This window comes from Haliotis rubra, unplaced genomic scaffold, assembly GCF_003918875.1.
Source record: "Haliotis rubra isolate DU_JTF1 unplaced genomic scaffold, ASM391887v1 Scf1411, whole genome shotgun sequence".
NCBI lineage: Eukaryota > Metazoa > Mollusca > Gastropoda > Lepetellida > Haliotidae > Haliotis > Haliotis rubra.
The window spans coordinates 108794-180882 of NW_025765350.1; the positions used below are offsets into that span (position 1 = coordinate 108794).

Sequence of the window (72089 nt, forward strand, 5' to 3'; positions counted from 1 at the left end):
AGGTGCCTACCTCTTCTCTAAATGTTTAACCACAGACTTTACATCTATATGTTTATTTCAGTTTTGTTACGGTAATAAATTATTTTAGGTTTGTGGATTCTTCCAATGACAACATCATGCACTGACTTGGCCCACTCTGAATAGATTTCTACGGGTCCCTCTTCTCTCTCTATTGGCCCATTTGTGACATATGATTCGTCAGCAAACAGAATGATTTTAGGTTGTGATCCTGTACTGACATGTTGAAAATGTGACTTTTGTCAATTTGTTTGCAAGGGATCTTTATCATCATTCGACGGTTTGTTTAATGTTAAGACTGTGAGATACTTGACAGTTTTACGGTCCTTCTGTTGTCGGATGTGCTGTGATTCACTACCACATCAACATGGCAATCTTCTTAGCCTCCAGGGCCCGTTCCACAAAGCAATCTTAGCAATACAAGTCATGATCGTAGGCCAATGTTAAAGTATGCAAGTTACGATCACCTTAGCGCTGAACCTATCGTACGTCAATGTTCGACCTTTTTACGGCCAATAATATCGTACGTCAATGTTGAAGTATGGAGTTTTACGCTCTATCCTCAATGCGTTACCATCATACGAAACTATCGTACGTCAATGTTGAAGTATGGGATTTACGCTCACCTTAGCGATACGACTATCGTACGTCAATGTTAAACTATTGGAGTTACGATCACCTCAGCGATACGACTATCGTGCGTAAATGTTGAAGTATGGGATTTACGATCACCTTAGCGATACGACTATCGTACGTCAAATGTTGGGAGTTATGATCAAGTTAGCGATCACCTTAGCACTACGGCTATCGATAGACTATCGTCAGTGTTAAACTATGGGAGTTACGATCACCTCAGCGATACGACTATCGTAGGCCAATGTTAAAGTAGGGGATTTACGATCACCTTAGAGGTACTACTATCGCACGCCAATGTTAAAGTAAGGGATTTACGATCACCTTAGAGGTACTAGTATCGTAGTCCAATGTTAGAGTATGGGAGTTAGGGCTACGATTGCTTTTTGGAATCCGGCCCTGGCTCTCCTGCCACGTTATACCAGCACGCTGCGATGTAACTGGAATCATGCTGAACTCGGCGTTAATAACCTGAATGGGGATCAATTGGGGGTTTGCGGTAATGGGAGGATGAGTGGTCACATTTCAATTAACCAAACACCGGAATTATACGTGTAAATACTGGTTTCCAATGACAAAATAACCACTGACCGCACGGCCTACCACAGTACTGATTACATGGGTATTAATCACTTGAGATTGTCAGTTTAACCGTTTAAGCCGTCGATCGGCAAAGCCGCAGTGATTGTAATCATTTCTGCTCATTGGTCAATTTTGCTCATGATTTTGATAAGTGTCTGGTCATATTTTACGACATACCCACAGACAACCCAAGTGTCGTTGACTGCCACATTCAAGATCGGCATCATCCGGGCTTTCCATCTTCGCCAAGCTAGTACTCAAAACTTGGGCAGGCTTTCTCGAAATGTCCATGAAGCTTGTGGTGATTGTATGTGTGCTTCATCAAGTATGTCGCCACACGCGTTATTGATGCGGAAACTTTATACAGTTTTTCGTGAGCTTTTACAGTGAGTGAGTTTAGTTTTACGCCGCTTTTAGCAATATTCCAGCAATATCACCGCGGGGGACACCAGAAGTGGGCTTCACACATTGTACCCATGTGGGGAATCGAACCCATGTCTTCCGCGTGACGAGTGAACGCTTTTACCACTAGGCTACTATTATTATCCTTTACAGAGGCTACAGAGTTAAACTGTTTCTAAGATAGGCAATACGTTTGTAGGTAAGCGTGTAAAGCTTTGTCAAATTGCATATAGTCAGGGGCGGTGGGGTAGCCTAGTGGTTAAGGCTTCCGCTCGTCACGCTGAAGACCCGGGTTCGATTCCCCACATGGGTGCAATGTATGAAGCCCGTTTCTGCTGTTCTCTGGACATTGCTGGAATATTGCGAAAAGCGGCGTAAAACCATACTCGCTCACTCACACTATAGCGGTCTCTATGTATCAGCCGTAGGAAATATAAGAGTTGGTTTTGCTTAAAGCTATTCATTTTGACGAGGCTCAATAATAAAAATCCTCGATAACTCCAGGGTATACGTATGCCTGGAGTTATCGAGGTGAATAATAATAGATGTCTATAAGAATGATTGATTCTGTAGTTCCTCACGATTATCAACAAATTACCTTCACGAATGACATCAAGGGTAACAACGCGTTACCGATAAGGGTATTGTTGTTACTATACACGGTAGGGGGAGAACGCGTGAAGAGGAAAATAGGATTCAGTGTACATTTCCGTGTCTGATACTGACTGACTGAGTTTGGTTTTACGCCGCTTTTAGCAATATTCCAGCAATATCACGGCGGGGGACACCAGAAATGGGCTTCACTCATTGTACCCATGTGGGGATTCGAACCCGGGTCTTAGGCGTGACGAGCCAACGCTTTAACCACTAGACTACCCCACCGCCCCCCCGTGTCTGATATAAATTGTTTACTTTGTTCACCTCATACAGCGATGTGTAGTGTCTGTTACATAAACAAGAGACCTACTTTCCATCTGGTTTTCCTACCACGCAAAGCTGACATACCAGGTACAAATGAAATCAAACCTACTCACTCATTCGCGTTAAGGATTGACATTTTCTCGAAACGCGCACGCTCACCCGAGCTCCTACAGCTTATGATGATTGTACTTCATCGAACATATCACTTTATGCATTGTTTGATGCCGCATGACCTTATTATCGAGATTCAGAAAGTACTGTCTTGATGTCTCCATTACAAACAGAAAATACTGTTCGAACCAACTGTAAACCCATCTCTCTCACTCGCACAGTCTACGTGGCAGTGTCTTTGGGGTCAGCAGATAACGGGCACTACGACCTCCTAAAATGTCTGATCCAGACTTTTATTGCGATTGTCTAGTCTGTGAATGAAACGCTCCCTAAGGCAATTAATGTCATCAAATATCTTTTTATTGATTAATATCATTTCAATATCAAGAAAAGGTAACTGCTGGAGCTGTTGTTTACATCATGAGCATCGATCTACGCAGTTGGGATGCAAATGGCGCGTGGTCGTGGTCCTGTGCACAGAGCTTCAGTCCTGCCTCACAACGAAGTAAAGCACATGTGATACATGTGGTCTCACCTTAGGCAGGTGAGTTTGTTCAAATTGCCTCTGTCACCCAGCAGAAAATGGGTACCCGGTCGGATAAAGTCATGTGACTATAACCTTCTAGCGCCTAACAGGCAGCTTGGGTTATCCGGGGTACATAGAATCATTCTGATTAAGCGCCGCGAGCAATCACTTGGTGTTTGGAAGATAGAAGATGACTTATTATTATTTTTATATTTAAATAGATGTGTCTCGCCCATTACGACAAGCATGGGTTGCTGAAGACTAATTCTATCCCGGATCTTCACGGGTCTATGTATTGATACGTTCAGTTCACTTCAGCTTCCGTACTACGAGTGCTATACTGCATCAACATGGATGCCGGGATCCGAAATCAGCATCTGTCTGTATTAACCAGTGTAACTAGTACTGTTATTACATAAAATATATATCCAAAAATTCAAGTGTTCCTTTAATATTTTCTATACGTATACTTGGTACAAACATTTTGGCAATATATTTTGGACGGCTTGGGGGTTCCGGTTTAGAACTGGTCCCTTGAAACCTACGGTGATCGCAATGTACGATACGATATAAGGATCAGACTCGGTGACTTGGCTCTTTCTTCTGATTTTGATCTGGGTTACCTTCGCGGTGATGAGCGAACGCTTTTACCACTAGGCTATCCCACCCAATGGTCAGTCTTAAAGAGACGACTGACAAGGCTGTTGAATGTTTTTCGTGAACAAATATTGATGTATTCTGGGGCTGATGCAGTGTATATTGTCAGTTGTCTGGATCCGGGTTAGAAATGGTCTTCAGCAACCCATGTGTGTGGTAAAAGGCGGGATCGGGTGGTCAGGCGCGCTCACTTGGTTGACACATCCCAGCTATGTAGATACATACATTGTCTGGTCCAGACTCGATTATTTACATACCGTCGTCATAGAGATAGAACATTGGGTGTGTCGTTCAACCCTATGAGTCAGCGATAGGCAGATTGAACATTTTTCTCCGATCAAAATCCAGACATCCCCAAGGCTAATAATTACCATAATATGAAGCTACTGTCTCCGAACCCAACACTACACATACTGGTGTTTCTCAATACTTGTCACCTGGGTAACCGAATATATAGAGAATCACACCCTCGTGTCTTCTGATATCAAATACATCAACACGAGTTGATTTAAGTTACAATTTTTTTACTTTAATCAACGTGTGTTGATATATTTGATATCATAAGACACGAGGGTGAAATTTTATTTATCATCCGAAATCATTTTTCATCAGTTATCAGTAAACGAATGAATTTATCTGAAACATAATTGCCATTAGGTTGTATAATTTTTCACTATTATCATTATTAGGCTTCTTGAGCAGTGATCCCAGTGAGGTCATAGCATTGTGACGTCATCAATTTTGTGACGTCATAGCATTGTCAGCTGTGTTCTTAGTGATGTCAAAGAATTGATAGGCCATAACTGATGATGTAATAGCATTATTTATTCTACCATGAATCAAGAAAATACTAGATTCTGATTGGTTGTTCAGAAAAATCAGACGGCATCAATTGTGGATTGACGCTCATCTGATTGTAAGGCCGCTTCACCCCGCATTAACAAATCTTATTGTGAGAACTACTTCCGTTTGACCACAATGATGGCGGATCATAACAACAACTCCATGGATTTTGACGCTGACTTTCGAATTTTCCACATAGGCAATTGGAATTTTTTTGGATTAAAAATGCGTTTGATTTCATTGCGCTTCACTGCGCACGTATAGATTTTACTGCCGCACTACTTCAGCTTGACCACCAACATGACTAATATCAACACAACAGACGTGATGGAAATGCTGATAAAACATTTATTTAAACTCGAAAATACAATTATATGATTTCCCCACACAATTATGAGGGAACCTCACTATCATATTACCTTCTATTATAAAAATATTCAAACTCAATTACAATACACAGCCCCAAACATAAACAAAACAATATCTAACATATAAATTAGAAAGCCTTGTAAAAATACATCCCTATCAATACAAAATATGCAGCAAAACATTAGTAAACATTTACCTACCTGGTAAATGGTATATTTAATTCCGTTTAGAATGGGAAATTTGCAAGATAGATCTAACGGTCTGGCGAAACACCACATTTATGCCACTCAGTCATACTCCATCATATCCCGTTGCATCGTTCACAAAATAATTCTGCTCTCTGCCAGCTTCCCCGCAAGGTTGTCACTGTTATGTTCATATACTTTGAAAAACGCTTGGACACAGTCCAGTCCCAAACGATGAAAACAAAGTTCCAAGGATTCACAAGTTAGTCGCATGTACACTAAGCAGCAGCACTGTCACTCTTTTGTCTTTTGGAGGCAGTAGGTGAAATCATGATCGGCCGGTCATAAAAATCAACAGTCTTTGATGAGTTACAGGTCGTAGGTTGATCAGGAAAGGATATATTCTTCGATTCTGCAGGGTTCAGATTCAACAGTCAGTCAAGTATTGTCCACTGTCACTTCAATTTTCAACCTTTTGCAAAATGTAAACACTTGCTCGTCCGCCATTTCAAACTGTTGCGTAACTGTCTACTTCGAAGAAAATAAGTAGGTCAGACGATTCCATTATAGTGTGGCCAGGGGGGTATAGTTTCACGGCAAACAAAACAATAGCCTGGTTTTAGTCGTGTGGAGTTGGGATGAAAAAAAAAGAAAAGATCTCGGGTATTACATAATTGCATTGAATAAACAGTAGTTTGATTTCTTTGGACAGAATATTGTTATGTTGTAATGTTAAACAAATACGAACGGCACCTACCGCTCCCTTCACAGACGAGTTCAATTCGCCTCTCGTCCCATGCCGGATTACGCAGTGTCTGCCGCATAGCGAGGAAGTTCGATTTTAAATGGGTCATGGTAGAATGGAGATAACCCTAGTGTGCTTGAAAATCAGAGACATGCTTTACTGAATTGATGACGACTAAATTTCAATTGGAATTGGAACCGAACGCACTTGAAATTTAGTCGCCATCAATTCAGTAAAGCATGTCTCTGATTTTCAAACACACTAGGGTTATCTCCTAATTATTACCCAGGTGGTCAACGTATGGGTAGGTGCATACTAATCTCGTACGTCACACGAGTGTCGTATCGCGTTGACCTGTGTCGTAACGACTTGACCTGAGATTCTAACGATTTGATTGGTCAGTTTGATTGATTTGATCAGTTAGGTCATGTTGTGACGGAACTACTTGTTCATTCTTAACAAACACGTGAATTCATTAATTCTACAACTTATATCCATTGTGGGAATGTAAACATTGCGAACGTTGCCGTGTCGCTGATTAATTGTGAGTCGAACCGAGACATTATATCCGTCGAAAAACATAAACGCAATGTTTCCACCAGTGATATCAGCCGAAACGGGGTGCTACGGAGTAGTTTACTGTAGGAGGCTGTACGAGAGGCGATGGCAATTGACATGCATCGTGACGTCGGTTAACAAGGGGACAGACGAGAATGGCGTAGTGACGTCAATACAGTGTGACGTCATGCAAAAGTGTACTACAGAACAAAATTCTTCCGCAACCTCTTTATGAAACCGGTTTCGGTTTGAAACCATAGCAATAACAAAAATACGCTATTTTGTCAATCTAATGCATGTAAGACGTGGGTAATAAATAAAATACCACACTCGGTGTCATTACATACGAATTATACGAAACTCGTGACCTTCCTATGGTTTCTGGTCAGATACCATAGGAAGGACACTCGTTTCGTATAATTCGTATGTAATGAGACCTCGTGTAGTATTCTCTATTTACGAGGGCGAACATATCGGGGTTCATATTTTTCATACGATGCCCTAGGGCAAAATATCACTTTGTCATGGTGACGTGACGTCATGAACAATGCTGTGACGTTGCGTTCTACATGCGGCGACGGCGGGTAGCCAGCCTGTGTTTGAAAGTAGATTTGGGTTTATTTCCCTCAATTTGACGACTTCGGTAATAAACAGAATATTATATGAGTGCCCATGTCATGCTATGTTTACGACACGAGTGCCTATATGTTGGTATTTCCCGAATAAACAATTCAATGGTTGCGATATCTACAATGTAGATATCGCTTGATCTCACACAAGCGATAGCTACTGTAATGTGGGAGTAAGTTTTGGATGATAAATACAATTGTTGACTAAAATAAAGGTTTCTATATCCTCAAGTCCGTAGTTTACTAATAAGGACAGTCACGATTTTTTCAGTGTTACCGAATGGTTTAGGGTTTTTTCAATAAACTGTGCTTTGATTATTTACGTCAGGGGGTGCTTGATCAGATTCTTTGTGTATATGTATATAGTATTCCAAGAAATTATTGAGAAAGTTGTTTCGGCAAATATCTAATACATGTATATAAAATATAGAAGTTTTATTTAAATGAATATGTTGAAATATGAATCTCTCGCAGTCTCAATGTCTTTTCAGTATTTTGGGCATGAGACCTCCTTGCTCTGCAATACACTATTGAATGCGCCTTGGTACACTACCGATCAAAGTTTGTAGGAAATCGTGTGACCCAATATCCCAATATTCTACTACTTCTTTCTTCATATCCTCAATATTTCCAAGTCCTTTTTGGTTTATTCTGTCCTTCATTAGTCCCCACACATTCTCAATAGGGTTAAGATCTGGGCTGTACAACCCCTGTTTTATGTAGCCCGCTGTGTGTTTTGGGTCGTTATCATGCTGGAAAATCCAATTATCTTCATACAGCGTTTGTGCTGTTGGAAGGAGGTGATCATTTAAGATGTCAACATATCGTTCCTTTGTCAAGTTTCCATTGAAAATACACAACGACGTCACTCCACGTGATGATATCCCACCCCCACATGTGAAATTTCGGGCCATGTTTTGAGCGTTGGTAGATAGGTTTCACTGTATCTTTAGTCCAAATTTCCACACAGTTCGGAAAAAGCCAGACAGAACGTTCATCAGAAAAGAAAACATTCCATTACATACCTGAGGACTTTCTCTATTAATCATCTCATTTCTGACATTCTCAACGCTTTTCAATTTTCCCCTTCTCACAATCTGACCAAGTTGCCGGCGATCCGTAGTACTGAACTTCCTTGGCCTCCCTGTCCCTGTCTTGTGCTTAATCCCAACTCCTGACTGAATATTCTTCAAACTTCTGTATACTATCGACAGAGGAATGTCATGTCTAACTCTTTTGCATTAGTAACACCCCTTTCAAAATCACCTAGAACCAGCTTTCTATTCTCTTCTGCTGTCAAATCTGTCATGTCAACAAAAAGAAGCCGTCTGCTACACCAGAGTGAGCAACCATTTTGCCTATAGTTAGTTGCATTCTATATATTTGTAATATTTTAAGGTATCACTTCTGCCTTCTGAGGTCTGGTGTTTGTATTTTATATATGTACTAAACGTTTTATACCTTGTAACACATGGCACTAAAATAAACTATATTGTGTTTTTATGTTTTCTTCCAAATGTAATTAGTACTGTTTACAATGAGTGAGTGAGTGAGTGAGTGAGTTTAGTTTTACGCCGCACTCAGCAATATTCCAGCTATATGGCGGCGGTCTCTAAATAATCCAGTCTGAACCAGACAATCCAGTGATCAACAGCATGAGCATCGATCTGCCCAATTGGGAACCGATGACATGTGTCAATCAAGTCAGCGAGCCTGACCACCCGATCCCGTTAGTCGCCTCTTACGACAAGCATAGGTTCCTGAAGGTCAGTTCTGTTTACAAAGTAAAGCAACACATCCAGCTGTCGTCACGAAGTCTAATTTACTGCGGAGTTCATATCCATTAAAACAAATTAGATGCATCATTACCTCGATAAACATCTTCGTTCAGACTTTTTATTAAAATTTCATAAAAGTTTGAAAAATTATTTCAGAGCATCTTGCCTCTAGCGTTTCAACTCAGTATTAAGGCATCACCTAATGAGTCTGACGTGTTGTGCGAGCCTCTGCAACTGAAGAGATGGATGTTCGTGTTGCTCTGGTGATAACTCTCCTCACCCTGCCCGGACTACAAGGAGAATGCATCGGACTCCGTCATGTTGGTGTATTTGTATACAAGGTACACAAGGAGATTCCACGAGTGGTTGCCGCTGCCAGAGCCAATTGTCCGACTTGTAAGAAAGGTGAGGAGATAGCTGATGATCATCCTGGGTAAAGAAAGATTTATGGATGTCAACTTCTTTATTGTGAATAACACGACGTTTCGGAGTGCACGTGTATGCTTGGTGCAACATCAGGTGAATGGTGATGAAGGAGCAAGCATACACTCCGAAACGTCGTTATTCACAATAAAGAAGTTGACATCCATAAATCTTTCTTTTCTTATGCATTCCACTTCTAAATGTCCTTCAAAGATGTGAAAGATTAGGTTGTAACCTATTCCCTTTCCTGCAACAATGATGAAGTCATGCTTGATTGCATTTTAACTAGACACATTAAATTTGTAAAACATAATAATAAATAAATAACAATAATATCGCTACTTTTGTGGCGCCATACCTTGACATCCCCAAGGCGCAGAAGATGTAACAGCACATAACGCATATTAAAAGTCATGAATAGTCAGTTGTAGCATCCAAAGACATGTGTCTTTACTCTTTAGTCTTTAAAGATGATGGGGCGGTGGGGTAGCCTAGTGGTTAAGCGTTCGCTCGTCACGCCGAGGACCCGGGTTCGATTCCCCACATGGGTACAATGTGTGACGCCCATTTCTGGCGCCCCCCGCCGTGATATTGCTGGAATATTGCTAAAAGCGGCGTAAAGCTAAACTCACTCACTCACTCTCTTTAAAGATGACACTGTTACAGCTGAATTCAGACTTGAAGAGAGAATTTCATTTGAGACTTGGCGCAATTTCCTGGTGGTAATAGTTAGTTTCTTGATCTTCAGCTTTTCACCCAAGTTCAGAGAGTAAAAGAGAGAGTTTTCATTAGAGACCTGTCGGATTTCTCAACGGTAATAGTTAGTTTCTTGATCTTCAGCTTTTCACCCAAGTTCAGAGAGTAAAAGAGAGAGTTTTCATTAGAGACCTGTCGGATTTCTCAACGGTAATAGTTAGTTTCTTGATCTTCAGCTTTTCACCCAAGTTCAGAGAGTAAAAGAGAGAGTTTTCATTAGAGACCTGTCGGATTTCTCAACGGTAATAGTTAGTTTCTTGATCTTCAGCTTTTCACCCAAGTTCAGAGAGTAAAGAGAGAGTTTTCATTAGAGACCTGTCGGATTTCTCAACGGTAATAGTTAGTTTCTTGATCTTCAGCTTTTCACCCAAGTTCAGAGAGTAAAAGAGAGAGTTTTCATTAGAGACCTGTGGATTTCTCAACGGTAATAGTCAGTTTCTTGATCTTCAGCTATTCACCCAAGTTCAGAGAGTAAAGAGAGTTTTCATTAGAGACCTGTCGGATTTCTCAATGGTAATAGTCAGTTTCTTGATCTTCAGCTATTCACCCAAGTTCAGAGAGTAAAGAGAGTTTTCATTAGAGACCTGTCCAGATCTTTCTCAACGGTAATAGTCAGTTTCTTGATCTTCAGCTATTCACCCAAGTTCAGAGAGTAAAAGAGAGAGTTTTCATTAGAGACCTGTCGGATTTCTCAACGGTAATAGTCAGTTTCTTGATCTTCAGCTATTCACCCAAGTTCAGAGAGTAAAAGAGAGAGTTTTCATTAGAGACCTGTCGGATTTCTCAACGGTAATAGTCAGTTTCTTGATCTTCAGCTATTCACCCAAGTTCAGAGAGTAAAAGAGAGAGTTTTCATTAGAGACCTGTCGGATTTCTCAACGGTAATAGTCAGTTTCTTGATCTTCAGCTATTCACCCAAGTTCAGAGAGTAAAAGAGAGAGTTTTCATTAGAGACCTGTCGGATTTCTCAACGGTAATAGTCAGTTTCTTGATCTTCAGCTATTCACCCAAGTTCAAAGAGTAAAAGAGAGAGGTTTTTTTCTGCACATTTTTTTATTCACATCAGTAGGTACGTTCACTTTTTGCAAAAGTCATATATGTTGACAGGTGACATATCTTGTTACAATCATTTTATACGAATATCTTCCAAACAAAGTTGTATAATTGCGGATCGTCTAAGCTTGAGCAATTAGGTAAGTCGGTGCTATGAGTAATATTACTTGTTTGCTCCTGGGTTCATTTGGTTTGTTTACATAACAGCACCGTATCCTTCTGGGTAACCAAGAGGTAGAAACATTCATACATTATTATACAGATGTCATGCCTAATACAAGCTTATACATGTTGACAGTTCACAACACATCAGTCTTCAAACATGAGTAGATACATTCAAGTATTACTGCACAAAGATCATAAATTTTATACATTGAAGAGTCATAACATATCAGACCATGTTGTGTAATGGGCGCTCGTCTGGCTGGTTTTTCATTTTGGCAACATATCTTTCAAAGAAGCGATGGAGGATTTTAGGGTCAATATTAAATTTTTAATACAGCTTATGCATTAAATATGTATATCTTTTCCCATCCGTGGATTGACACATATTGTAATTCTCGATCTCAAAATTCTACTTTAAGCATGTTGAAGAATCATGACACATCGGTCCATGTTGTGAGTAGTGGTAGCCATTTACTCATTTACCCATTTCCTTTTTGGTGTATATAATGCGATGCAAAAATCTATATTGGAAATCTTGTAGCTTGAAATCTCTACAGCATTGTTTAGGAAGACTAAATATTTCCTTCCAGTTTAAGTCAGTTAAGAACATTTGTTGCCATTTACTACAAATAATAGGGAGATAATTATTTTGCACGAGTATATCATATATCTTCCGAGATCCCTTTGCTGGTTTAATCCATTCCATTAGAAAGTTATTCATCCTAAGATCATAGACAGATATAGGTTTAGAATTGTCTATCACCTTTATCCATTCTTTAGGGAGATTACTAACAACTCGATGATGGTCCAGATAAGTACCCTTGAGGTTGAATTTTTTCTACAAAGGATAAGAGCCCATTCTCAACACATAGGTCTCTTATATAATGCACTCCTTTACCGAACCAGTTTTCTATAATACAATTTGAGTCTGTACACTGGTGGTTAAACCATATCGGTTCAGCTAGAATAGCCTGAATATCTCTTGCATCTGTCAAATGAGACCTATAGTATTTACTCCAAATATATATCAAATCCTGCCAGTAGGGGTTATCAATTTTACAAGGTCTGTAAGACGATACATGGGCACCCAGTTGAAAAAGTAGTTTTAAAGGGAAGTAACTATTATAGAGGTTCTTAAACATGCTTTTTTTCAGGATACTGAGCTTTAGCGATGATATGAACACATTTATATCTACCATTCTCAATCCACCATTTTCATAGCTTCTTGTCAAATTCGCCCGTTTAATTTTATCAGGTTTAGAGTTCCAAATAACCTTTAAAAAAATTGAGCTTAGTTCATCAACAAATTCTTTGGGTGGTTGCGGCAGAGCAGAGAATATGTGAACAAGGGTACATAATGCTAAAGTTTTTATCACAGTTATTTTTCCAATTAATGTCAATTTACGTTTACGCCAATTTGCTAGTAATCTCTTAATGTTTTCTAGTCTTTTTCTGGTGTTGATAACCCATAGTTTTTCTAAATTTGCGTTTAGTTGAATACCAAGATCTTCAAAGTCACCATGAATCCCAATCTAGATTAACATCTTCGCACACTTTAATATTCTTTCCAATCATTGCCTTAGTTTTATCTGAATTCATTCTTAATCCTGAATAATAGTAAAAACTTTCCAAAGTATTAAGTGCAGCACTTAGGCTTTCTTCTGAGCCGTCCAAAAAAAGCTGTGTATCGTCAGCATACTGCCCTAATTTATGCTCTATGTTTATTAAATAAATGCCTTTAATCGTATCATTGTGTCTAATCATAGTGGCCAGTATTTCGGCTACAAAAAGAAATAAATATGGGGAGATTGGGTCCCCCTGTCTACAGCCTCTACCATTGTCAAAAAATGAAGAGAGATGGCCATTTTGTATGACACAAGAGGTTGCATTGCTTATCAAAATATGTACCCACTTTATCATCTGAGGACCAAAGCCAAACCTTTCCAGAACTTTAAGTATAGCTATTTTTGACACAGAATCAAAGGCTTTTTTCAAAGTCTATAGAAAGTAGCATACCTTTCTTATTCTTAGATTTTGTTTCCAGGATGATATCGTACAATAATCGTATATTATCCGCTAAAGATCTCCCTGGAATGAATCCTGTTTGATTTTCGTGTATCAAAAGATCCAAGACAGTCTTCATTCTCTTAGTGATACATGTGCTAATTATCTTGTACAGACAGTTTAAAAGGGTGATTGGTCGCCAGTTTTTAAGATAGGACCTATCCTTGTTTCCTTTAGGCAGACATGTTATAATTCCTCTGTTAATGTTCAAACTCAAACAGCCGTTACAAAGTGATTCACTGATATATCTGTGCACCCAAACCTTTAGTTCTTTCCAGAAAAACTTAAAAAATTCTATTGGAAAGCCATCTACCCCGGGGCTTTTGTTATTTTTCATTCCTTTTACTGCTTTTGAAATTTCATCCAATGTAATTTCTTTTTCCAAATTGTCAAACACCACCACCAGTAATCCTTCCTTACCTCCTTTGTCCATCTGGCTTCCATGCTCCCTCCTTTGTGCTTGTAATCACAACTATTGTACGTCAACTCATCAATTGTATAAACTCAACTCTAATCACAATCAATCACTCTGTACATCAACCTCCTCTGCTGTAATCACTTATCAAATATCCAATGTACATCAACCTTGTTAATTGTATATACTCACTATACAGCTATGTATATATTCTCCTTGTTCCAGTTGTTGTATCACTTGCTTGATAACGGTGTTAGTACCTACACCGAAACGTCGCACTCATTGCAATAAAGAAGTTGACTATCCATACAAAGCAGTTTTCCTTCAAGTTTAAAGAGTAAAAGATCGAGTTTTCATTAGAGACATACCGTGTTTTCTCGATTACCAGTAATAGTTAGCTTCCTGATCGTCATGGAAACTGTCTTGTTGGTAATACTTATATTTGTGTTCCAGGCTGCCGGGGTCATTGTTTCAAGGATATCATTGAGGAACTTGAATACGACATGAAACTGCTCAAAGTGGAATTCGACAAGATTGACGTGGGCTCAAAGTGCAGATGTCGCACGGATGATGATAGTGATGGAGATAGTGATGGAGATGGGGATGCTGGTGACCACAGTGGTATTGGTCGGATTCGCAGCTAGATCGTAGATTGTAGAATGACACACACACTTCACGGCCCTTGTACACCTTGTAATATCCACAACATTTAAACACTGAAATAAAGTTGATGCTTAAGGAGGAAATAGTGTCTGTTGGTCAAGGCAACGTTCAACGAAGCGATCGTAGCGCTACAGCAATCGTAATGCAAAAAGTAAATTACATGTAGTTAATTATAATATCTGTACTGTTTGGGCTATAAAACTGGTTGACACACACGTTTTATGATGAAAAAGTTAATTTTTCGTGTAAACTTGCCCTTTAAACAATGACAGTCGCAGCGATCGCTTTTCAGAGCGTGAACAATAAAAGCAGGGCAAGTCAATTATTTTTTCTGACTGACTGACTGACTGACTGAGTTCAGTTTTATGCCGCTTTTAGCAATATTCCAGCAATATCACAGCGGGGGATACCAGAAATGGGCTTCTCACATTGTGCCCATGTGGGGAATCGAACCCAGGTCTTCGGCGTGACGAGCCAAGGCTTTAACCACAAGGCTACCCCGCCGGCCCTTCACAAACTTGACTTTACTGTACCGACGTCATCCATCTGACAGACATATGAACTGACAAAATCGAGAACCCGTAGCGATTCCGGTGAAACATAGGTACCCAGCAACCAATGCTTTCTGTAAGAAACGGGGCGGTGGGGTAGCCCAGCGGTTAAAGCGCACGCTCGTCAGACCCGAGTTCGATTCCACACATAGATACAATGTGTTAAGCCCATTTCTGGTATCCCCCGTCGTGATATTGTTGGAATATTGCCAAAAGCGGCGTTAAACCATACTCACTCACTCTGTAAGAAGGAACCATTGCAAATGGATCGGGTTGTCAGTCGCGATGGCTCTGTCTTCAACTTCTAGCCTCTGTAAATCATGACGATCTTTACGGAAAATTTACTTGCGTGCCCTGCCGTGATATTGCTGGAATATTGCTAAAAGCGGCGTAAAACCCAAAACTCACTCACTCACTCACTCACTCAAGCGGGCAAGGGGAGCAACTCCAGGAATGTGTCCCATTGTTTTCTTGGACATTGATCACAATATCGATCACAAAGTACATAAAGTGGCATTTGTTTATATTCTCGTTGAAGGTATGAAGGTGGTAAACACAAAATGTTATGTTTGTTTAAGAATTCATCGAACTCTGACTTAGATATATATCTATATCTATAGTGAAACACCGTGTTATTGATGAAGATATGCAAATTGACAAACTCTTTCAAAAACAAGAAAATCAGAACCAAACATTTGCACTGCATCAACACTTTTCAAGTTCTGGTTGACAAACTTCAAATTTGTAACGTTGTGTAATTTTTGAGAAAAAATATTACAATCAAAATTTGCATTGCACCTCTCCTTCAGACAAATAGTCAAGTAATCAGCTGAACAAAAAATGTGTTAGGACATACGGAGAGAATTCTCTATATATAATCCCGACCTATCCCTACAAGGTTTCCGTTTTGATAATTTTGAAGGATCAAACCTACCTGAGATAAAGCCACGTCGCTAGGTCTACTAGAGCGCCTGGTCATAAATATCCGCCAAAGGAGAGTGTGCTGCACGTATAGTTAATACAACTTCAAAAGGGCTTTTTGCTTTTCAAAATGTTGCCCTTTTCGCCCCTACGGCTGGCTGCGCTGGTGTAACCTAGACTTTGAACAGGGTAAATGCATCAGTGGACTAAATACTTATGATCGCTCTTTAGTCGAAATCACACACTTTATAACAATATTTAAACGTTATAAATACTACGCCCTGCCCCAGCCTTTCCCCAGCCTTTCCCCTCTCCATGAGCAAATCTCTCAGCTGCCTGATCCCTGGTTGTGGCGGGACGTGACGTCATATCTCTCGATGCTGACGTCATTGCCTTTGTCCCCGACCTTAGCCCGTGTACTTACACCCAGTTGTTGTTGACACAAAGAAAGTGCTTGTTTACAGACATCAGCTGGGAACGGATGAAGGAGCTGAAAAAGTCAAAAGACCATGCCTGTCACAGAAGACCGTTTCCACACTATTGAGAAAAGGAGGGATGCACGCTTCATTTTCACCCGAGGTTCAATGGTCATTTAACAAACTTTCAGCTCTGGATCCGGCTATGTAAATTACATATAGATATTAATTAATTAATTGGGCATTGTCAATAATTCAAAGTGGTGGTGTGTTGGTATATTTAACCACACACAGTAATTTTCAAAATGCAAATCTACAAGAAATCCGCCTGTATAGAATTCGAGATTTGACCAGACAATCCGGTGACTGACAAAGTCACAATCCCGGCAATGTGAGATATGATGATACTTAACATGATATACATAGGTATTTGGGTAATTTATGCAAGAAGTAATGTTCGCAATGCAATGGCTTTAAACATTCACAACAAAAAATCCATTTTCGTCAATTAAAACAGATTCAAAGGCTTGTTTATAATAATGTGGTTATTTCTCTTCATAAGTATACATTAAAATGGGTATGAATTCAGACTTGGTCTCGTCACTATATGGTGCTGGAATAATGGCGATGTGACGTCAGTCTAAGTAAACCTAGGCTCAGTATTATTCGTTACACTGGCGAGACCCAGTATAGCAGTGTAACGAATAATACTGAGCCTAAGTTTACTTAGACTGAGGTGACGTAAAACCCAACTCAACAACACCTCAACAACATCATAAGTATACGATGAAAGATGCAAAAAGATCACAATACTTTTTTCCGAAAACGAATTGATTGTATTATCGAAAACAATGATAGTGAATCGTAAAACGTTTGTGACAAACGCGCCCCTTCCCAATCATTAAACATAATGGTTCTGTCTACATAAGGACAATAAACAAATTCAATGAACAAGGAAAATTCCCTTTAAAATGTGCGCATATACATTTCATAAAATATATGTCATTTTCATTATTATTGTCAGTTCTACTTAATTTAAATCGCTGTTCATTAACATGTTCATATGAGACTGCAATATTGGTCCCAATATTGAATATTGCACATAATATAAACTAAGGTACATGTTGCAGTTATGATAAGTTTCTACGAAAGCCTAATGCTGCCACTTTTGTAGTATAAACTACTTTATCAGCAACAATTCTCGTTGCTTCGATTATTTACTCTTTGCTTCGATTACTTTCTCGTCGCTTCAAGTTTCTTTCAACAACTTGCAATTGAAATTTCGAGTATTTACTAATTGCTTCGAGTATTTTCTCATTATTTCAATAATTTTCTCGTTACTTCGAGTATGTTCTCGTTGCTTCAAAATTCTTTCAAAAACTTGACATTTCAAATATTTCTCGTTACTTCAAGTTTCTGTCATAAACATGAAATTTTGAGTATTTACTCGTTGCTTCAATTCTTTTTCAAAAGCTTGAAATTACGAGTATTTACAATTATTATTTAATATTATTCAAGTAAGCAACACCTTTTAAATAATAAAGAAACGTATAGCCTATATTCATGTATGATATGATATCGAACAAGGCTAAATGTACATAATGAAATTAGTTTCATGAAACAATATCTGAACGATGCGCAAAATATATCCTGAAAGTGTAATCGGCAGGGTAGGGTGATTGTGTTTACTCTTATTCAACCGACCTTCACCTCCAAAAAAATGCCATATATGTTCAACAATGTTGACGCATCTGTAACAAACGCATCTGTAATTGAAAACCAGTCTTTGAAAATGGAAGCAAAACTCGCGCATCAGCTACAAAAGCGCTCGATCGAGAACGGCCGCCGAGCGTACAAAACGGCAGTCATATAGCATCCCGAAACGGCATACAAATCGTCAAAGACGGAGACGAACAGGCTTTGGTAAATAATGTTTTTCGTCACTATGAGTCTAATCTTGAAAATTTGATATCGGGATGTAGAGCATCTACCCCCTATTGTAGTAAGCTTCAAACCTATGTTCATACTCCTCAGTGTCAGGCTTGCGATTCTGCACAATGTGGTCCCTAGTTCTACCGAAGAGGGTTTGTACTTTGTTGTCGACATGTCGTGCTAATGTTTCTCTTCAGTTTTGTAAAGAAAGTATATAAAATTTTCAAGATTAGACTCATAGTGACGAAAAACATTATTTACCAAAGTCTGTTCGTCTCCCAGCGCCGTCATCGTTGACGATATGTGTGCCGTTTCGGGATGCTATGGCTGCCGTTTTGGGATGCTATGACTGCCGTTTTGTACGCTCGGCGAGCGCTTAAATTGCGCTTTGCAGCTGATGTACGCGAGTTTTGTTTCCATTCTAAACGATTAGTTTTCGATTACAGATGCGTTTGTTTTGGTTTAAGAGGATATCATTGCAGTTTTTGGAAGTTTATTTTCCTATTTTGGTGATTTTTTTCTGTTTTGGTGTATATGAGTTCAGTTTTGAGGATTTGTTCACCGTTTGTATGGTAGGCCTGAGCTCAATCGGTAGAGAACGGGCACTTCAAATCCGAGTTTCGTGAATTCCAAACCCCACTCTGGAAGAAACATTAGCAAAAGTTTCTTCAGCGAAGGAGCGTGTGAGTGATGGTCTCGTGACATGTGACGTCACTTCAGGTTGTAAGTTATTTACTTACAAATCATGGTGATTGATTCTAAAGGTACTGCATGGAAACTTTGGCAACTTCGTATGAATTTATCAAGTCATTATATATGACTGTATTGTATCTGTTTTTAATTTCCTATTTCTTGCTATGACTGCCACGCATATTCTAAACGTGTTGCGACATTTACATGTATTAAATAGACCAAGGGATGTCTGAACCATGTGTGCTACACAGTGCAAAATCTGAATTTTTCTTTGTTTACATTTCAAACAAGCGCAGTCTTACAAGCACAACGTTCGTTTTTACTCCCAATATGTTTCGTTTGATTTTAACTGGACACTCAGTTTTGGTGCCAAAGACGATTTGACTTTATATTCTAAAATATATGAGGAATTCAGTGATGTATTTTCGCAGCATAGTGTGAAATATACGTGATGTAATACGGTATATAGATTTGGGTCCGAAACATCTTGCTTCCAATATCATAAATGTTTATCTCCAATTTCAGTACTACACTTTTAAAGTGCATCGGTCATCCGTATCAATGATTTTTTTTAAATTAATAAAACATTATGTTTGTGTTACTGTCTTAAACCTCAGTCTTAGTAAACTTTGGCTCAGTATTATTCGTTACACTGCTTATATAGCAGGGTAACGAATAATACTGAGCCTAAGTAACCCGTGAAGGCCCGGGTTACAATATTGGCCTTCAGTAAGCCATGCTTGTCGTAAGAGGCGACTAACGGGATCAGGTGGTCAGGGTCGCTGACTTGGTTGACACATGTCATCGGTTCCCAATTGCGCAGCTCGATGCTCATGCTGTTGATCACTGGATTGTCTGGTCCAGACTCGAGTATTTACAGACCGCCGCCATATAGCTGGACTATTGCTGAGTGCGGCGTAAAACTAAACTCACTCACTCACTGAGCCTAAGATTACTGCTTATATAGCAGTGTAACGAATAATACTGAGCTTAAGTTTACTAAGACTTAAACCTAGAGTTATTTCGGGGAATTAGCTCCGGGATCACAGATTCGTTCTAATTTTCATTCTAAATTTGGTTAATAGAGTAGAGTGTTGTGTAAACAGTCGTTTTTATAACAAGGTATGAACAATGAAATGGTTTCCTTCTCTTTCAACAGTTGATACCTCCCCAAATCATCCTGAGGAATAGATGAAGACGAAGTCTGCCTTAGTATTAGCAAGCTCTTGTGAAATTAATCGACATCGCTATAAATCATCAACGGTTGCATTTGACACTAGGGATTTAAAACACTATTGGTAACTGCTCCATATCAAAAGACCATGAATCACCTCAACACATATATCCCATCCACAACTGTCCCGAAGCACGAAGTTAGTCATGAACAACATTGACAGCCACTGACAGTGGAGTGACGAGTAACCGCTATATGTAGCATAGGGCAAATTCAGCCACATTGAAGTTTTGGGTGGAGAAGCATTTGATTTGAATTTGTGCAATTAACTTTAGGCAAGTGTTAATAAATGGAATAGACTTACACTTTCTCAAAATGGGTAACATACTGTTAATTCTTAATGTTTGCGGAGAAATCTATCCGTTCATCATTCCTTTCATTATTTCTATAACCTGTCACCCCTACAAATAAGATGGAATGTCGAGCTCTTTTCCAAGAAATGGCTTGGCGAGCCAACCTGAAAACGCGACAGGCTTTAAAGATAAATCGTTTGACTAATTTTGGGGGGGTTATATTATTTGTCAATTTAATTTTTTTTTAAAACTCCGTATTTTGAACCTCTGTGTGTGTGTGTGTGTGTGCGCGCGCGAGCGCGCGTGCGTGCGTGCGTGTGTGTCTGTGACCCCTTCTTGAAATGTGGTAAGATAGCGGTTCTTTGAACCATGTGTTTCTACGCGTTACAAGAGACCACGTTTCAAGGCACTTTTGCCGATCTAAATCTAAATTTGAAAGCTCGCGGTTCCAAATTAGGCTAAGAAATATCCCCTCTACAGTGGGACCACATCGAAATTCAAAACACGGTGTGTATCACTTTAGAAATGAGTTGAAACGGTATGTAATTAAGTGGACATGCATCCCTAAAAACATTAGAAAATCACCACAACTTCATTATTGAGAATTGCGGCTATTTCATGGTAGAATGGAGGCGGTGGGGTATCCTAGTAGTTAAAAAGTCCACTCCTCACGCCGAAGACCCGGGTTCGATTCCCCACATGGGTACAATGTGTGAAGCCCATTTCTGGTATCCCTTGTGAAGCCCATTTCTGGCATCTCCTGCCGTGATATTGCTGGAATGTTGCTAAAAAAGCGGCGATAAACTAAACTCACTCCATCACTCATGATAGATTGGATGCTGTCGCTGCTTTGTAATACACCAAGAGATATAGAAATTAATAGTTGTGAGTATCAGTAGTTCTTCAATCACCAGGCAAGGCACGAGACCATGGTCAGATATACCTTTTAACGAATCAAAACGATGTATTGGAACATGTGATCACGGGAAGGTCAGGCTAGGATCGAACCATTTAAAAAGCTTGTTTTAACACGAGTAGAGTGGTGGGTTTTTTCAATCGACACACGCGAATCGCCGACACTCAAGTTTCCCATTATTAGTTGTTGAGAGATATGGACTGATGTAAATGTAAGGCATTTCTGTTCGAAGCAAACGTATTTTTAAAGGCGATGGGGTAGCTATGGGGGTTAAAGAGTTCGCACCTCACACGGAAGGCCTGGGTTCGATTCCCCACAGGGCTACAATGTGTAAAGCCCATTCCTGCGGGATCGTGTGTCAGGCTCGCGGAGTTTACACATGTCATCGTATCCCAGTTACGATGCTCAAGCTGTTGATTAATGAATTGCCTGGTTCCGACTCGATTATTTACAGACCGCCGCCATATAGCTGGAATATTGCCGTGTGCAACCAATCAATCCATTTCTGGGTGTGTCCCCTCGCGGTGATATTGTAAAAAGCGGCATAAATGTTACTCACTCATTGCAAGAAAAGCTACGCATTTTGTTCCGTGCACAGAATGATTTTCCTTCAAATCACAAATCCGTAGGTAGACGGTCATTCATACCCGGCCTTATAAGTCCGATATATTTTGAAGTATTGCCCAAAACAGGTAATTAAAGAAACAGGAAAAGAAACGTCATACAAACAGACATTTATTCTACGAGCTTTTCAACCACACACATCCATCCAACAGCATGAAAACAACACACCACATGATAATCACAAAAGAGGCTGATGGGTAAGGAATAAATAAGGCCAAAGACACCGTTTTTACTGAGAAAAGCAATATTTTAAAAGGTAATGCCAACAATGAACCAACCAAAAGAAATGTGTGACATATCTGACGTATTGATACCTGACAGGTATCGCCTATGAGATGACTGGGAGAGTGGGGTGTGCTGATGGCAGTCAGGTTTTGGGACGGGTTCGAACTATGATGGAATGGGTTCTGCCCGGATGAATTTGGGAATAATTACGGTTTGTATGAAAGTAGTTTTGCTTTAAACTTTGCTTGAATGTGTAGAGGATCATTACAGAGTCGAAACAGAGTAGGAGGTCCATTTCTAATACTTCCATAATACTCAATAATGGAACAAAATACTAGAGAGGTGATACTGGGGTGTTTGGAACACAACACTAGAGAGGTGACACTGGGGTGTTTGGAAGACAACACAAGAGGTGACACTGGGGTGTTTGGAACACAACATTAGAGAGGTGATACTGGGATATTTGGAACACAACACTAGAGGTGACACTGGGGTGTTTGGAAGACAACACAACAGGTGACACTGGTGTCTTTGCAACACAACACTGGAGAGGTGACACAGGTGTCCTTGGAACACTACACTAGAGAGGTGACACTGGGTCTTTGGAACACAACACAAGAGACGTGCCACTAGTGTCTTTGGAACAGAACACTAGAGAGGTGATACTGGGATATTTGGAACACAACACTAGAGCTGACACTTGTGTCTTTGGAACACAACACTAGAAAGGCGACACAGGTGTCTTTAGAACACTACACTAGAGAGGTGATACTGGGATGTTTGGAACACAACACTAGAGAGGTAACTCTGGAATGTTTGGAACACAACACTAAAGATGTGACACTGGTGTCCTTGGAACACAACACTCACTAGAAAGGTTGCACAGGTGTTTTTGGAACAGTACACTACAGAGGTGCCACTAGAGAGGTGATTCTGGTGGTGCTTGGAACACAACACTAGAGGTGACACAGGTTTGAACACTTCACTAGACAGCTGACACAGGTGTCTTTGGAACACAACACTAGAGAGGTGGCACAGGTTCTTTGGATCACAACACTAGAAAGGTGACACAGGTGTCCTTGGAACACTACACTAGAGAGGTGATACTGGGATATTTGGAACACAACACTAGAGCTGACACTTGTGTCTTTGGAACACAACACTAGAAAGGCGACACAGGTGTCTTTAGAACACTACACTAGAGAGGTGATACTGGGATGGTTGGAACACAACACTAGAGAGGTAACACTGGAATGTTTGGAACACAACACTAAAGATGTGACACTGGTGTCCTTGGAACACAACACTAGAAAGGTTGCACAGGTGTTTTTGGAACAGTACACTACAGAGGTGCGACTAGAGAGGTGATTCTGGTGGTGCTTGGAACACAACACTAGAGGTGACACAGGTTTGAACACTTCACTAGACAGCTGACACAGGTGTCTTTGGAACACAACACTAGAGAGGTGGCACAGGTGTCTTTGGATCACAACACTAGAGAGGTGATACTGGTGTCTTTTTAACACAACACTGGAGACGTGCCACTAGTGTCTTTGGAACACAACACAAGAGGTGACACTGGTGTCTTTGGAACACAACACAAGAGGTGACACTGGTGTCTTTGTTACACTACACTAGAGAGGTGCCACTGGGTCTTTGGAACACAACACAAGAGACGTGCCACTAGTGTCTTTAGAAGACAACACTAGAGAGGTGATACTGGGATATTTGGAACACAACACTAGAGCTGACACTTGTGTCTTTGGAACACAACACTAGAAAGGCGACACAGGTGTCTTTGGAACACTACACTAGAGAGGTGATACTGGGATGTTTGGAACACAACACTAGAGTGATAACACTGGAATGTTTGGAACACAACACTAGAGAGGTGTCACTGGTGGTTTTGCAACACAACACTAGAGGTGACACTGGTGTCTTTGGAACACAACACTAGAGAGGTGACACCGACGTCTTTGGAACACAAAACTAGAGTGGTGACACTGATGTCTTTGGAGCACAACACTAGAGAGGTGATACTGGGATATTTGGAACACAACACTAGAGCTGACACTTGTGTCTTTGGAACACAACACTAGAAAGGCGACACAGGTGTCTTTGGAACACTACACTAGAGAGGTGATACTGGGATGTTTGGAACACAACACTAGAGTGATAACACTGGAATGTTTGGAACACAACACTAGAGAGGTGTCACTGGTGGTTTTGCAACACAACACTAGAGCTGACACTTGTGTCTTTGGAACACAACACTAGAAAGGCGACACAGGTGTCTTTAGAACACTACACTAGAGAGGTGATACTGGGATGTTTGGAACACAACACTAGAGAGGTAACTCTGGAATGTTTGGAACACAACACTAAAGATGTGACACTGGTGTCCTTGGAACACAACACTCACTAGAAAGGTTGCACAGGTGTTTTTGGAAAAGTACACTACAGAGGTGCCACTAGAGAGGTGATTCTGGTGGTGCTTGGAACACAACACTAGAGGTGACACAGGTTTGAACACTTCACTAGACAGCTGACACAGGTGTCTTTGGAACACAACACTAGAGAGGTGGCACAGGTTCTTTGGATCACAACACTAGAAAGGTGACACAGGTGTCCTTGGAACACTACACTAGAGAGGTGATACTGGGATATTTGGAACACAACACTAGAGCTGACACTTGTGTCTTTGGAACACAACACTAGAAAGGCGACACAGGTGTCTTTAGAACACTACACTAGAGAGGTGATACTGGGATGGTTGGAACACAACACTAGAGAGGTAACACTGGAATGTTTGGAACACAACACTAAAGATGTGACACTGGTGTCCTTGGAACACAACACTAGAAAGGTTGCACAGGTGTTTTTGGAACAGTACACTACAGAGGTGCGACTAGAGAGGTGATTCTGGTGGTGCTTGGAACACAACACTAGAGGTGACACAGGTTTGAACACTTCACTAGACAGCTGACACAGGTGTCTTTGGAACACAACACTAGAGAGGTGGCACAGGTGTCTTTGGATCACAACACTAGAGAGGTGATACTGGTGTTTTTTTAACACAACACTGGAGACGTGCCACTAGTGTCTTTGGAACACAACACAAGAGGTGACACTGGTGTCTTTGGAACACAACACAAGAGGTGACACTGGTGTCTTTGTTACACTACACTAGAGAGGTGCCACTGGGTCTTTGGAACACAACACAAGAGACGTGCCACTAGTGTCTTTAGAAGACAACACTAGAGAGGTGATACTGGGATATTTGGAACACAACACTAGAGCTGACACTTGTGTCTTTGGAACACAACACTAGAAAGGCGACACAGGTGTCTTTGGAACACTACACTAGAGAGGTGATACTGGGATGTTTGGAACACAACACTAGAGTGATAACACTGGAATGTTTGACACACTAGAGAGGTGTCACTGGTGGTTTTGCAACACAACACTAGAGGTGACACTGGTGTCTTTGGAACACAACACTAGAGAGGTGACACCGGCGTCTTTGGAACACAAAACTAGAGTGGTGACACTGATGTCTTTGGAGCACAACACTAGAGAGGTGATACTGGGATGTTTGGCACACAACACAAGAGGTGATACTGGTGTCTTTGGAACACAACACAAGACCTGACACTGGTGTCTTTGGAACACAACACAAGAGGTGATACTGGTCCCTTTGAAACACAACACTAGAGAGGTGACACTGTTGTATTTGGAACACACCACTGCAGGTGAGACTGGTGTCTTTGAAACACAACACTACAGAGGTGATACTGGTGTCTTTGGAACATAATACTAGAGAGGTAATACTGGGGACACTTCCCTAACACCTCACCCACCAGCTCCTTTACACCTCACCCATCCCTCTCCTGCTCGTCACCCTCACCTCACCGACCTCTCTGAAGCACCCCACCCATCCATGTCTCTAACACTGCAAAAAACCACATCCATAGCACCTCACCCAACCTCTCTAGAACCTGACCCATCACTTCCCTAACACTTCAGCCACCCCTCTCTAGCACCCCACCCACAACATCTTTAACACCTCACCCATCACTTCACTAACATCTCACTCAGCACTTCCTTAACACCTCACCCACCCCTCTCTAGCACCTCACCCACTACTTCCCTAACACCTCATCCACCACTTCCCAAACACCTCATCCACCCCTCTCTAGCCTAGCACCTCACCCATCACTTCCCTAATACCTCACCAACCCCTCTCTAGCACCTCACTCATCAATGTCTCCAACACCGCAACAACCACCTCCATAGCACCTCACCCACCACCTCTATAGCACCTCACCTAACACCCATCCACTCTGACACTGAGTTGATCCTCTGTTTGACAACAAGTGGCCACATACTCCGTACAACTCTGGAACACTCTGCTTTAGTCCGGCCTGAACCAACACACCCGCACACTCCCGTCACAACATGTCCGTGTTCCTGCTGGTCTGCATGTATGTCAACAGTTATATTCAGTCCTGAACATGCGAATTGAGATCTTTGATGTAAATCAAAATCAACGTCATGGAATTATGACATGATAATATCTAAAAATCCTTCACCCATCAGCCTCACATTAATGCAGCTCTTCAAAATTTGATCAGAAGAATTCAATATACTGAGTAAAACGTTTATCGCACGTTACGGTTTCAATCAGGGTCAAGGTCGTTAGTGGAGGACATGCTCGTGGGTCTTTAAAGGATGAGGTAGACTGCCGATGACCAATCAGAACACAGCATTTACAGCATGAAGCCAGACTTCATGCCTCCGAAGATGCCCTTCCTGTTCTTGTCCTGTTTGACTGAAACAACAGGGTGAAGGTAAATCAACTTCATTCTTCCAAGTTCCCAGACATCGATACTCAATGTATTTATGTTTAGGTATTTATGTCGTCTATTGAGTGTTCAGTCCATACATATTTCACATTTTCTACCTGGAACAGTGTCGGCTTTGGACGCTCCAACAGCAGCTGCAGCGTCGTCATCTGTGGCCAGGTCAGCAACAGCTTCAGACGACTCAGCATTTCGCTCTGCTGCACCTTGGCCCCTCTCCATTTCAGCAACTGCAGCTGCTCTCGCCTCCTCCAGTGCTGCGTAGATATGGGCCTTCTCCAATGCTACTGCTTCTAATCTATGGACCTCCAAGGCTGCAGGCGTCCCAACGTTCTTCGTGGAATAAGCAGACACTCTCTCGGCCTCCAGAGCTGCAAATATCAGGGCCTCCTTCCAGGCGGCATACCCCGCGTCTGCTGCACCAGCAGCAGCCTCGGCCTTCTCTACAGCAGCAGCCACAGCTGATCTCTCAGCTTCCATTGCATCAGCAATCAGGAGTTTCTCTTGTGCGACGAACGCTTCGGCGGCTTGGCGATCTGCCTCCCGCTTCAGCATCTCTACTCTCTGATCTGTTGGGGGAACGATTGTAGGTCAGGCGACCACTTACTCAGAATGTTAAAGTCAGATTGAAAGTCTTGTTCTTGTGTATCAAACTAGCAAAAACAGATACGTTTTGAATTTAAACCATAATCCTATATTGCTTATTTCTTAAACGAATCATGCGGCAAATATATGGATTTTACGTATCTCACAGAAACAACAAATAACATTGTTCTGTAGGCTATTCACGTCCACCAATCACCACGAAGAACAACCGATGTTGGTGGCATCGGAAAAGAGTATAGTAGATGACCGACCCGGGTTCGATTGCCCAAATGGGTAACATGTGTGAAGCCCATTTCTCGTGTCCCACGTCGTGATATTGCTGGAATAGTGCTAAAAACGGCGTAAAACCATACTCACTCACTGTAAGAGGCTAAATGGATCAGGTAAATCCCTGAACGCCATTATGGAGCTGTATATTGCTGAATGTGGCGTTGAACAATCAACAAGACAAACATAGATTTATTCCTTACAAAATAAATGCATTCTTTACAAACATCATATATGTTACAAATACCTACCATCGCGGTATTTGAGGTATCTCTGAAATTCATACACGGCTAAAGCCAGGCCGTGTAGAAAGATCATCTTGTTTTCACTGCTGTGGAGAAATAAAACAAAGAGTCTTTTATTATTTACAAAGTAATACACTGTGTCTCTGTCACTGTCCACTCTCTTGTTATTTCAATACACAATCAATCGAAACACAGTTGGGGTCGAAGAACCTTATTTGTTTCAATACGTTTCTACGTTAATTTGCAACTTTGTGTTTATGACAAAGTTTAACCTGCCCATATTTCTCAACTGATACGGGAAAAACAGAGAGCTTCTTATGGTCTTCAGTAAAAGGCGACTAACGGATCGGGTGGTCAGGCTCGCTGACTTGGGTGACACATGTCATCATGTCACAGTTGCATAGATCGATGTTCATGCTGTTGATCACTGGATTGTCTACTCGATTATTTACAGACCGCCGCCATATAGCAGGAATATTGCTAAGTGAGCGTAAAACTAAACACACTCACTCACTCTTGTGGTCTCCAGTCAACTGTAACACGTATGCTGCTTTCTCATAAGTGAGGCATATTGTTTGGGGAAAATCATATAATACATACACTATATAATCAAAGCACTTAGCGCAGAATGATTTCCGTTCATAAATTTAATGTGTTCTGGAAAAATAAATCTGATTTATGGATATCATTTTAACTTTTTAGGACAACAAAAAAACAAATGAATGCTATTTGGATAGCTTACTATTTTTACATAAGTTCCCTGGTTCTAGTGTAACCCTAATCATGTAAGACTGCTTTCTCAAGAACATGCGTAACCAAAAAATTAATAACTTATGCTCACGTTACGGTTTACACACACATATCAAAACCTGTCACCTACCTCGTATCGACTAGTGGAGATAGCAGCTTCTAAACAACAGCGACAACAACAAAACGTCCGACAGAGGCGGGATTGCGCTGACAATGAAGACGTAACTATGCAGGATCGTCTATGACGTCACTTCCCGTTCAAGTGATCTTTCGTCACAGACTCCGGCGCAGTGATGAGTAGACATAACATGGTCGCATGGAACTCTGGGTAGGAGAGTACTTTCGCCATATTGGCACGTAATCATTATAAATACGTCCAGCAGACTGATATTTGATTTGATTTTAATTATCATGACACAGTTTCAATCAATGTTTATACCATGTCAGTGTCGGCCTTATCTGGTTTCATGTAGGGGAGACCGGGGTCAATTGTAACACCTTTTACTTAACTTCTTGTAGTTCGATCCCAGACGACCGCTCACAAAGTTAATCGGTACTAACTAGTACATTGGCTTCTTAGCTTTAAACCTCAGTGTCGTTTCAAGTTCACTATCATGTCTTTATAAAGTTATTACGTATCAAATGCAATGACTACAAGTGTTACAACTGACCCCTAGCACGGGGCAATTGTAACAAGTGGATGGGGCAATTGTAACAAAGAAGGTTCAAATGTAACAATTTGTTTATTTTCGAAATAAAATCAAAATGAAATGTGGAAAGATGTTATCTTGATCAGTTGAAGTGGAAATGGATTAACAATAAACCTTTATCACCACCGACATTTAAAATGTTTTTCTTTTAAAATTCATGTATTGGTATGCCCAAAATATAATACAAAGACTTACACCAAAAAACTTTCACCCGAGGCTAATACTATCAACATAACACTGAAAATGTTCTGCTATGATAAACCTAGTAAGAACTAACATTAAACCTTCATCATAATTTGCTTTATTATCATAACACAAGGGAAAATTACATGGGGGCAATTGTAACACAGTGTTACAATTGCCCCTGATGGCAGTAGCCATATTTCATGCCACGTCACACGTTAACAACCTTGGGCTTCTCAAATATTTCTACTTCCAAATATGTCGTAATATCTAAATTTTACACTTGAAAAGTTAATTTCATACTAAACACCATTTACTGCATTAAGAACGGTTTAATACGTTTTGTGAAACATTTACTTACCTATGTGAAAAACGATTTTTCGTCAACTGTATCTCGCCATAAGCGAGCAGATGAAAAACTCCTGGATGAGTACCGCAGGAAAGTAAAGGGAAATAACTCTACTCACCTACACCCGGTCTCCCCTATATTGTAGATTTTGATATTAATTTCTCAAAATTACGCTTATTCGTAAGAGGCGATAAGCGGCATCGAATGGTCAGACTCGCTGACTTGTTTGACAGGTGTCATTGTATCCCAATTGCGTTGATCGATGCTGTTGATCACTGGATTGTCTAGTCCAGAATCGATTATTTACAGACCGCCGCCATATACCTGTAATATTGTTGAGTCGGAGTTAAACAACCAACCAGCCAACCAACAGCTTTCGAATTTCAAAATTGTGTGGATATGAAATAACGTGTGTGAAATGTCTACGTTTAATAATCGGAAAACATCCTAAACATAAAAGCTCTTAAACATGTGTATGTGTATGTATTTTGATATCTGTTAGCGTTTTGTGCAGATAATAATATACGTACGACAGGTGAAGAAGTATCCAAGAGACAGTAATTCATGGAAAGGGTCAAAAACGGCTTTTAACATTTGCACAAGATTTCCATTGTCATCAAGGGCGGTAGAGTAGCCTAGTGGTTAAAGCGTTCGCTCGTAAAGCCGAAGACCTGGGTTCGATTCCCCACATGGATACAATGTGTGAAGCCCATTTCTGGTGTCCCCGATCGTGATATTGCTGGAATAGTGCTAAAAGCGGCGTAAAACTAAACTCACTCACTCCACTGTCGATATTTCCTTTGTATGAATAATGTATGTCAGAACAAACTAAGCCACATTTATACATCCTTCAAATTTCTCTGGACCGTGAATATTTGCTGAGTTGATTAATCAATGCAGGGTACACTTTGTAAATGGGTACAAGACGCCAGTTATAAGAACTGTAAAAATAACTCCCTAATAACCCATGAAGATCCGGGTCTAAGCATGCGTGTTGTAAGAGGCGACTAACGGGATCGGGTGGTCAGGAAGGCTGACTTGGTTGATGCATATCCCATTTGCGTAGATATATATTCCTGATGTTGATCACTGGATTGTCTGGTCCAGATTCGATTATTTACAGACCGCCGCCATATAGCTAGAATATTGCTGAGTCAGCGTAAAACAACAAGCAAACAAAAACAAACAAAAATAACCTCACTAATAAGGATACTGTCGACACGTCGTGTGTGTGCGCATACATGCGTATATTCCTGTATTTAATTTTAGTAATGAAAGGAACCTTTCACAAATGAAACCGCATATTCTGATTTTAAGGTTAAAAAATAGCTTTCACATATTTCACAATTTTAAATTTACGTGCCTTTTCTCGCAGTTTGCACGCGCCAAGGAAAGTTGCAAAATTGCTGATGAAATTGCAATATTCACTTACTCACTCAGTCGGAGTTTGCTAGCTGCTCTAGTATCACAGCAAATGTATGTTGTATGAATGGTGACCTTAAGACAATAATCAAGAGGCTAAGTACCAAATGACTAAAATATGTCAAATCCCTCAGCTGGAACAACCCGAATTTCGTTAACTCGTTTCCTGTCTACAACTGTCTGCACGCGCGCATAGAATGCTGCGCATACCAGTTTCGGAACCGGTCTCGGCAAGCATCACGTACCAGTCTCCATTGCACATTGGACATTTTCCGTATAAATGCACAAACATTTGAAGGAAAGGTTTAATGGGATTATAGCATAATTATGTTGTTTTCTACATTCAAGCTGTCGTAATTTAGGAACTGTGAGTTTGATATTGTAACCAGAGCAATGTTTTCTTTGAACACTTGGTTATAACGTATCAGTAATGTTTTTAGTAAAATGTAGTGTTGGATGTGTCCCATGTAGTGGTGGATGTGGAAGTGTCGTCCCATGTGGTGGTGGATGTGGTAGTGGTGTCCCATGTGGTGGTGGATGTGGTAGTGGTGTCCCATGTGGTGGTGGATGTGGTAGTGGTGTCAAATGTGGTGGTGGATGTGGTAGTGGTGTCCCATGTGGTGGTGGATGTGGTAGTGGTGTCCCATGTGGTGGTGGATGTGGTAGTGGTGTCCCATGTGGTGGTGGATGTGGTAGTGGTGTCCCTTGTGGTGGTGGATGTGGTAGTGGTGTCCCATGTGGTGGTGGATGTGGTAGTGGTGTCCCATGTGGTGGTGGATGTGGTAGTGGTGTCAAATGTGGTGGTGCATGTGGTAGTGGTGTCCCATGTGGTGGTGGATGTGGTAGTGGTGTCAAATGTGGTGGTGGATGTGGTAGTGGTGTCCCATGTGGTGGTGGATGTGGTAGTGGTGTCAAATGTGGTGGTGGATGTGGTAGTGGTGTCCCATGTGGTGGTGGATGTGGTAGTGGTGTCCCTTGTGGTGGTGGATGTGGTAGTGGTGTCCCATGTAGTGGTGGATGTGGTAGTGGTGTCCCATGTGGTGGTGGATGTGGCGGTGTCCCATGTGGTGGTGGATGTGGTAGTGGTGTCCCATGTGGTGGTGGATGTGGCGGTGTCCCATGTGGTGGTGGATGTGGTAGTGGTGTCAAATGTGGTGGTGGATGTGGCGGTGTCCCTTGTGGTGGTGGATGTGGTAGTGGTGTCAAATGTGGTGGTGGATGTGGTAGTGGTGTCCCATGTAGTGGTGGATGTGGTAGTGGTGTCAAATGTGGTGGTGGATGTGGTAGTGGTGTCCCATGTGGTGGTGGATGTGGTAGTGTCGTCCCATGTGGTGGTGGATGTGGTAGTGGTGTCCCATGTGGTGGTGGATGTGGTAGTGGTGTCCCATGTGGTGGTGGATGTGGTAGTGGTGTCAAATGTGGTGGTGGATGTAGTACGGTGGTGTCCCATGGTGGTGGTGGACGGTAGTAGTGGTGTCCCATGTGGTGGTGGATGTGGTAGTGGTGTCCCATGTGGTGGTGGATGTGGTAGTGGTGTCCCTTGTGGTGGTGGATGTGGTAGTGGTGTCCCATGTATTGGTGGATGACGGTAGTGGTGTCCCATGTGGTGGTGGATGTGGTAGTGGGTGTCGAATGTGGTGGACATGTGGTAGTAAAATGTCCCATGTGGTGGTGGATGTGGTAGTGGTGTCAAATGTGGTGGTAGATGTGGTAGTAGGTGTCCCATGTGGTGGTGGATGTGGTAGTGGTGTCCATCAAATGTGGTGGTGGATGTGGTAGTGGTGTCAAATGTATGGTGGTGGTGGATGTGGTAGTGGTGTCCCATGCTGTAGTGGATGTGGTAGTGGTGTCCCCATATGGTCCCACGGTAGATGTGTGAATAGTGTCCCATGTGGTGGTGGATGTGGTAGTGGTGTCCCCATGGTGGTGTGGATGTGGTAAGTGGTGTCCCATGTGGTGAGGTGGATGTGGTAGTGGTGTCAAATGTGGTGGTGAATATGGCGGTGTCCCCTTGTGGTGGTGGATGTGTAGTGGTGTCAAATGTGGTGGTGGATGTGGTAGTGGTGTCCCATAGTGGTAGTGCATGTGTGATAAGTGGTGTCAAATGTGGTGGTGGATGTAGTGGTAGTGGTGTCCCATCATGGTGGTGGATGTGGTAGTGACGTGTCAAATGTGGTGGTGGATATGGTAGGCGGTGTCCCATGTAGTGGTGGACGGTGGAAGTGGTAAGTGGTGTCCCATAGCAGTGGTGGACGGCAGTGATGTCCCATGTAGTGGTGGATGTGAAGTGTCGTCCCATGTGGTGGTAGATGTGAATAGTAGTAGTGGTGTCCCATGTGGTGGTGAGATGTGGTAGTGGTGTCAAATGTGGTGGTGGATGTGGCTGTGTTCCAATGTAGTGGACGGATGTGGCAGTGTCCCATGTAGTGGTGGATGTAGTAGTGGTGTCCCATGCAGCGGTTGTAGATGTGGTAGTGGTGTCCCATGCCGTAGTAGTAGATGGGGGTAGTGGTGTCCCATGTAGTGAGCAATGGATGTGGTAGTGGTGTCCCATGTAGTGGTGGATGTGGTAGTGGTGTCCCATGTAGTGGATGTAATTGTAGATGGTGGAGTAGTGAGGTGTCCCATGTAGGGGTGGATTGGTAGTGGTGTCCCATGTGGTGGTGGATGTGGTAGTGGTGTCCCATGTGGTGGTGGATGTGGTAGTGGTGTCCCATGTGGTGGTGGATGTGGTAGTGGTGTCAAATGTGGTGGTGGATGTGGCTGTGTTCAATGTAGTGGTGGATGTGGCGGTGTCCCATGTAGTGGTGGATGTGGTAGTGGTGTCGCATGTAGTGGTGGATGTGGTGGTGTCCCATGTAGTGGTGGATGTGGTGGGTTCAATGGAGTGGTGGATGTGGCTGTGTCCCATGTAGTGGTGGATGTGGTAGTGGTGTCCAATGTGTAGGTGGATGTGGTGGGTTCAATGGAGTGGTGGATGTGGTTTCTCCTGTTCCATGTAGTGGTGGATATGGCGGTGTCCCATGTAGTGATGGATGTGGTGGTTTTCCATGCAGGGGTGGATATGGCGGTGTCCCATGTAGTGGTGGATGTGGTGGTGTCCCATGTAGTGGTGGATGTAGTTTCTCCTGTTCCATGCAGGGGTGGATATGGCGGTGTCCCATGTAGTGGTGGATGTGGTGGTGTTCCACGTAGTGGTGGATGTGGTGGTGTCCCATGTACTGGTAGATGAGGTGGTGTCCCTTGTAGTGGTGGATGTGGTGGTGTCCCATGTAGTGGAGGATGTGGTGACGTCCCATGTAGTGGTGGATATGGTGGTGTCCCATGTAGTGGTAGATGTAGTGGTGTCCCTTGTAGTGGTGGATGTGGTGGTGTCCCATGTAGTGGTGGATGTGGTGGTGTGCCATGTAGTGGTAGATGTGGTGGTGGTGTCCCATCTACTGGTGGATGTGGTGGTGTTCCATGTAGTGGTGGTGTCCCATGTAGTGGTGGATGTGGTGGTGTCCCATGTAGTGGTAGATGTGGTGGTGGGGTCCCATCTACTGGTGGATGTGGTGGTGTCCCATGTGGTGGTAGATGTGGTGGTGGTGTCCGATCTACTGGTGGATGTGGGGGTGTCCCATGTAGTGGTGGTGTCCCATGTAGTGGTGGATGTGGTGGTGTCCCATGTAGTGGTGGATGTGGTGGTGTCCCATGTAGTGGTGGATGTTGTAATGGTGTCCCATGTAGTGGTGGATGTGGTGGTGTCGTCCCATGTAGTGGTGGATGTGGTTTGTGGTGTTCCATGTAGTTGTGGATGTTGTAATGGTGTCCCATGTAGTGTTGGATGTGGTGGTGTCCCTTGTTGTGGTGGATGTGGTGGTGTCCCATGTAGTGGTGGATGTAGCAGTGTCCCATGTGGTGGTGGATGTGGTGGTGTCCCATGTAGTGGTGGATGTGGTGGTGTCCCATGTCGTGGTGGATGTGGTGGTGTCCCATGTACTGGTGGATGTGGTGGTGTCCCATGTAGTGGTGGATGTGGTGGTGTCCCTTGTAGTGGTGGATGTGGTGGTGTCCCATGTAGTGGTGGAGGTGGTGGTGTCCCATGTAGTGGTGGATGTGGTGGTGTCCCATGTAGTGGTGGAGGTGGTGGTGTCCTATGAAGTGGTGGATGTGGCGGTGTCCCATGTAGTGGTAGATTTGGTGGTGTCCATCTAGTGGTGGATGTGGTGGTGTCCCATGTAGTGGTTTCCCATGTTGTGATGGACGTGGCGGTGTACCATCTAGTGTTGGTGGTGTCCCATCTAGTGGTGGTTGTCGTGATGTCCATCTAGTGGTGGATGTAGTGGTTACCTATGTATTGGTGGATGCCGTGGTGTCCCATGTAGTGGCTGATGTGGCGGTGTCCAATGTAGTGGTGGATGTGGTGGTGTCCCATGTAGTGGTGGATGTGGTGGTGTCCCATGTGGTGGTGGATGTGGTCGTGTACCCTGTAGTTGTGGATGTGGTGGTGGTGGTGGTGGTGGTTTCCCATGTAGTGGTAGTGGATCTATTTATTTATTTATTTATATTTACTTACTTAATCTAATCTAATTAAAATTAGAAATTTGTGTTTTGCTTTTTTTCAATAATAAAGACACTTATTATCAGATCTTTCTCGGCTCACGTTAAATCGGAAAAAAGTGTCTCTGTGCAAAGGCCTGTCACTGAGGTGTTTTCAGTAAAGTTTACCCTTTGTTTCGGGTTCGGCGACTGGGATTAGGTTATGTAAGGTGTCTGGTTTGCCCTTTGTCATCTCCAGCTGCCCTTTTTGTCGTAATCGAGCGACTGGGTCCCGCTTGGAGTCCCCGCACCGGCTCCTATACAAATTATGTACTTACTATCTCAACCAGGCGTCACATGACAGATTCCGAGGCGAGGGACGACCAAGAAGACAGCCGGCCTAAAGTAACAACGTGTCTTTTAGGTTACAGGTTTAGTTTTACAATCCAGCAAATGTTTTTCGCATTCGTAAAATGTATAGTAAGTATCATGATGACTGCGTGAGTGTCAGTGATGTGAAATATTCATTACCTTTACTATTAGGACCGTGGACGCCATCGTTCTGGAGGCAGAATTGGACCTTGACGTCCACCAGAGGCAGGACGACAGCGACGAAGACGACAGAGGACAAAGCAGGCAAGTTTTTGAAACTCTAATTTGAAGAAAACATGCTTGTTCACGATAATGTCTTATGAATGTATAGTGCACAATCATTCCCTCAAGTATACACCCATGTTGATATAGATGGGAAAGGTGGATACTATTTTGCGCAAGTAAACGGAGAGGTGGTGTAGCCTAGTGGTTACAGTGTTGGCTCGCCATTCCGAGTGCCAGGGTTCGATTCCCCACTTAGGTACTATGTGTCACGCCCACTTCTGATGTCCCCAGTTGGAATATTGCTAAAGCGGCATAAAACCACATTTACTCATTGTTATTAAACAAATCTTCATACCTGCGAAGTGTGATTCCTGATGATTATGCATGACTCATTTCTTTCAGACGCGGGAACCCTGGTACATTCTGGATTTGCTGTTGCGTCCCTCCACCCACGGACTTCAGTACACTGCTTTTCCGAGAGACTGATGGGACGAGTTTTTGTCTAATGGTGGCTCCACAGTCTCTCCGCTTTCGCGTAGGTCCCCGCCGACTGTACTGTGGAGTAGGTTCGGTGCTAGGGCCTGGCTGTCCAGTCAGGATGGTTGTTGCAGCAACATACCAGCTAGTTAGGGCTGCTACACTCTGTGGCTCCACGTCTTTCTCAGCATTCCCCAGTAGGCCAAATGCTGACTGCACTTGACTGGTAGATTTTAGATGTTAGGCTAGATAGGGACCCCTCGTGCATGCCCTGCATGATGCTGTCATACAGATGGCATAACTTAGTTCTTACCCACCACTTATTCCTTCAGTAGGTAGTTCCCAGACAGAGCAAGTCCCGCACGGTCACTTTGGGAGGCAGTGTACTGGCCGACTAGGACCGCCAGTTGGTAAAGTATTGCAATATATCAGTTCGATATTCAGGTACAATCTCGTTTTTCACGACTCGGCATATTCGTTTTGTATTCAAAATCGGTGGGGATTGTGGGAGAACCAAGTGGTTAAAGCGTTCGCTCGTCACGCCAAAAACGACCCTGATTCGATTTCTCATATGGGTAGTATGTGTGAAGCCTATATTTGTTGCTCCCAGCTGTGATAGTGCTGGAATATTGCTAAAAGCGGAATAAAACTACACTCATTCGGTCATAATCTGTGTGGTAAGCATGAATGATGTAAACTACTCTTTACCTTTATCATTAGGACCGTCAACCAGGCAGGCAAAGTTTCAAACAATCTTTTGAAGAGAAAATAAAAATAAAACTTGTTCAGCATGATGTTTTGTGCAAAGTTACAACTTGTGTTTCAGGTTACAGCATTTTATTCACCATTCAGCATATACTTTTGGTATTCATTATCTATCTAGTCAGTATCAATGACATGAAAAGTTAAAGTACTCTTCACCTTTACTTTCAGGACCGTGGACGCCATCGTCCTGGGGGCAGAATTGGACCTTGAAGTCCCCCAGAGGCAGGACGAGTGCCAAGAAAACATTCCATGGACAGAAGTGTACCAAGGACTCTTGTGGAGGCAGGACGACTGCCAAGAAGCCGACAGAGGACCAGGCAAGCATGTTTGCAAACAATCTTTTGAAGAAAACATAAAATGTACCCTTGTTGACCATGATGTTTTGTACAAAGTTACAACTTGTATTTTATGTTACAGATTTATAACGATTCAGCATATACTTTCGCATTCATCAACTGTGTAGTAAGTATCAATGTTGTGAAATATTCTTTACCTTTGCTATCAGGACCGTGGACGCCATCGTCCGGGGGCATCGTCCCCAAGGCAGGGGCCAGAATTGGACCTTGAAGTGGACCAAGGACTCAGAGGCAGGACGACGACTGCAAAGAAGCCGATTGAGCACCAGACAGGTAAGCTTTTCAAACAATGTCTTAAAGAAAACATACAAAACAACCTTGTTCACCACGACGTATTCTGGAAAGTTACAATCTGTGTTTCAGGTTACACCTTTCTCCCCATTCAGCATATGCTTTTCACATTCATAAAGTGTTTAGTAAGTATCAATGATGTGAAATGTTAAAATATTCTTCACCTTTACTTTCAGGACCGTGGACGCCATCGTCCTGGGGGCAGAATTGGACCTTGAAGTCCCCCAGAGGCAGGACTACTGCCAAGTAGACATCCCATGCACAAAAGTGGACCAAGGACTCTTGTGGAGGCAGGACGACTGCCAAGAAGCCGACAGAGGACCAGGCAGGTAAGCTTTTCAAACAATGTTTTAAGAAAACATACAAAACAACCTTGTTCACCATGACGTATTCTGGAAAGTTACAATCTGTGTTTCAGGTTACACCTTTCTCCCCATTCAGCATATGCTTTTCACATTCTTAAAGTGTTTAGTAAGCATCAATGTTGTGAAATATTCTTTACCTTTGCTATCAGGACCGTGGACGCCATCGTCCTGGGGGCAGAATTGAACCTTGAAGTCCCCCAAGGCAGGACGAGTGCCAAGAAGACATTGCATGGACAGAAGTGGACCAAGGACTCTTGTGGAGGCAGGACGACTGCAAAGAAGCCAATTGAGGACCAGACAGGTAAGCTTTTCAAACAATGTCTTAAAGAAAACATACAAAACAACCTTGTTCGCTATGACGTATTCTGGAAAGTTACAATCTGTGTTTCAGGTTACACCTTTCTCCCCATTCAGCATATGCTTTTCACATTCATAAAGTGTTTAGTAAGTATCAATGATGTGAAATGTTAAAATATTCTTCACCTTTACTTTCAGGACCGTGGACGCCATCGTCCTGGGGGCAGAATTGGACCTTGAAGTCCCCCAGAGGCAGGACGACTGCCAAGAAGACATTCTTTGGACAGAAGTGTACCAAGGACTCTTGTGGAGGTAGGACGACTGCCAAGAAGCCGACAGAGGACCAGGCAAGCATGTTTGCAAACAATCTTTTTGAAGAAAACACAAAACGTACCCTTCTTGACCATGAAGTTTTGTGCAAAGTTACAACTTTATTTTAGGTTACAGAGTTTTAATGATTCAGCATATAGTTTCGCATTCATCAACTGTGTAGTAAGTATCAAGGATGTGAATTAGTCTTCACCTTTGCTATCAGGACCGTGGACGCCATCGTCCTGGGGCAGAATTGGACCTTGAAGTCCCCCAAGGCAGGACGACTGCCAAGAAGACATCCCATGGACAAAAGTGGACCAAGGACTCTTGTGGAGGCAGGACGAGTCCCAGGAAGCCGACAGAGGACCAGGCAGGTAAGCTTTTCAAACAATGATTTAAGAAAACATACAAAACAACCTTGTTCACCATGACGTATTCTGGAAAGTTACAATCTGTGTTTCAGGTTACACCTTTCTCCCCATTCAGCATATGCTTTTCACATTCATGAAGTGTTTAGTAATTATCAATGATGTGAAATGTTAAAATATTCTTCACCTTTACTTTCAGGATCGTGGACGCCATCGTTCTGGGGGCAGAATTGGACCTTGACGTCCACCAGAGGCAGGACGACAGCGACGAAGACGACAGAGGACAAAGCAGGCAAGTTTTTGAAACTCTAATTTGAAGAAAACATGCTTGTTCACGATAATGTCTTATGAATGTATAGTGCACAATCATTCCCTCAAGTATACACCCATGTTGATATAGATGGGAAAGGTGGATACTATTTTGCGCAAGTAAACGGAGAGGTGGTGTAGCCTAGTGGTTACAGTGTTGGCTCGCCATTCCGAGTGCCAGGGTTCGATTCCCCACTTAGGTACTATGTGTCACGCCCACTTCTGATGTCCCCAGTTGGAATATTGCTACAGCGGCATAAAACCACACTTACTCATTGTTATTAAACAAATCTACATACCTGCGAAATGTGATTCCTGCGAAGTGATTCCTGATGATTATGCATTACTCATTTCTTTCAGACGCGGGAACCCTGGTACATTCTGGATTTGCTGTTGCGTCCCTCCACCCACGGACTTCAGTACACTGCTTTTCCGAGAGACTGATGGGACGAGTTTTTGTCTAATGGTGGCTCCACAGTCTCTCCGCTTTCGCGCGTAGGTCCCCGCCGACTGTACTGTGGAGTAGGTTCGGTGCTAGGCCTGGCTGTCCAGTCAGGAAGGTTGTTGCAGCAACATACCAGCTAGTTAGGGCTGCTACACTCTGTGGCTCCACGTCTTTCTCAGCATTCCCCAGTAGGCCAAATGCTGACTGCACTTGACTGGTAGATTTTAGATGTTAGGCCAGATAGGGACCCTCATGCATGCCCTGCATGATGCTGTCATACAGATGGCATAAACTTAGTTCTTACCCACCACTTATTCCTTCAGTAGGTAGTTCCCAGACAGAGCAAGTCCCGCACGGTCACTTTGGGAGGCAGTGTACTGGCCGACTAGGACCGCCAGTTGGTAAAAGTATTGCAATATATCAGTTCGATATTCAGGTACAATCTCGTTTTTCACGACTCGGCATATTCGTTTTGTATTCAAAATCGGTGGGGATTGTGGGAGAACCAAGTGGTTAAAGCGTTCGCTCGTCACGCCAAAAACGACCCTGATTCGATTTCTCATATGGGTAGTATGTGTGAAGCCTATATTTGTTGCTCCCAGCTGTGATAGTGCTGGAATATTGCTAAAAGCGGAATAAAACTACACTCATTCGGTCATAATCTGTGTGGTAAGCATGAATGATGTAAACTACTCTTTACCTTTATCATTAGGACCGTCAACCAGGCAGGCAAAGTTTCAAACAATCTTTTTGAAGAGAAAATAAAAATAAAACTTGTTCAGCATGATGTTTTGTGCAAAGTTACAACTTGTGTTTCAGGTTACAGCATTTTATTCACCATTCAGCATATACTTTTGGTATTCATTATCTATCTAGTCAGTATCAATGACATGAAAAGTTAAAGTACTCTTCACCTTTACTTTCAGGACCGTGGACGCCATCGTCCTGGGGGCAGAATTGGACCTTGAAGTCCCCCAGAGGCAGGACGAGTGCCAAGAAAACATTCCATGGACAGAAGTGTACCAAGGACTCTTGTGGAGGAAGGACGACTGCCAAGAAGCCGACAGAGGACCAGGCAAGCATGTTTGCAAACAATCTTTTGAAGAAAACATAAAACGTACCCTTGTTGACCATGATGTTTTGTACAAAGTTACAACTTGTATTTTATGTTACAGATTTATAACGATTCAGCATATACTTTCGCATTCATCAACTGTGTAGTAAGTATCAATGTTGTGAAATATTCTTTACCTTTGCTATCAGGACCGTGGACGCCATCGTCCTGGGGGCAGAATTGGACCTTGAAGTCCCCCAGAGGCAGGACGACAGCCAAGAAGCCGATTGAGCACCAGACAGGTAAGCTTTTCAAACAATGTCTTAAAGAAAACATACAAAACAACCTTGTTCACCACGACGTATTCTGGAAAGTTACAATCTGTGTTTCAGGTTACACCTTTCTCCCCATTCAGCATATGCTTTTCACATTCATAAAGTGTTTAGTAAGTATCAATGATGTGAAATGTTAAAATATTCTTCACCTTTACTTTCAGGACCGTGGACGCCATCGTCCTGGGGGCAGAATTGGACCTTGAAGTCCCCCAGAGGCAGGACTACTGCCAAGTAGACATCCCATGCACAAAAGTGGACCAAGGACTCTTGTGGAGGCAGGACGACTGCCAAGAAGCCGACAGAGGACCAGGCAGGTAAGCTTTTCAAACAATGTTTTAAGAAAACATACAAAACAACCTTGTTCACCACGACGTATTCTTGAAAGTTACAATCTGTGTTTCAGGTTACACCTTTCTCCCCATTCAGCATATGCTTTTCACATTCTTAAAGTGTTTAGTAAGCATCAATGTTGTGAAATATTCTTTACCTTTGCTATCAGGACCGTGGACGCCATCGTCCTGGGGGCAGAATTGAACCTTGAAGTCCCCCAAGGCAGGACGAGTGCCAAGAAGACATTGCATGGACAGAAGTGGACCAAGGACCTTTGTGGAGGCAGGACGACTGCAAAGAAGCCAATTGAGGACCAGACAGGTAAGCTTTTCAAACAATGTCTTAAAGAAAACATACAAAACAACCTTGTTCGCTATGACGTATTCTGGAAAGTTACAATCTGTGTTTCAGGTTACACCTTTCTCCCCATTCAGCATATGCTTTTCACATTCATAAAGTGTTTAGTAAGTATCAATGATGTGAAATGTTAAAATATTCTTCACCTTTACTTTCAGGACTGTGGACGCCATCGTCCTGGGGGCAGAATTGGACCTTGAAGTCCCCCAGACGCAGGACGAGTGCCAAGAAGACATTCTTTGGACAGAAGTGTACCAAGGACTCTTGTGGAGGTAGGACGACTGCCAAGAAGCCGACAGAGGACCAGGCAAGCATGTTTGCAAACAATCTTTTGAAGAAAACACAAAACGTACCCTTCTTGACCATGAAGTTTTGTGCAAAGTTACAACTTTTATTTTAGGTTACAGAGTTTTAATGATTCAGCATATAGTTTCGCATTCATCAACTGTGTAGTAAGTATCAAGGATGTGAATTAGTCTTCACCTTTGCTATCAGGACCGTGGACGCCATCGTCCTGGGGGCAGAATTGGACCTTGAAGTCCCCCAAGGCAGGACGACTGCCAAGAAGATATTCTTTGGACAGAAGTGGACCAAGGACTCTTGTGGAGGCAGGACGACTGCCAAGAAGCCGACAGAGGACCAGGCAGGTAAGCTTTTCAAACAATGTTTTAAGAAAACATACAAAACAACCTTGTTCACCACGACGTATTCTGGAAAGTTACAATCTGTGTTTCAGGTTACACCTTTCTCCCCATTCAGCATATGCTTTTCACATTCATAAAGTGTTTAGTAAGCATCAATGATGTGAAATGTTAAAATATTCTTCACCTTTACTTTCAGGATCGTGGACGCCATCCTTCTGGGGGCAGAATTGGACCTTGACGTCCACCAGAGGCAGGACGACAGCGACGAAGACGACAGAGGACAAAGCAGGCAAGTTTTTGAAACTCTAATTTGAAGAAAACATGCTTGTTCACGATAATGTCTTATGAATGTATAGTGCACAATCATTCCCTCAAGTATACACCCAGCGTTGATATAGATGGGAAAGGTGGATACTATTTGCGCAAGTAAACGGAGAGTGGTGTAGCCTAGTGGTTACAGTGTTGGCTCGCCATTCCGAGTGCCAGGGTTCGATTCCCCACTTAGGTACTATGTGTCACGCCCACTTCTGATGTCCCCAGTTGGAATATTGCTACAGCGGCATAAAACCACACTTACTCATTGTTATTAAACAAATCTACATACCTGCGAAATGTGATTCCTGCGAAGTGATTCCTGATGATTATGCATTACTCATTTCTTTCAGACGCGGGAACCCTGGTACATTCTGGATTTGCTGTTGCGTCCCTCCACCCACGGACTTCAGTACACTGCTTTCCGAGAGACTGATGGGACGAGTTTTGTCTAATGGTGGCTCCACAGTCTCTCTCCGCTTTCGCGTAGGTCCCCGCCGACTGTACTGTGGAGTAGGTTCGGTGCTAGGGCCTGGCTGTCCAGTCAGGAAGGTTGTTGCAGCAACATACCAGCTAGTTAGGGCTGCTACACTCTGTGGCTCCACGTCCTTCTCAGCATTCCCAGTAGGCCAAATGCTGACTGCACTTGACTGGTAGATTTTAGATGTTAGGCTAGATAGGGACCCTCATGCATGCCCTGCATGATGCTGTCATACAGATGGCATAACTTAGTTCTTACCACCACTTATTCCTTCAGTAGGTAGTTCCCAGACAGAGCAAGTCCCGCACGGTCACTTTGGGAGGCAGTGCACTGGCCGACTAGGACCGCCAGTTGGTAAAGTATTGCAATATATCAGTTCGATATTCAGGTACAATCTTGTTTTTCACGACTCGGCATATTCGTTTTGAATTCAAAATCGGTGGGGATTGTGGGAGAACCAAGTGGTTAAAGCGTTCGCTCGTCACGCCAAAAACGACCCTGATTCGATTTCTCATATGGGTACAATGTGTGAAGCCTATATTTGCTGCTCCCCGCTGTGATAGTGCTGAAATATTGCTAAAAGCGGTGTAAAACTACACTCATTCGGTCATAATCTGTGTCGTGAGCATAAATGATGTAAACTACTCTTTACTTTCATCATTTGGACCGTCAACCAGGCAGGCAAATTTTTCAAACAATCTTTGAAGAAAAAAATAAAAATAAAACTTGTTCAGCATGATGTTTTGTGCAAAGTTACAACTCTGTGTTTTAGGTTACAGCATTTTATTCACCACTCAGCATATACTTTTGGCATTCATTATCTATGTAGTCAGTATCAATGATGTCAAATGTTAAAGTATTCTTCACCTTTATTTTTCAGGACCGTGGACGCCATCGTCCTGGGGCAGAATTGGACCTTGAAGTCCCCAGAGGCAGGACGACTGCCAAGAAGACATTCCATGGACAGAAGTGGACCAAGGACTTCTGGGAGGTGGAGGCAGGACGACTGCCAAGAAGCCGACAGGGGACCAGGCAGGTAAGCTTTTCAAACAATGTTTTAAGAAAACATACAAAACAACCTTGTTCGCCATGACGTATTCTGGAAAGTTACAATCTGTGTTTCAGGTTACACCTTTCTCCCCATTCAGCATAATGCTCTTCACAATCATAAAGTGTGTAGTAACTGTCAATGATGCGAAATATTGAACTTGACTTTTCTTTTACTCTTAGGACCGTGGACGCCATCGTCCTGGGGGCAGAATTGGACCTTGAAGTCCCCCAGAGGCAGGACGACTGCCAAGAAGACATTGCATGGACAGAAGTGGACCAAGGACTCTTGTGGAGGCAGGACGACTGCCAAGAAGCCGACAGAGGACCAGGCAGGTAAGCTTTTCAAACAATGTTTTCAGAAAACATACAAAACAACCTTGTTCACCACGACGTATTCTGGAAAGTTACAATCTGTGTTTCAGGTTACACCTTTCTCCCAATTCAGCATATGCTTTTCACATTCATAAAGTATTTAGTAAGTATCAATGATATGAAATGTTAAAATATTCTTCACCTATACTTTCAGGACCGTGGACGCCATCGTCCTGGGGGCAGAATTGGACCTTGAAGTCCCCCAGACGCAGGACGACTGCCAAGAAGCCGACAGAGGACCAGGCAGGTAAGCTTTTCAAACAATGTTTTAAGAAAACATACAAAACAACCTTGTTCGCCATGACGTATTCTGGAAAGTTACAATCTGTGTTTCAGGTTACACCTTTCTCCCCATTCAGCATAATGCTCTTCACAATCATAAAGTGTGTAGTAACTGTCAATGATGCGAAATATTGAACTTGACGTTTCTTTTACTCTTAGGACCGTGGACGCCATCGTCCTGGGGGCAGAATTGGACCTTGAAGTCCCCCAGAGGCAGGACGACTGCCAAGAAGACATTGCATGGACAGAAGTGGACCAAGGACTCTTGTGGAGGCAGGACGACTGCCAAGAAGCCGACAGAGGACCAGGCAGGTAAGCTTTTCAAACAATGTTTTAAGAAAACATACAAAACAACCTTGTTCACCACGACGTATTCTGGAAAGTTACAATCTGTGTTTCAGGTTACACCTTTCTCCCCATTCAGCATATGCTTTTCACATTCATAAAGTATTTAGTAAGTATCAATGATGTGAAATGTTAAAATATTCTTCACCTTTACTTTCAGGACCGTGGACGCCATCGTCCTGGGGGCAGAATTGGACCTTGAAGTCCCCCAGAGGCAGGACGACTGCCAAGAAGACATTGCATGGACAGAAGTGGACCAAGGACTCTTGTGGAGGCAGGACGACTGCCAAGAAGCCGACAGAGGACCAGGCAGGTAAGCTTTTCAAACAATGTTTTAAGAAAACATACAAAACAACCTTGTTCACCACGACGTATTCTGGAAAGTTACAATCTGTGTTTCAGGTTACACCTTTCTCCCCATTCAGCATATGCTTTTCACATTCATAAAGTATTTAGTAAGTATCAATGATGTGAAATGTTAAAATATTCTTCACCTTTACTTTCAGGACCGTGGACGCCATCGTCCTGGGGGCAGAATTGGACCTTGAAGTCCCCCAGAGGCAGGACGACTGCCAAGAAGCCGACAGAGGACCAGGCAGGTAAGCTTTTCAAGCAATGTTTTAAGAAAACATACAAAACAACCTTGTTCGCCATGACATATTCTGGAAAGTTACAATCTGTGTTTCAGGTTACACCTTTCTCCCCATTCAGCATAATGCTCTTCACAATCATAAAGTGTGTAGTAACTGTCAATGATGCAAAATATTGAACTTGACGTTTCTTTTACTCTTAGGACCGTGGACGCCATCGTCCTGGGGGCAGAATTGGACCTTGAAGTCCCCCAGAGGCAGGACGACTGCCAAGAAGACATTACATGGACAGAAGTGGACCAAGGACTCTTGTGGCGGCAGGACGACTGCCAAGAAGCCGACAGAGGACCAGGCAGGTAAGCTTTTCAAACAATGTTTTAAGAAAACATACAAAACAACCTTGTTCACCACGACGTATTCTGGAAAGTTACAATCTGTGTTTCAGGTTACACCTTTCTCCCCATTCAGCATATGCTTTTTCACATTCATAAAGTATTTAGTAAGTATCAATGATGTGAAATGTTAAAATATTCTTCACCTTTACTTTCAGGACCGTGGACGCCATCGTCCTGGGGCAGAATTGGACCTTGAAAGTCCCCAGAGGCAGGACGACTGCCAAGAAGACATTGCACATTGGACAGAAGTGGATCAAGGACTCTTGTGGAGGCAGGACGACTGCCAAGAAGCCGACAGAGGACCAGGCAGGTAAGCTTTTCAAACAATGTTTTAAGAAAACATACAAAACAACCTTGTTCACCACGACGTATTCTGAAAGTTACAATCTGTGTTTCAGGTTACACCTTTCTCCCCATTCAGCATATGCTCTTCACAATTCATAAAGTATTTAGTAACTATCAATGAATGAAATGTTAAAATATTGAACTTCACCTTTTTCTTAGGACCGTGGACGCCATCGTCCTGGGGGCAGAATTGGACCTTGAAGTCCCCAGAGGCAGGACGACTGCCAAGAAGACATTGCATGGACAGAAGTGGACCAAGGACTCTTGTGGAGGCAGGACGACTGCCAAGAAGCCGACAGAGGACCAGGCAGGTAAGCTTTTCAAACAATGTTTTAAGAAAACATACAAAACAACCTTGTTCACCACGACGTATTCTGGAAAGTTACAATCTGTGTTTCAGGTTACACCTTTCTCCCCATTCAGCATATGCTTTTCACATTCATAAAAGTATTTAGTAAGTATCAATGATATGAAATGTTAAAAATATTCTTCACCTTTACTTTCAGGACCGTGGACGCCATCGTCCTGGGGCAGAATTGGACCTTGAAGTCCCCAGAGGCAGGACGACTGCCAAGAAGACATTGCATGGACAGAAGTGGACCAAGGACTCTTGTGGAGCAGCAGGACGACTGCCAAGAAGCCGACAGAGGACCAGGCAGGTAAGCTTTTCAAACAATGTTTTAAGAAAACATACAAAACAACCTTGTTCACCACGACGTATTCTGGAAAGTTACAATCTGTGTTTCAGGTTACACCTTTCTCCCAATTCAGCATATGCTTTTCACATTCATAAAGTATTTAGTAAGTATCAATGATGTGAAATGTTAAAATATTCTTCACCTTTACTTTCAGGACCGTGGACGCCATCGTCCTGGGGGCAGAATTGGACCTTGAAGTCCCCCAGAGGCAGGACGACTGCCAAGAAGCCGACAGAGGACCAGGCAGGTAAGCTTTTCAAACAATGTTTTAAGAAAACATACAAAACAACCTTGTTCGCCATGACGTATTCTGGAAAGTTACAATCTGTGTTTCAGGTTACACCTTTCTCCCCATTCAGCATAATGCTCTTCACAATCATAAAGTGTGTAGTAACTGTCAATGATGCGAAATATTGAACTTGACGTTTTTTTACTCTTAGGACCGTGGACGCCATCGTCCTGGGGCAGAATTGACCCTTGAAGTCCCCAGAGGCAGGACGACTGCCAAGAAGACATTACATGGACAGAAGTGGACCAAGGACTCTTGTGGAGGCAGGACGACTGCCAAGAAGCCGACAGAGGACCAGGCAGGTAAGCTTTTCAAACAATGTTTTAAGAAAACATACAAAACAACCTTGTTCACCACGACGTATTCTGGAAAGTTACAATCTGTGTTTCAGGTTACACCTTTCTCCCCCATTCAGCATATGATTTTCACATTCATAAAGTATTTAGTAAGTATCAATGATGTGAAATGTTAAAATATTCTTCACCTTTACTTTCAGGACCGTGGACGCCATCGTCCTGGGGGCAGAATTGGACCTTGAAGTCCCCCAGAGGCAGGACGACTGCCAAGAAGACATTGCATGGACAGAAGTGGTACAAGGACTCTTGTGGAGGCAGGACGACTGCCAAGAAGCCGACAGAGGACCAGGCAGGTAAGCTTTTCAAACAATGTTTTAAGAAAACATACAAAACAACCTTGTTCACCATGACGTATTCTGAAAGTTACAATCTGTGTTTCAGGTTACACCTTTCTCCCCATTCAGCATATGCTTTCACATTCATAAAGTATTTAGTAAGTATCAATGATGTGAAATGTTAAAATATTCTTCACCTTTACTTTCAGGACCGTGGACGCCATCGTCCTGGGGCAGAATGGACCTTGAAGTCCCCAGACGCAGGACGACTGCCAAGAAGCCGACAGAGGACCAGGCAGGTAAGCTTTTCAAGCAATGTTTTAAGAAAACATACAAAACAACCTTGTTCGCCATGACGTATTCTGGAAAGTTACAATCTGTGTTTCAGGTTACACCTTTCTCCCCATTCAGCATAATGCTCTTCACAATCATAAAGTGTGTAGTAACTGTCAATGATGCAAAATATTGAACTTGACGTTTCTTTTACTCTTAGGACCGTGGACGCCATCGTCCTGGGGGCAGAATTGGACCTTGAAGTCCCCCAGAGGCAGGACGACTGCCAAGAAGACATTGCATGGACAGAAGTGGACCAAGGACTCTTGTGGAGGCAGGACGACTGCCAAGAAGCCGACAGAGGACCAGGCAGGTAAGCTTTTCAAACAATGTTTTAAGAAAACATACAAAACAACCTTGTTCACCACGACGTATTCTGGAAAGTTACAATCTGTGTTTCAGGTTACACCTTTCTCCCCATTCAGCATATGCTTTTCACATTCATAAAGTATTTAGTAAGTATCAATGATATGAAATGTTAAAATATTCTTCACCTATACTTTCAGGACCGTGGACGCCATCGTCCTGGGGGCAGAATTGGACCTTGAAGTCCCCCAGACGCAGGACGACTGCCAAGAAGCCGACAGAGGACCAGGCAGGTAAGCTTTTCAAACAATGTTTTAAGAAAACATACAAAACAACCTTGTTCGCCATGACGTATTCTGGAAAGTTACAATCTGTGTTTCAGGTTACACCTTTCTCCCCATTCAGCATAATGCTCTTCACAATCATAAAGTGTGTAGTAACTGTCAATGATGCGAAATATTGAACTTGACGTTTCTTTTACTCTTAGGACCGTGGATGCCATCGTCCTGGGGGCAGAATTGGACCTTGAAGTCCCCCAGAGGCAGGACGACTGCCAAGAAGACATTCTTTGGACAGAAGTGGTACAAGGACTCTTGTGGAGGCAGGACGACTGCCAAGAAGCCGACAGAGGACCAGGCAGGTAAGCTTTTCAAACAATGTTTTAAGAAAACATACAAAACAACCTTGTTCACCACGACGTATTCTGGAAAGTTACAATCTGTGTTTCAGGTTACACCTTTCTCCCCATTCAGCATATGCTTTTCACATTCATAAAGTGTTTAGTAAGTATCAATGATGTGAAATGTTAAAATATTCTTCACCTTTACTTTCAGGATCGTGGACGCCATCGTTCTGGGGGCAGAATTGGACCTTGACGTCCCCCAGAGGCAGGACGACAGCGACGAAGACGACAGAGGACAAGGCAGGCAAGTTTTGAAACTCTGTTTTGAAGAAAACATGCTTGTTCACGATAATGTCTTATGAATGTATAGTGCACAATCATTCCCTCAAGTATACACCCATGTTGATATAGATGGGAAAGGTGGATACTATTTTGCGCAAGTAAATGGAGAGTTGGTGTAGCCTAGTGGTTACAGTGTTGGCTCGCCATTCCGAGTGCCAGGGTTCGATTCCCCACTTAGGTACTATGTGTCACGCCCACTTCTGATGTCCCCAGTTGGAATATTGCTAAAGCGGCATAAAACCACACTTACTCATTGTTATTAAACAAATCTACATACCTGCGAAATGTGATTCCTGCGAAAGTGATTCCTGATGATTATGCATTACTCATTTCTTTCAGACGCGGGAACCCTGGTACATTCTGGATTTATTGTTGCGTCCCTCCACCCACGGACTTCAGTACACCGCTTTCCGAGAGACTGATGGGACGAGTTTTTGTCTAATGGTGGCTCCACAGTCTCTCCGCTTTCGCGTAGGTCCCCGCCGACTGTACTGTGGAGTAGGTTCGGTGCTAGGGCCTGGCTGTCCAGTCAGGAAGGTTGTTGCAGCAACATACCAGCTAGTTAGGGCTGCTACACTCTGTGGCTCCACGTCTTTCTCAGCATTCCCCAGTAGGCCAAATGCTGACTGCACTTGACTGGTAGATTTTAGATGTTAGGCTAGATAGGGACCCCTCATGCATGCCCTGCATGATGCTGTCATACAGATGGCATAACTTAGTTCTTACCCACCACTTATTCCTTCAGTAGGTAGTTCCCAGACAGAGCAAGTCCCGCACGGTCACTTTGGGAGGCAGTGCACTGGCCGACTAGGACCGCCAGTTGGTAAAGTATTGCAATATATCAGTTCGATATTCAGGTACAATCTTGTTTTTCACGACTCGGCATATTCGTTTTGAATTCAAAATCGGTGGGGATTGGGAGAACCAAGTGGTTAAAGCGTTCGCTCGTCACGCCAAAAACGACCCTGATTCGATTTCTCATATGGGTACAATGTGTGAAGCCTATATTTGCTGCTCCCCGCTGTGATAGTGCTGAAATATTGCTAAAAGCGGTGTAAAACTACACTCATTCGGTCATAATCTGTGTCGTGAGCATAAATGATGTAAACTACTCTTTACTTTCATCATTTGGGACCGTCAACCAGGCAGGCAAATTTTTCAAACAATCTTTTGAAGAAAAATAAAATAAAACTTGTTCAGCATGATGTTTTGTGCAAAGTTACAACTTGTGTTTTAGGTTACAGCATTTTATTCACCACTCAGCATATGCTTTTGGCATTCATTGTCTATGTAGTCAGTATCAATGATGTCAAATGTTAAAGTATTCTTCACCTTTATTTTCAGGACCGTGGACGCCATCGTCCTGGGGCAGAATTGGACCTTGAAGTCCCCAGAGGCAGGACGACTGCCAAGAAGACATTCCATGGACAGAAGTGGACCAAGGACTCTTCTGGAGGCAGGACGACTGCCAAGAAGCCGACAGAGGACCAGGCAGGTAAGCTTTTCAAACAATGTTTTAAGAAAACATACAAAACAACCTTGTGCGCCATGACGTATTCTGGAAAGTTACAATCTGTGTTTCAGGTTACGCCTTTCTCCCAATTCAGCATATGCTTTTCACATTCATAAAGTGTTACGTAACTACCAATGATGTGAAATGTAAAATATCCTTCACCTTTACTTTCAGGACTGTGGACGCCATCGTCCTGGGGGCAGAATTGGACCTTTGAAGTCCCCAGAGGCAGGACGACTGCCAAGAAGACATTCTTTGGACAGAAGTGTACCAAGGACTCTGTGGAGGTAGGACGACTGCCAAGAAGCCGACAGAGGACCAGGCAAGCATGTTTGCAAACAATCTTTTGAAGAAAACACAAAACGTACCCTTCTTGACCATGAAGTTTTGTGCAAAGTTACAACTTTTATTTTAGGTTACAGAGTTTTAATGATTCAGCATATAGTTTCGCATTCATCAACTCTGTAGTAAGTATCAAGGATGTGAATTAGTCTTCACCTTTGCTATCAGGACCGTGGACGCCATCGTCCTGGGGGCAGAATTGGACCTTGAAGTCCCCCAAGGCAGGACGACTGCCAAGAAGATATTCTTTGGACAGAAGTGGACCAAGGACTCTTGTGGAGGCAGGACGACTGCCAAGAAGCCGACAGAGGACCAGGCAGGTAAGCTTTTCAAACAATGTTTTAAGAAAACATACAAAACAACCTTGTTCACCACGACGTATTCTGGAAAGTTACAATCTGTGTTTCAGGTTACACCTTTCTCCCCATTCAGCATATGCTTTTCACATTCATAAAGTGTTTAGTAAGCATCAATGATGTGAAATGTTAAAATATTCTTCACCTTTACTTTCAGGATCGTGGACGCCATCGTTCTGGGGGCAGAATTGGACCTTGACGTCCCCCAGAGGCAGGACGACAGCGACGAAGACGACAGAGGACAAGGCAGGCAAGTTTTTGAAACTCTGCTTTGAAGAAAACATGCTTGTTCACGATAATGTCTTATGAATGTATAGTGCACAATCATTCCCTCAAGTATACACCCATGTTGATATAGATGGGAAAGGTGGATACTATTTTGCGCAAGTAAACGGAGAGTTGGTGTAGCCTAGTGGTTACAGTGTTGGCTCGCCATTCCGAGTGCCAGGGTTCGATTCCCCACTTAGGTACTATGTGTCACGCCCACTTCTGATGTCCCCAGTTGGAATATTGCTAAAGCGGCATAAACCACACTTACTCATTGTTATTAAACAAATCTACATACCTGCGAAATGTGATTCCTGCGAAGTGATTCCTGATGATTATGCATTACTCATTTCTTTCAGACGCGGGAACCCTGGTACATTCTGGATTTGCTGTTGCGTCCCTCCACCCACGGACTTCAGTACACTGCTTTTCCGAGAGACTGATGGGACGAGTTTTTGTCTAATGGTGGCTCCACAGTCTCTCCGCTTTCGCGTAGGTCCCCGCCGACTGTACTGTGGAGTAGGTTCGGTGCTAGGGCCTGGCTGTCCAGTCAGGAAGGTTGTTGCAGCAACATACCAGCTAGTTAGGGCTGCTACACTCTGTGGCTCCACGTCTTTCTCAGCATTCCCCAGTAGGCCAAATGCTGACTGCACTTGACTGGTAGATTTTAGATGTTAGGCTAGATAGGGACCCCTCATGCATGCCCTGCATGATGCTGTCATACAGATGGCATAACTTAGTTCTTACCCACCACTTATTCCTTCAGTAGGTAGTTCCCAGACAGAGCAAGTCCCGCACGGTCACTTTGGGAGGCAGTGCACTGGCCGACTAGGACCGCCAGTTGGTAAAGAAATATTGCAATATATCAGTTCGATATTCAGGTACAATCTTGTTTTTCACGACTCGGCATATTCGTTTTGAATTCAAAATCGGTGGGGATTGTGGGAGAACCAAGTGGTTAAAGCGTTCGCTCGTCACGCCAAAAACGACCCTGATTCGATTTCTCATATGGGTACAATGTGTGAAGCCTATATTTGCTGCTCCCCGCTGTGATAGTGCTGAAATATTGCTAAAAGCGGTGTAAAACTACACTCATTCGGTCATAATCTGTGTCGTGAGCATAAATGATGTAAACTACTCTTTACTTTCATCATTTGGACCGTCAACCAGGCAGGCAAATTTTTCAAACAATCTTTTGAAGAAAAAATAAAAATAAAACTTGTTCAGCATGATGTTTTGTGCAAAGTTACAACTTGTGTTTTAGGTTACAGCATTTTATTCACCACTCAGCATATACTTTTGGCATTCATTGTCTATGTAGTCAGTATCAATGATGTCAAATGTTAAAGTATTCTTCACCTTTATTTTCAGGACCGTGGACGCCATCGTCCTGGGGGCAGAATTGGACCTTGAAGTCCCCCAGAGGCAGGACGACTGCCAAGAAGACATTCCATGGACAGAAGTGGACCAAGGACTCTTCTGGAGGCAGGACGACTGCCAAGAAGCCGACAGAGGACCAGGCAGGTAAGCTTTTCAAACAATGTTTTAAGAAAACATACAAAACAACCTTGTGCGCCATGACGTATTCTGGAAAGTTACAATCTGTGTTTCAGGTTACGCCTTTCTCCCAATTCAGCATATGCTTTTCACATTCATAAAGTGTTACGTAACTACCAATGATGTGAAATGTAAAAATATCCTTCACCTTTACTTTCAGGACTGTGGACGCCATCGTCCTGGGGGCAGAATTGGACCTTGAAGTCCCCCAGAGGCAGGACGACTGCCAAGAAGACATTCTTTGGACAGAAGTGTACCAAGGACTCTTGTGGAGGTAGGACGACTGCCAAGAAGCCGACAGAGGACCAGGCAAGCATGTTTGCAAACAATCTTTTGAAGAAAACACAAAACGTACCCTTCTTGACCATGAAGTTTTGTGCAAAGTTACAACTTTTATTTTAGGTTACAGAGTTTTAATGATTCAGCATATAGTTTCGCATTCATCAACTCTGTAGTAAGTATCAAGGATGTGAATTAGTCTTCACCTTTGCTATCAGGACCGTGGACGCCATCGTCCTGGGGCAGAATTGGACCTTTGAAGTCCCCAAGGCAGGACGACTGCCAAGAAGATATTCTTTGGACAGAAGTGGACCAAGGACTCTTGTGGAGGCAGGACGACTGCCAAGAAGCCGACAGAGGACCAGGCAGGTAAGCTTTTCAAACAATGTTTTAAGAAAACATACAAAACAACCTTGTTCACCACGACGTATTCTGGAAAGTTACAATCTGTGTTTCAGGTTACACCTTTCTCCCCATTCAGCATATGCTTTTCACATTCATAAAGTGTTTAGTAAGCATCAATGATGTGAAATGTTAAAATATTCTTCACCTTTACTTTCAGGATCGTGGACGCCATCGTTCTGGGGGCAGAATTGGACCTTGACGTCCCCAGAGGCAGGACGACAGCGACGAAGACGACAGAGGACAAGGCAGGCAAGTTTTGAAACTCTGCTTTGAAGAAAACATGCTTGTTCACGATAATGTCTTATGAATGTATAGTGCACAATCATTCCCTCAAGTATACACCCATGTTGATATAGATGGGAAAGGTGGATACCTATTTTGCGCAAGTAAACGGAGAGTTGGTGTAGCCTTAGTGGTTTACAGTGTTGGCTCGCCATTCCGAGTGCCAGGGTTTCGATTCCCCACTTAGGGTACTATGTGTCACGCCCACTTCTGATGTCCCCAGTTGGAATATTGCTAAAGCGGCATAAAACCACACTTACTCATTGTTATTAAACAAATCTACATACCTGCGAAATGTGATTCCCTGCGAAGTGATTCCTGATGATTATGCATTACTCATTTCTTTCAGACGCGGGAACCCTGGTACATTCTGGATTTGTTGTTGCGTCCCTCCACCCACGGACTTCAGTACACTGCTTTCCGAGACTGATGGGACGAGTTTTGTCTAATGGTGGCTCCACAGTCTCTCCGCTTTCGCGTAGGTCCCCGCCGACTGTACTGTGAGTAGGTTCGGTGCTAGGGCCTGGCTGTCCAGTCAGGAAGGTTGTTGCAGCAACATACCAGCTAGTTAGGCTGCTACACTCTGTGGCTCCACGTCTTTCTCAGCATTTCAGTAGGCCAAATGCTGACTGCACTTCTGACTGGTAGATTTTAGATGTTAGGCTAGATAGGGACCCCTCATGCATGCCCTGCATGATGCTGTCATACAGATGGCATAACTTAGTTCTTACCCACCACTTATTCCTTCAGTAGGTAGTTCCCAGACAGAGCAAGTCCCGCACGGTCACTTTGGGAGGCAGTGCACTGGCCGACTAGGACCGCCAGTTGGTAAAGTATTGCAATATATCAGTTCGATATTCAGGTACAATCTTGTTTTTCACGACTCGGCATATTCGTTTTGAATTCAAAATCGGTGGGGATTGTGGGAGAACCAAGTGGTTAAAGCGTTCGCTCGTCACGCCAAAAACGACCCTGATTCGATTTCTCATATGGGTACAATGTGTGAAGCCTATATTTGCTGCTCCCCGCTGTGATAGTGCTGAAATATTGCTAAAAGCGGTGTAAAAACTACACTCATTCGGTCATAATCTGTGTCGTGAGCATAAATGATGTAAACTACTCTTTACTTTCATCATTTCGACCGTCAACCAGGCAGGCAAATTTTTCAAACAATCTTTTGAAGAAAAAATAAAAATAAAACTTGTTCAGCATGATGTTTTGTGCAAAGTTACAACTTGTGTTTTAGGTTACAGCATTTTATTCACCACTCAGCATATACTTTTGGCATTCATTATCTATGTAGTCAGTATCAATGATGTCAAATGTTAAAGTATTCTTCACCTTTATTTTCAGGACCGTGGACGCCATCGTCCTGGGGCAGAATTGGACCTTGAAGTCCCCCAGAGGCAGGACGACTGCCAAGAAGACATTCCATGGACAGAAGTGGACCAAGGACTCTTCTGGAGGCAGGACGACTGCCAAGAAGCCGACAGGGGACCAGGCAGGTAAGCTTTTCAAACAATGTTTTAAGAAAACATACAAAACAACCTTGTGCGCCATGACGTATTCTGGAAAGTTACAATCTGTGTTTCAGGTTACACCTTTCTCCCCATTCAGCATATGCTTTTCACATTCATAAAGTGTTACGTAACTACCAATGATGTGAAATGTAAAAATATCCTTCACCTTTACTTTCAGGACCGTGGACGCCATCGTCCTGGGGGCAGAATTGGACCGTGAAGTCCCCCAGAGGCAGGACGACTGCCAAGAAGATATTCCATGGACAGAAGTGGACCAAGAACTGTTGTGGAGGCAGGACGACTGCCAAGAAGCCGACAGAGGACCAGGCAGGTAAGCTTTTCAAACAATGTTTTAAGAAAATATACAAAACAACCTTGTTCGCCATGACGTATTCTGGAAAGTTACAATCTGTGTTTCAGGTTACACCTTTCTCCCCATTCAGCATATGCTTTTCACATTCATAAAGTATTTAGTAATTATCAATGATGTGAAATGTTAAAATATTCTTCACCTTTCTTTTCAGGACCGTGGACGCCATCGTCCTGGGGGCAGAATTGGACCTTGAAGTCCCCCAGAGGCAGGACGACTGCCAAGAAGACATTCTTTGGACAGAAGTGGACCAAGGACTCTTGTGGAGGCAGGACGACTGCCAAGAAGCCGACAGAGGACCAGGCAGGTAAGCTTTTCAGACAATGATTTAAGAAAACATACAAAACAACCTTGTTCACCACGACGTATTCTGGAAAGTTACAATCTGTGTTTCAGGTTACACCTTTCTCCCCATTCAGCATAATGCTCTTCACAATCATAAAGTGTGTAGTAACTGTCAATGAAGCGAAATATTGAACTTGACGTTTCGTTTACTCTTAGGACCGTGGACGCCATCGTCCTAGGGGCAGAATTGGACCTTGAAGTCCCCCAGAGGCAGGACGACTGCCAAGAAGACATTGCATGGACAGAAGTGGTACAAGGACTCTTGTGGAGGCAGGACGACTGCCAAGAAGCCGACAGAGGACCAGGCAGGTAAGCTTTTCAAACAATGTCTTAAGAAAACATACAAAACAACCTTGTTCACCACGACGTATTCTGGAAAGTTACAATCTGTGTTTCAGGTTACACCTTTCTCCCCATTCAGCATATGCTTTTCACATTCATAAAGTATTTAGTAAGTATCAATGATGTGAAATGTTAAAATATTCTTCACCTTTACTTTCAGGACCGTGGACGCCATCGTCCTGGGGGCAGAATTGGACCTTGAAGTCCCCCAGACGCAGGACGGCTGCCAAGAAGACATTGCATGGACAGAAGTGGTACAAGGACTCTTGTGGAGGCAGGACGACTGCCAAGAAGCCGACAGAGGACCAGGCAGGTAAGCTTTTCAAACAATGTTTTAAGAAAACATACAAAACAACCTTGTTCACCATGACGTATTCTGGAAAGTTACAATCTGTGTTTCAGGTTACACCTTTCTCCCCATTCAGCATATGCTTTTCACATTCATAAAGTATTTAGTAAGTATCAATGATGTGAAATGTTAAAATATTCTTCACCTTTACTTTCAGGACCGTGGACGCCATCGTCCTGGGGGCAGAATTGGACCTTGAAGTCCCCCAGACGCAGGACGACTGCCAAGAAGCCGACAGAGGACCAGGCAGGTAAGCTTTTCAAACAATGTTTTAAGAAAACATACAAAACAACCTTGTTCGCCATGACGTATTCTGGAAAGTTACAATCTGTGTTTCAGGTTACACCTTTCTCCCCATTCAGCATAATGCTCTTCACAATCATAAAGTGTGTAGTAACTGTCAATGATGCGAAATATCGAACTTGACTTTTCTTTTACTCTTAGGACCGTGGACGCCATCGTCCTGGGGGCAGAATTGGACCTTGAAGTCCCCCAGAGGCAGGACGACTGCCAAGAAGACATTGCATGGACAGAAGTGGACCAAGGACTCTAGTGGAGTCAGGACGACTGCCAAGAAGCCGACAGAGGACCAGGCAGGTAAGCTTTTCAAACAATGTTTTAAGAAAACATACAAAACAACCTTGTTCACCACGACGTATTCAGGAAAGTTACAATCTGTGTTTCAGGTTACATCTTTCTCCCCATTCAGCATATGCGTTTCACATTCATAAAGTGTGTAGTAACTGTCAATGATGCGAAATATTGAACTAGACTTTTCTTTTACTTTTAGGACCGTGGATGCCATCGTCCTGGGGGCAGAATTGGACCCTGAAGTCCCCCAGAGGCAGGACGACTGCCTAGAAGCCGACAGTGGACCAGACAGGTAAGCTTTTCAAGCAATGTTTTAAGAAAACATACAAAACAACCTTGTTCGCCATGACGTATTCTGGAAAGTTACAATCTGTGTTTCAGGTTACTTCTTTCTCCCCATTCAGCATAATGCTTTTCACAATCATAAAGTGTGTAGTAACTGTCAATGATGCGAAATATTGAACTTGACTTTTCTTTTACTCTTAGGACCGTGGACGCCATCGTCCTGGGGGCAGAATTGGACCTTGAAGTCCCCCAGAGGCAGGACGACTGCCAAGAAGACATTGCATGGACAGAAGTGGACCAAGGACTCTTGTGGAGGTAGGACGACTGCCAAGAAGCCGACAGAGGACCAGGCCGGTAAGCTTTTCAAACAATAATTTAGGAAAACATACAAAACAACCTTGTTCACCACGACGTATTCAGGAAAGTTACAATCTGTGTTTCGGGTTACACCTTTCTCCCCATTCAGCATATGCTTTTCACAATCATAAAGTATTTAGTAAGTATCAATGATGTGAAATGTTAAAATATTCTTCACCTTTACTTTCAGGACCGTGGACGCCATCGTCCTGGGTGCAGAATTGGACCTTGAAGTCCCCCAGACGCAGGACGACTGCCAAGAAGCCGACAGAGGACAAGGCAGGTAAGCTTTTCAAGCAATGTTTTAAGAAAACATACAAAGCAACCTTGTTCGCCATGACGTATTCTGGAAAGTTACAATCTGTGTTTCAGGTTACACCTTTCTCCCCATTCAGCATAATGCTCTTCACAATCATAAAGTGTGTAGTAACTGTCAATGATGCGAAATATTGAACTTGACTTTTCTTTTACTCTTAGGACCGTGGACGCCATCGTCCTGGGGGCAGAATTGGACCTTGAAGTCCCCCAGAGGCAGGACGACTGCCAAGAAGACATTGCATGGACAGAAGTGGACCAAGGACTCTAGTGGAGTCAGGACGACTGCCAAGAAGCCGACAGAGGACCAGGCAGGTAAGCTTTTCAAACAATGTTTTAAGAAAACATACAAAACAACCTTGTTCACCATGACGTATTCTGGAAAGTTACAATCTGTGTTTCAGGTTACTTCTTTCTCCCCATTCAGCATAATGCTTTTCACAATCATAAAGTGTGTAGTAACTGTCAATGATGCGAAATATTGAACTTGACTTTTCTTTTACTCTTAGGACCGTGGACGCCATCGTCCTGGGGGCAGAATTGGACCTTGAAGTCCCCCAGAGGCAGGACGACTGCCAAGAAGACATTGCATGGACAGAAGTGGACCAAGGACTCTTGTGGAGGCAGGACGACTGCCAAGAAGCCGACAGAGGACCAGGCAGGTAAGCTTTTCAAACAATGATTTAGGAAAACATACAAAACAACCTTGTTCACCACGACGTATTCTGGAAAGTTACAATCTGTGTTTTGGGTTACACCTTTCTCCCCATTCAGCATATGCTTTTCACATTCATAAAGTATTTAGTAAGTATCAATGATGTGAAATGTTAAAATATTCTTCACCTTTACTTTCAGGACCGTGGACGCCATCGTCCTGGGGGCAGAATTGGACCTTGAAGTCCCCCAGACGCAGGACGACAGCCAAGAAGCCGACAGAGGACAAGGCAGGTAAGCTTTTCAAGCAATGTTTTAAGAAAACATACAAAACAACCTTGTTCGCCATGACGTATTCTGGAAAGTTACAATCTGTGTTTCAGGTTACACCTTTCTCCCCATTCAGCATAATGCTCTTCACAATCATAAAGTGTGTAGTAACTGTCAATGATGCAAAATATTGAACTTGACTTTTCTTTTACTCTTAGGACCGTGGACGCCATCGTCCTGGGGGCAGAATTGGACCTTGAAGTCCCCCAGAGGCAGGACGACTGCCAAGAAGACATTGCATGGACAGAAGTGGACCAAGGACTCTTGTGGAGGCAGGACGACTGCCAAGAAGCCGACAGAGGACCAGGCAGGTAAGCTTTTCAAACAATGATTTAGGAAAACATACAAAACAACCTTGTTCACCACGACGTATTCAGGAAAGTTACAATCTGTGTTTCAGGTTACACCTTTCTCCCCATTCAGCATATGCTTTTCACATTCATAAAGTATTTAGTAAGTATCAATGATGTGAAGTGTTAAAATATTCTTCACCTTTACTTTCAGGACCGTGGACGCCATCGTCCTGGGGGCAGAATTGGACCTTGAAGTCCCCCAGAGGCAGGACGAGTGCCAAGAAGACATTGCATGGACAGAAGTTGACCAAGGACTCTCCTTTGAAGCAGGACGACTGCCAAGTAGCCGACAGAGGACCAGACAGGCAAGTATTGTAAATTCTATTTTGACGAAAACATGCGTGTTCATGACGAAAAAGCGGCGTAAAACTAAACTCAGTCAGTCAGTCAGTCATGACGCTGTTCTTTGTATGTATTGTTCACATTTAATTCCTCAAAGTATACAGCCTTGTAGAGATGGACTGGTGTGATGGATCCCGCGTTAGATCTTCTAAGAATGGTGTTCATTGTATATTTGGACCTAAGTTTTGTATATCTTAAGACTGAAAGTATTCTATATTAACACTATTTCTGTCGAAGTCTAGTGCAAATTAATTGGCAGATCGCACTAATTCAGCAGTATATACAGTAACCAAGTCTGTGCCATTTAAACTGTAAGTAGAGGTGAAGAAATATAAACAATATATGGCATCATATATCAATTCCCTGGCACAAGGTGTCACAGGTAAAATTTTTGTTGTCTTTAATACCTCACTCAGCAATATTATCTGCCAGTATATGGCGGTACTATTTCCTGCATATAAACGTGGAGGTGGTGTTGACTGGTTGTTAAGGTGTTGACTCGCCATGCCGAGTGCCAGGGTTCAATTCCCCACTTAGGTACTATGTGTCACGCCCACTTCTGAGGTCCCCAGTTGGAATATTGCTAAAGCGGCATAAAACCACATTTACTCACTGTTATTAAACAAATCTTCATACCTGCGAAATGTGATTCCTGATGATTATGCATTACTCATTTCTTTCAGACGCGGGAACCCTGGTACATTCTGGATTTGCTGTTGCGTCCCTCCACCCACGGACTTCAGTACACTGCTTTTCCGAGAGACTGATGGGACGAGTTTTTGTCTAATGGTGGCTCCACAGTCTCTCCGCTTTCGCGTAGGTCCCCGCCGACTGTACTGTGGAGTAGGTTCGGTGCTAGGGCCTGGCTGTCCAGTCAGGATGGTTGTTGCAGCAACATACCAGCTAGTTAGGGCTGCTACACTCTTTGGCTCCAAGTCTTTCTCAGCATTCCCCAGTAGACCAAATGCTGACTGCACTTGACTGGTAGATTTTAGATGTTAGGCTAGATAGGGACCCCTCATGCATGCCCTGCATGATGCTGTCATACAGATGGCATAACTTAGTTCTTACCCACCACTTATTCCTTCAGTAGGTAGTTCCCAGACAGAGCAAGTCCCACATGGACACCTTGGGAGGCAGTGTACTGGCCGACTAGGACCGCCAGTTGGTAAAGTATTGCAATATATCAGTTCGATATTCAGATTAAATCTTGTTTTTCACGAGCCGGATTATTCATTTTGTATTCCAACTCTGTGGAGATTGTAAGATTACATTGTGGTTAAAGCATTCGCTCGTCACGCCAAAAACGACCCTGATTCGATTTCTCAAATGGGTACAATGTGTGAAGCCTATATTTGTTGCTCCCCGCTGTGATAGTGCTGGAATATTGCTAAAAACGGTGTAAAACTACACTCATTAGGTCATTGGTAAGCATGAATGATGTAAACTATTCTTTACCTTTATCATTAGGACCGTCAACCAGGCAGGCAAATTTTTCAACAATCTTTTGAAGAAAACATAAAAAGTAAACTTGTTCACAATGATGTTTTGTGCAAAATTACAAATTGTGTTTTAAGTTACAGCTGTATTTTCACCACTCAGCATTTACTTTTGGCATTCATTATCTATGTAGTAACTATCAATGATGTGAAATCTTAAAATATTCTTTACCTTTACTATTAGGGCCGTGGACGCCATCGTCCTGGGGGCAGAATTGGACCTTGAAGTCCCCCAATGGCAACACGACTGCCAAGAAGACATTCCATTTATATATTCCTCCTTGGGGTACTTATAAGCATTTAAATGTCCATTTAAAATCCCTACGACAGTTGTAACAATATTTTGAATAAAATATTTACAAAACAAAAACTACGTTTTGTCTTGTGAGACCACCCTTACAGGGCCCTCTGGCCCCCTACAGACAAGAGCAGGTAACTCCAGACCGTAACCTCGTACCTCACTTTCCATGCTGTCGTTGTACCGACAAGACGTGGGTCCATACCAGAAGGTTTTTCCTTGCGACTATAGAGAAATGAGTGTTTCAGAAACTGCAACTGTATGTATGGTTCTCTTTTTTCCCTGCATGGGCGAGTTGGAGGTTTTTTCTGAATTTTTTCATTCATAAATTCTCGTTGTAACTTGGTACCTGTCGCGGTCGGCTCGCTAGTGCGTGTCAAGATGGCGGACAGGTCCCTTCGCTAGCCTTCCTGTTCATTGGTTTCCCATGTGGTTTTTCAATGTTACAGGTGGTTTTAGTGATTTTTTATTTGTATCTTTGTACGTGTAGGGCGTATGTCAACTGCTCGCATTTTCTATATTACGCTAAAAAAACCGTAATTGTTAGTTATGCTGCAGTGTGTACTAGGTCAACTGCATGCTACGTTGTCGCATTAGTTGTGTCGCCCATGCGTCTGTTTACATGTATTTGTATGTGGGTATAGGGTAGATTGCTGCACAGGTTTTTTACTTGTTGCAGTTTAAACCCTGTACTTCCTGCCTTGCTGCAATCCCCGTACGGGATTCCCACGAGGTCTGCCTACGCTGTTTAGTGCAGAAGGAACATGAGGAAGAGGGGTGTGCGGCATGTGCCATGTTCTCGCCCCAAACCATTCGGTCGAGGCGCATAGACACGCTGTTTTACAGCAACCTGCTTCGGGCGGGGGGTGATCTCTGGGCGCAGGATCCCCCGTCCAAGCGCTCCCATAGTAGGAAAAAGGGGTCCACGGGAGCCGCTTCCCACGCGGAGCCGGCTCCCAAGAAAGCTAAGGCTACCAAGGCGGCTTCGTCACGCACTCATGCCCCTTCGGCGTCTCCTCCTGCTTCCATCTCTGTACCCGCCACCCCCCCTCTTGATTCAGCACCTGTGCAAAATGTTCCTGTTGATTCCTTAACCATTTTTTTCCAGGAGCAGATGTCGTCAGTCAAGTCCCTGATTGATACGGCGTTAGCAGGGTTCCGTAAGGAGCTCAGCGCGCCGGTCGTCGGGGGCGGAGCTGACACATCTGGGGGGGTTGGCTGCGGCCCGAGCTTCGGCTCGGAGAACGCGCCTCCCCCCGGGCGGCTTGATCCTGGCTTCGGCCGTGGCGATAGCATGCCCTCGGCGTCTGCTGACGACCTGGCTTTACGCCCGGGGCTGTCACAGGTGCCTGGTGCCGGCGAGACAGGGTTGCCCCTGTCATCGCCTGGTGTCCCGACTGGTGGTCGCCTAGGCACCGACCAGTTCGGGGATACCTCGGCGCCTGGCAGCCAGTCTGGGCTGCCCGGGAAGCCTGTTGCGGCAGGTTCCTCTCGGGCTACTCGGCGACCTGGCGCGGGTTCCTCCCGGCAGGGTGATGTTTTTCCCCTGGCTCCTCTGGACCTTATTACTTTGTCTGGTCCTGCCTCTGGCGTCTCCTCGGCGTTCTCTCAGGAGTCTGAGATGATGACGGCCGAGGATTCTGCCGAGGTCGATATGGAGGAGGAGGAAGGGACGGAGGAACCGGAGGCGGGAGTACCGTACTCCTTTGCCTCGTCCCTGCGGCAGGTTCGGGATAAGATCGCCGAAGTCCTGCCGCAGGTGGCTGTTCCCGTCCCGGCAACCGACCCCGCGGAGTTTCGGCTCCCGGGGGAGGCGTTCGCACCTAACCGGGTCGCAGAGGCTCGCCTGCGCATTCTCCCATCACTGGTCAGTGAAGTGGTGAATCCGCTCCTTGCTGGTACTCGCTCGCGCTTTGATTTGCCTGACGTGGGCAGGCGGTACCAGTTAGGTGAGGAGACGCTCTTCGAACCACCAGTGGTGGACGAGTGCGTATTTGCCTCGGTTACATTAGGAGGGTCGTCTTCGTCTTCCCTGGCCTCGGCCAGGCAGGGCAGGCGCCTCCCCCCTTTTCCGGCTAGTACATCACTACCGCTGAAGTCTGCCTACCGGTCATTTGAAGAATGTTACCGGTGCGCGGCTCAGCAGCTTAAAGTGGCCGTCCATTCAGCCTACCTGTCTGCATTGCAGGGACAGCTGGTGGCCCATAGCGCTGGCGGTGCCGATTCATCAGTCGGTGCTCGTAGCGGCAACTAACGGATGTACACTCACATCTGGCTCGGGACAGCATTAGGTGCTGTGCCAGCCAGATGATGGGTGCAGTCATGGGCTTGCGCCGCCTGTGGCTGTCTGTGGCACGGTATTCGCCGGCCACACAGCAAGCTCTACTTTCATTGCCCTATACCATGGGATCTTCCCTGTTCCCTGGGGCATTGCAGGTGGTTAGGGAGGCCGCGGAGGCTGTCTCTACTTTTAAGGACTCAAAGCCTTTGTTGGAGCAGCCCTCCGCTCCTCGCCATCGGCCCTCCCCGCTTGCATCCGCTTACCCTTCGGCTCCGGCGAAGGATGTTGTTAAGTGGGCTGCCCCTTTGCAGTCCAAGCGGAGCAGGCGATCGAGAGGCAAGGGCAGGCCTGCGCCAGCGCAGCAGTCTTTTCGGGGCAAGGGGAAGCCAGCCCCGGCTTCCCACTGATTCATGCCCCAGAGCCCTTGTTGCCCCCACTCGCATAGCGGAGACTTTGCCGGCGGTGGGGTGCACTGCCTCTTGCCACACGTCCCTGTCGGCGGCCGGCTGTCCCTATTCCTCCGGGAGTGGGAGGCAGCCACCTCAAATCCCTGGGTCCTGTCCACGCTCAGGGATGGCCATTTGCCACAGTGGAGGCGCGATCCTCCGTCCTTCTCCGGGGTTCGGCATACGCCTGTGCCGACCTCCCGCGACAAGGCGGAAGTCCTCCGTGCCGAGGTTCAGTCTTTACTGACCAAGGCAGCCATCGAGGTGGTTCCTGTGAGTCAGCGAGAAGAGGGGTTTTATTCCACCTACTTCCTCGTGACCAAGAAGGACGGAGGGTTCAGACCCATTCTGAATCTCAGAGGGCTGAACAAATTACTGGAGGTGCCGTCTTTCAGGATGGAGACACTCAGGTCAGTGATCTCCTCCGTCGAGACAGGGGATTGGCTTACGTCAATCGATCTCAAAGGCGCTTATACCTCCATGTTCCAATGCACCCGAATTCAGAAGTACCTCCGGTTCTCCTTCGACGGGGCGTGCTACCAGTTTAGCGTGCTCCCCGCCGGCATCTCCACGGCGCCAAGGGTGTTCACCAAACTTATGCTAATCCCAGCTCAGTTAGCCAGGTCTCAGGGCAGGTGTTGTCACCCGTACCTGGACGATTGGCTTCTACGGGCCTTAGGGCCTCAGTTAAGCAGAGCCTCCACACTGTGCGTGCTGGATACTCTGGTGTCACTGGGCTGGATTATCAATCTCAAGAAATCAGAACTTCGTTCGGCGCGGGATCTGATATTCTTGGGAGCCAGATTCAACGCGGCTAGGGAGTTGTTTCCCTTGCTCGGACCGCATCGTCAAAGTCCGAGGGACTGTGTTACAGTTCCTCCAGTCCCCGTTGCGTCGGCCCGAACATGGCCCGGTTGCTTTCGGCAACATGGCGGCGACAGTGGGCGTGGTTTGGCGTCTTGGCGTCTGAGAGATCGCGACCAATTCAGCAAGCATTAGCTCAGCTGTGGTCCCACTCGCGGGGCTACGAGATTATGCTCATAGCGCCAGAGTGGTTAATCCCTCACTTGCGATGGTGGGCGGAAGTCGGGAATTTGTCAGGGGATCCCCTCGACACCCGACACCTTCCCTCTCAGTTCAGACGGACGCCTCCCTCACAGGTTGGGGGTCCTGGGCGAGCACTCAGCCTCCGGCCTCTGGTGGGGCGGCGGGAATCAGCCTACACATCAATGTGTTAGAACTGAGAGCAGTCCATAAGGTGTTCGAGTGCTTCGGGTGTTGGTGCAGGGCCGTGTGGTTCGTCTAGAAATGGACAATCAAGCGGCCATGACTTACATTCTCAAGCAAAGGCGGCACAGTGTCTCCGTCGGCTCCTTCAGGAGGCGTGGCAGTTTCTACTGTGGTGCGATCAGTTCAACATTCGGGTTTTGCCTGTTTATCTCCGGGGTAGACAAGCGTCCGTGCAGGCGCGCTCTCACGGCGTATACTAGCCCCTGCAGTGGATGCTCGACCGGGAGATATTCGGGATTATCTCCCAGTTGTTCGGGTCGTTCCAGGTGGATCTGTTTGCGTCTGGGGTGGCGAACCAGATTCCTGTGTTTTGCTCCCGGATTCCGGATCGGGTGCGTTAGACAACGACGCCTTTCAGCTAGATTGGACGGACAGGGTACTGTGGGCGTTCCCCCCGATACCACTGATTTCCAGGGTCCTGTCGCAGCTGACCGCACAACCAGCTCGGCTACTTGTGCTTCTGGCACCCCTTTGGTCGGCACAAAGCTGGTTTCCGGTAATTCTCAGGTTTCTGGCTCAGCCTCCTGTTCTATTACCTTTTCGACCGGACCTCCTATCCCAGAGCGGGCCCACCCGAATCCCAGGATTCAGTGGGTGGCTTGGCGCTATCGGGGGATCGCCTCCATGCGAGCGGAATTCCTGCACCAGTTGCAGACACAATTCTGGCTTCGCGGAGGGATTCGACAAACGTTCAATATGAGGATAGATGGGCCTGTTATTCGCGCTGGTGTGTCAACAGGGGGATTCTTGATCCCTTTTCTACAGATTTAGTCTGTGTGTTAGAATTCCTCCAGTCTCGGTTGGAAGCCGGTCTAGCGGCTTCAACTGTTCGAGGATATTCTACAGCTATTTCTGCGTTTCACATTCCTGTTGACGGTGCTCTCTTGGGGCAGCACCCTCTGGTACAGCGTTTTTTAGCAGGCGTGGACAGAATCCGTCCGGTTGTCCGGCGGATTAGTCCCCCGTGGGACTTGTCAATCGTTCTTGATTGGCTGTCCGGTCCACTGTTTCACAATCTGTCGGTTCTTTCACTCCAGCTGTTGACGTGGAAGACGGCGTTTCTTGTGGCGGTGACTTCAGGCAGGCGGGTTGGCGATATTCACGCAATGTCGGCCGATCCCGAGCTTACTGTTTTTCACAAAGACAGAGTTAGCATACGGCTGCCTGATACTTACCGTCCTAAGAAGGATAGTCCCTTCCATGTGACGGCGCCTATTGAGCTCCCAGCTTTCACTCAGCCTTCCCTGTCCGGTACCTCTCTACGACGTGCTCACGTCTTAGATGTCCGTAAGACACTTAAGGCTTATATCAAACGAACAAGGGGTACCCGTAAGGGTAACCAATTGTTTTGTTGTTATGGCGGGGTTCAGGCTGGTCTTCCGGCGACCAAGCAAACCATTTCTAGGTGGCTTGTCTCTGCCATACACATGAGCTATACTCAAACAGGGCGTATCCCGCCTGTAGGGTTGAAGGCTCATTCGGTTAGGGCAGTGGCTACATCGACAGCTTACGCTGCAGCCCTGCCCATTGAGGAGATCTGCTCCGCGGCTATTTGGAGCCGTCCGAGTACGTTCATCCGTCATTACCAACTTGACAGACTCTCCAGTGAGCGTGCTCGGTTCGGTCAGTCAGTTCTCTCCAGTGGGCATGGTTCCACCTCTCTAGCCGATTGAGCTTTCGAGGTTTTATTGTGTGAACCGTTATCTGCCAATTTTTTAACACTGGTGTTGGGTTTTACAAATCTTGTTACATTTCCCCTTGGTGATGGGTTTTATGTGGTGATGGTTTTTTATTCCCATGTCTCTTGCTTTCTAACCGAGAAGCGATAGACTAAACTGCCCTTGGAAACTTTGCTGTTCACGGCATTTCGTTTCTGGGTTTATTGCGGGACCCTTATCTTCACTTCCGAGTAGATTACGGGAAGGAGGGAGGGTGTGTCTCGTTCGTTGCATTAGCGAGGTTTCGCTGGACAAAATTTGCATACGTTTACCCCTGACCCTGGCTCATGCCCCCGCCTGATTGGCTTTGGTGGACACGTGACCGGGTAAGTGTGCCTTTTCTGCTATAATTAGCTTGGGAAATTCCACTTCTTGTCGGGGGTGTTTAAGCAGACAGAATGCCGCTCCTGAGATCCGTCTTTAGGAGTCTGTCTTATGCTTATAAGTACCCCAAGGAGGAATATATAAAAAAGAATCGAACTAACCTGTAGAGGTTTAAGATTCTTTGAATATATTCCTCCTTGGGGTACGCCCGCCCACCTCCCCGCATTCTGTCTGACTTCGTTCAGCATGGAAAGTGAGGTACGAGGTTACGGTCTGGAGTTACCTGCTCTTGGCTGTAGGGGGCCAGAGGGCCCTGTAAGGGTGGTCTCACAAGACAAAACGTAGTTTTTGTTTTGTAAATATTTTATTCAAAATATTGTTACAACTGTCGTAGGGATTTTAAATGGACATTTAAATGCTTATAAGTACCCCAAGGAGGAATATATTCAAAGAATCTTAAACCTCTACAGGTTAGTTGCAGAATTGGACCTTTAAGTCCCCCAGAGGTAGAACGACTGCCAAGGTGCCGACAGAGGACCAGGCAAGCATGTTTGCAAACAATCTTTTGAAGAATACATAAAATGTACCTTGTTAACAATGATGGTTTGTGCAAAGTTACAACTTGTGTTTTAGGTGACATATTTTCAGCGATTCAGCATATCTTTTCGAATTCATAAACTATGTAGTAAGCATCAAGGATGTGAAATACTCTTTACCTTTACTATTACCTTTCTCCCCATTTAGCATATGATTTTCGCATTCATAAAGTGTGTAGTAACTATCAATGATGTGAATATTGAACTAGACTTTTCTGTTACTTTTAGGATCGTGGGGGCAATCGTCCTGGTGGCAGAAGTGGACCTTGAAATCCTTCAATAGCAGGCCAACACCCAAGAAGTTATTCCATAGGCAGATCTGGATCAAGTACTCTTCTGGAGGCTTGCCGACTGCCAAGAAGACATATCATAAACAGAGCGGCATTTTAATACTGAGAAGACGTCCTGTGGGTAGAAGTGGACCTTGAAATACCTCAGAGGCAGGGCAACTGCAAAGAAGATATTCCATATGCAGATCTGGATGAAGTACTCTTCTGGAGGCTTGCTGTCTGCCAAGAAGACACCTCATAAACAGAGCGGCATTTTACTACTAAGAAGATGTCCGGGGCCTAGAAGTGAACCTAGAAATACTTCATAAATAGACCGACTGCCAAGAAGATATTCCATATGCAGATCTGGATCAAGTACTCTTCTGGAGGCTTGCCGACTGCCAAGAAGACAAACCGTAGAGAGGTTGTCATTTTTCTACTAAGAAGACGTCCTGGTGGTAGAAGTGGACCTTGAAATCCCTCCGAGGCAGACCAATTGCCAAGAAGATTTGGATAGGCAGATCAGGATCAAGTACTCTTATGGAGGCTTGCAGACTGCCAAGAAGACATCTCATAAACAGAGCGGCGTTTTACTACTAACAAGACGTCCTGGGGGTAGAAGTGGACCTTGAAATACTTCATACACAGACCGACTGCAAAGAAGATATTCCATAGGCAGATCTGGATCAAGTACTCTTCTGGAGGCTTGCCGACTGCTAAGAAGACATCTCATAAACATAGCTTCATTTTACTACTAAGAAGACGTCCTGGTGGCAGAAGTTGACCTAGAAATCCATCAGAGGCAGGCAAACTGCCAAGAAGATATTCTATAGGCAGATCTGGATCAAGTACTCTTCTGGAGGCTTGGCGACTGCCAAAAAGACAAACCGTAAAGAAGTTGTCATTTTTCTACTAAGAAGACGTCCTGGTGGCAGAAGTGGACCTTGAAATCCCTCAGAGGCAGACCAACTGCCAAGAAGATATTCCACAGGCAGATCTGGATCAAGTACTCTTCTGGAAGAGGCCAAGAAGACATCTCATAAAAAGAGCGGTATTTTACTAGTAAGAAGACGTCCTCGTGGCAGAAGTGGACCTTGAAATCCCTCAGAGGCAGGCCTACTGCCAAGAAGATATTCCATAGGCAGATCTGGATCAAGTACTCTTCTGGAGGCTTGCCGACTGCAAAGAAGACATCTAATAAACAGAGCGGCATTTTACTACTAAGAAGACGTCCTGGGTGTAGAAGTGGACCTTGAAATCCCTCAGAGGCAGGCCTACTGCCAAGAAGATATTCCATATGCTG

General features: G+C 44.1%; 3 long non-coding RNA genes across 3 annotated transcripts; 2 read left to right on the plus strand and 1 right to left on the minus strand.

Annotated features, from left to right (window-relative positions):
* Positions 1-22672: 22672 nt before the first annotated feature.
* Positions 22673-23425, plus strand: LOC124269025. The gene is made up of 3 exons (XR_006896402.1): positions 22673-22783; positions 22995-23039; positions 23375-23425. It is a non-coding gene; the product is annotated as an uncharacterized LOC124269025 (long non-coding RNA).
* Positions 23426-25289: 1864 nt separating this feature from the next.
* Positions 25290-25977, plus strand: LOC124269026. Its single transcript, XR_006896403.1, has 3 exons — positions 25290-25319; positions 25601-25672; positions 25774-25977. It is a non-coding gene; the product is annotated as an uncharacterized LOC124269026 (long non-coding RNA).
* A 1658-nt stretch (positions 25978-27635) lies between these two features.
* LOC124269028 lies at positions 27636-29240 on the minus strand. Its single transcript, XR_006896404.1, has 3 exons — positions 29162-29240; positions 28288-28367; positions 27636-27732 (listed from the first exon to the last, which is right to left on the minus strand). It is a non-coding gene; the product is annotated as an uncharacterized LOC124269028 (long non-coding RNA).
* Between the last annotated feature and the right edge of the window lie 42849 nt (positions 29241-72089).